The sequence below is a fragment of the Xiphophorus maculatus genome, chromosome 10 (assembly GCF_002775205.1).
Source record: "Xiphophorus maculatus strain JP 163 A chromosome 10, X_maculatus-5.0-male, whole genome shotgun sequence".
In the NCBI taxonomy this organism is placed as follows: domain Eukaryota; kingdom Metazoa; phylum Chordata; class Actinopteri; order Cyprinodontiformes; family Poeciliidae; genus Xiphophorus; species Xiphophorus maculatus.
Window position 1 is genome coordinate 1,104,876 of NC_036452.1, and position 72,089 is coordinate 1,176,964.

Here is a 72,089-nt window from a genome sequence, read left to right on the forward strand (position 1 = left end):
AAAACCTTTAAAATGTCCTCCAGTCTCTACCTGAGCTTCATTTATTTTATTTTTCTCTGAGCTTTTTGTTTTTAACGTGTCGGTTTCCTGTAACTGAAACTATTTTTATTTTAGTCATTTGTTATTCTGATGATTTCTGGGTGGAACAGAACCGGGTTCAGTACAGCACCAACGGTTTTCATCGTATATCCAGAGTATTTATATGTTTTGTGCATTTTTGGCCTAAAGTTCTTCTGGTAACTTGAGCCTGAATGTTCCAGTTACCATTTAATCGATTGACTTCTAATCGATTGCTGTATTAGTTGATCTTTATTTCAATAAATGATCACAATTAATGGTCTCAAGCTTCACTTCGTGTTCAGTGAATCCTGGTTTAGTTTGATTTCTGACGGTGGATTGGGACCCGTCCAGAACCACGGACAGAACCTGGAGCTGTCCAGAACCACGGACAGAACCTGGAGCCGTCCAGAACCACGGACAGAACCTGGAGCCGTCCAGAACCATGGACAGAACCTGGAGCTATTCAGAACCACGGACAGAACCTGGAGCTGTCCAGAACCACGGACAGAACCTGGAGCTATTCAGAACCACAGACAGAACCTGGAGCCGTCCAGAACCACAGACAGCGACCATGTTACCTTAAAATGATTTAAAAATCTGACCGTCTGGATTTTTTGATCCCACCAGCAAAGTCAAAGAAACATTTTTCACAGAAACCTAAAAACCAGATTATCTTCTTGGTCGAGTATTTGAAGGAAACGTTAAAATCTTAAAAGTGCGGTGTTCATCTTTATTCAGCTCCTGATGGTCCAGTCAACCCGGTTCTACTGGAACCAGAACTCCATCATCTGCTCCACCTCCAGCTGCTGTGGTTCTGACCCAAACCAACCTGTTCCCCTCCTGGCCTGTGGGGGCGCTGCACCAAGAACCACTGAAGGAAACGACACAAAAACCTCTGAAGACGCTGAGAGCAACTTCCTTCTTCACCAGATGGAAACAAGATGGAGGATTTTAGTGTTGGAGGATTTCTCTTTAGTCTTTGGCTGAAGACCAGGAGCCATTTCTGCTGCTAGCGCTAGGCTAGCACGTTAGCTTTGGTTGTATTTACCCAGAATGCCCTGCACTGTAGTCCACTTCCTGTTTTTGGAGCGGTCTCCGGTCCGCTTGGTGTTCACATTCAAACTGAACCCAGACCGAGGTTTGGAGGACCAGAGGTCAGAGGTCGATTAGCATCCACATAAAAAAATTAAGTCAGAATCTGAAAAGTGTGGTGTGCTATTTTATTCAGCACCATCAGAACCGTGTTGTTGCCATGACAGCTGCAGAACTTTTGATCTACTGTTTATCTCATCTTTTCACACAAAGTGCCTCATAAGTCAATATAAAAATCATAAAGCAGAAAAAAAATAAACTGACTGTTAAAAGTAAAACATCTTCTTCCCACAGCATGATGCTGCCTCCACCATGTTTCAAAAGTTCAGTGAACTTCAGTCCATATGCAGCTTCGTTTTCCTTTGTCTCAACGTTTCTCGTTGTGATTTGATAAAACAGGTGAATAAAATGTTAAATGATCTGTTCCGGTTTTTAAATGACTTTTTATCCTGAAAAAAAAAAACAAACCATTTTGCTAAAGTTTAGAAAAAAAATTAGATCAAGATGTAAAACATAAAAAATTGATTTAGGAATTATTGGATGTTGTGAATATTATCTGTGATTTTGAACCGTTTTCTGAACATCAGGTTCGGGTTGGTTCCGGAAGTTCCTGCAGGTTTTCCGGAACATTTGAGTTTCTGTAAAACGTCCAGAGGAGCCGAACCGACTGGATCCTGATGAGCATCTCCAGGTTTTTACCATAATATTTCACTACGATGCTTTTCCTCCCGCGCTCTCTCTCTCCTGCTTCCTCCTCCTCCTCCTCCTCCTCTCGTTGCGCACCAGGCTCTCCCACCCTCGCTCCTCCATTCGCTCACTGCGCTCTCATCCTGGCCGTAGCTTGTGTCTCTGCCTACTCCGTGCGTAAGAGCGCACAGATGGGAATGTTAACGGATGCTCTTCTGAAAACGCGCAATCGGAGCAGCTGAGAGCGGCAGTGGACGGACGTACAGCAGAGCAACTTCCCCAAACTCCACTTCAGCCCGCGGAGATTTCATTTCTGCTCTCCATCCGTGCTCCTGTTTTCTCTCCTGTTTGGATCAGGATCTGCTGGTAAAATGTCGGAAGGCGGCGCGGCGCTGCCGGACTTCTCCGCCCGCCAGCATCGTGCGCCTTCCCGCGTCGCTCCAGGTTTGCTCGTTTCTGCGTGAAGTTGAAGGCGGGAAGCCAGCGCGATGGGGGGCAGATTCTTCCTGCTCGCCTTCCTGTTGCTCAAACTCACGGCTCTGGTGTGCAAGGCGGACGGGGAGCCGGGGCTGCTCGGCGGCTTCGTCATGATCGCCACGTCCAACGGGTCCCGGGAGGAGGACGGCGCGCCGGAGGAGGCGCCGCACACCGAGGAGCAGTGCCGGGGTTACTACGACGTGATGGGCCAGTGGGACCCGCCGTTCGTCTGTAAGACCGGAGACTACCTGTACTGCTGCGGCACCTGTGGCTTCCGCTTCTGCTGCTCCCTGAAACACTCGCGGCTGGACCAGAGCACCTGCAAGAACTACGACACGCCGGTGTGGATGAAGACCGGCCAGACGCCCTACAAGAAGATGAACAAGATGCACGACAGCACCAAAGACAAGACCAACCTGATCGTCTACATCATCTGCGGCGTGGTGGCCATCATGGCTCTGGTCGGCATCTTCACCAAGCTGGGGCTGGAGAAGGCGCACCGGCCGCAGAGGGAGAACATGTCCAGGTGAGACCCGCTCCTCGCCTCACTTCCGGCCCAAATGGACCGGAACATCCCGGTGCTGAAGCTGAACGGCAGCCCGGACCCATCAGAAACTCATTTAGAAATATTTATTATGTTTCTTCATCCATGATTGGACTAGACCAGTTTCACTCTTCATTCAGGTTGATTCCGTTTCTGTCTGCAGAGACATCAGAAATAAACCCAACAGGAAGTTCATTATTGTCAGCATTTAAACTTCCTGTTTATGTAGGAATAATAATAACTCAGTTTTAGGTCAAACTGAGTCCCAACATTTTCACCAAAACACGTTTGGATCCAATCAGCTTCATTTCTATTGATATTTAGTGGAAAAATGATTTTAATCTCTGACAGAATAATAAGTTTAATTCACAGGTTTTCAGTTAAAATGCATTTTTATTTTTCTACTAGAAAAACCAAATTAAATTATTTGGTTTTTCTTTTTAAGCAGCGACTGTCACAATAATCAATAAATTAGGATGATAAAAGTTTCAGTCTGGAGTTTTGGTCTCAACCAGCAGAGAAACTTTATGATTCATTTTATTTGTTGTTTTATTTTAAATGTTTGTTAGAATTTAAAGTTTATTGATCTTGAGAATCTGTCATGTTATTTTAAAAACAACAATATATTGTTTATTGTGATAACCTCTGGGATGATTTATCGTCCAGAATCAGAAACAGAATCAGAACCAGAATCAGAATCAGAATCGGAATCAGAATCAGAATCAGAATCAGAAACAGAATCGGAATCGGAATCGGAATCGGAATCAGAATCAGAATCAGAAACAGAATCAGAATCTGAATCGGAATCAGAATCAGAATCAGAAACAGAATCAGAATCAGAAACAGAATCAGAATCAGAAACAGAATCGGAATCGGAAACGGAATCGGAAACGGAATCGGAATCGGAATCGGAATCAGAATCAGAATCAGAAACGGAATCGGAATCGGAAACGGAATCGGAAACGGAAACGGAATCGGAATCGGAATCAGAAACAGAATCAGAATCAGAATCAGAATCAGAAACAGAATCAGAATCAGAAACAGAAACAGAATCAGAATCAGAATCAGAATCAGAAACAGAATCAGAATCAGAATCAGAAACAGAATCAGAAACAGAATCAGAAACAGAATCTGAATCAGAATCAGAAACAGAATCAGAATCAGAATCAGAAACAGAATCAGAAACAGAATCAGAGTGACGTCAGTAAATGAAGCTGATTTCAGGTTTGTTTTCTGTCAGGATCCAGCAGAACGTTTTGTGTTTTCAGGGAAACGTCTGAATAAAGTTGCAGTAAGTTCCTCCATGCTGCTGATGCTTGTGCAGAATAATGTGTAGTAGTTCAGGTGTCCAGCGTTGGCGGTTTGCTCCGCTGAGTTCTTACCGGCTGCAGCAGCAGCGGCTGCAGCAGCTCAGGTGAGGATGTGCAGAAACGCCGTGAGGATCATGTTTCACTTTTCCACTTTACTGCACTGCACACTTTGATGAAAAGAAGCATCCAGAGTGAATAATTGAATTAGCTGGGTTTTGCACACACACTTACACACCCTCTCTCTCTCTCTCTCTCTCGGTGTGTGTGGGGCCGGCAGGGCCGTAGCCAGCGTGCTGCAGGGCAGGGGCCCAGGTGAGCCGTTCCGGGGGGAGGAGGCCCTCGGGATTCACTCTCAGCACTTCGTCTCCAGACCGCCAGCCCTCCGTGAGTTTCAACTCCCACTCAGCAGCTCTGTGTGTGTGTGTGAGTGTGTGTGTGTGTGTGTGTGTGAGAAAAAGCAGATAATGGGGTGTGTACGCTGACGGATTCTGTGGAAACAGTTTTGGATTTGGCTGAAATCTGATGTCAGATTTTCTCCCTTTCTTTCCTCTGGTTCAGTCCTGATGAGGAGTGTGTGTGTGTGTGTGCGTGTGTGTGTGTGTGTGCGTGTGTGTGTGTGTGCGTGTGTGTGTGAGGCGCTGCTCTGGTTGTGTGTTGGTTGTTTTGGGTGTTTTAATGGGCTGATGTAAAGGATCCGGTTTGTTCCCGTTTCAGCTTCTCTCCTCTTTGTGTTTTTAGCAGCGAAGATCAAACAGAAACATGAAAATGCTGAGAGCAGCATCCATGCACGATGCAAACCGAAAACACCTCTAAGCTCCAGACCAGTGGAGCCCAAAGTGGCCCCCGAGGGCCGACATCCTGCATGTTTCAGTCTCTCCCTGCTTTAACTCACCTGGATCCAGTGATGGTTCGTTAGAGGCCTCAGGAGAACATGGACCTGCTGAGAAGGTTGTTACTAAAACCAGGGAGAGAATAAAACGTGCAGGATCCGGCCCTCAGGGGCCACTGTGGGCACCTCTGCTCCAGACGATCCGAACCGACGCGCCGACCCACAACCGGTCCACCAGAATCTGGTTCCTCTTGGTTTTTAGGGTTAAATGTTCAGCTTCATGAATCCATTCAGATTAAAGATTTCTGGACATTTTGAGCTTAAAGGTTTCAGATCATCAAACAAAATTTAATCTCACAAAGAGAAAGAAGAAGAAATCAGTGTTTTAGTGGAGAGTGTTATTGGCGGTGTGTGTGTGTGTGTGTTTGTGTGTGTGTCTTGAGGAAGAGATCAGATCTCCAGCTGAAGCGATGGGTCACATATTTACATACATGTGAGGCTTTTTCCATTTAAAGTGATAAACAGGAAGTAAATATCCTGACCTTGTTTATCGTGGCCTCTGGTGGAAACGACCTGACAGGAAACAGTTAGTCCAAGTTTATCGTCTCAGCCTGACAGAGAAATCAGACCTTTAATTTATGCAATCAGAAAAAATAGCACTAACTTTTGTGACATTAATCTACAACAATTATAAGAAAAATAGAAAATATTTCTGTCAAACTCTCAGTTTCCTGCTTAGTTATTTTCTGGGTATTAAGATTTATAATAAATGTTCTCAGATTAAAGATCTGTAGTAAAAGGTTTCTGCTCATCTTTAGGAGATGAAGATCAGCTCAGTTCAGGAATATTTATTTATCCCAAACAGAAAATAAACTCAGACCCTCCAACAGTCGATGGTGACGCTCCAGTAGCAGTCAGTGCTGCAGCCAATCCGGGAGGCCTCTGACTGAAGACAGCAGTCTTGCTGTCTTCAGCATGACATGCTAACAGCTAAACATCCACACAGTAGAGATGTTTCATAGCAACGTGTCTGGATTCAACCAATCAGATCAGAACCGATCAATTAATCAGGACTGATCAGAACCAGCGTAGCAGAGCAGCATTAGCATACTGCTTCTTCTTTCTGTAGCTTCTGCTCATCTTGTCTCTGTAAACCGTTTCCTCCGTCATGGTGGCGGTGACCCTTTGACCCTTTGATGTGAATAAAGTCCGGCGTCTCTTTCACATCCGGCATCAAAGCGGACAGAGACGTGAGACACGGAGTCTCGTCTCCACCGACGGCTTTGTGGTCGTCTGTTTCTGTGTCAAACTGGTTTCAAAGCTTTCTGTCTGATTGATGTGAGATCCTGAGGCGGGAGAATCTGAGGAGAATCCAGGCAGCAGGAAACGAACTGAGGAAGCATCACAGTCTCATATTCCCCTCATAATGAAACCAATAAGCTCAAATCTGTGAAGTGCTGCTGAGAAAGCGTCTTCCAGCTCAGTAATGTCCTGTAATTGTCACTTAAGGCGTCGCATTAAGAGGTGGGCAGCGCTAAACACACACACACTCAGTACACACCTGGCAGGAGAAATTACCTCAACAATCTGTTCACATCCAGAGGAAAAACACTTAAAGCTGCTGGAACTTTTAGGAAACACATCAGATTTACTCAAACTGTCAGCATTTGTGACAACATGAGACTGATAATCTGTGAAAAGATTCTAGATCCTCTGATTTGTCCCAGCGCTGACTAGAAACAGCCAATCAGAGCCAGGAGGCGGGACTTGGTGCTGTCCAGCTGTTGCTCCTTTTGTCTGACCCCCCAGTGACCCTGCCGCCCTGCACCAGTACAACTCAGAGTGATGCTCGCTGACAGCAGGCTGGATTAAAACTTATACGCAGACCAAGAGAAATATTACTATACAGTTGTTAGCTCCACATGGCAACAATATTTGGCATGTCTATAGTTTAGCTTCTCCTGATGTTGCTCTGTAAACCTCAACGAACTGAATGGAGCCGAGGTTTCGGAGTTTCTCCTCCTGTGTGATTCTGTTAAAGTGCCGGCGCTCTGAGCCCTGGCAGCCATGAGGCTCCGACTGACCGGGACCAGCAAAGGATCGGACGGAGCGCTCCGGACGCACCGCAGGAAAAATGCGGTTTAGAAATGAGGAGGAAAGGATTTCACCTTCTAGAACATGATTCGCTTCCTGGATTCCTTTTACACAGTTTTCCGGTAGACCTGGTTCTATTGGGTCCAAAACAACATCCAACCAAACGCTCAGCGCAACCTGTTCCCCTCCTGGCCTGTGGGGGCGCTGCACCAAGAACCACTGAAGGAAACCACACAAAAACCTCTGAAGACGCTGAGAGCAACTTCCTTCTTCACCAGATGGAAACAAGATGGAGGCGTCAGATTTTTCTCTTTAGTCTTTGGCTAAAGACCAGGAGCCATTTCTGCTGCTAGCGCTAGGCTAACATGTTAGCTTTGGTTGTATTTACCCAGAAGGCCCTGCGCTGTAGTCCACTTCCTGCTTTTGGAGCAGTCTCCAGTCCGCTTGGCGTTCACATTTAAACCGAACCAACGTTCACTGGTGCGATGTGAAACATGGTTCTGATGGTACTGAATAAAAAAGCAGGCCACACTTTTCAGATTATGATCTGTGAAAAAGTTTCAGTTTTATTAGAGTTTATAGTTAAACCTGAAACTTTCCCTGGTCTGTTACATAAAACCCAACAAAACACATCAGTTAGAGGCGTTTCATGTGAACATGGAGACGTTCAGGAGGCATGACGACGTTTCCAGCTGGAATCGCAGGAAGTCCCGCCCCTCGGGAATATTAATCACTGGGTTTCCAGCAGGAAGTCCCGCCCCTCGGGAATATTAATCACTGGGTTTCCTGCAGGAAGTCCCGCCCCTCGGGAATATTAATCACTGGGTTTCCAGCAGGAAGTCGCGTCCTGCTGCTGACAGCTCATTATGTCGCTATCTGTTAGCCGAAACGCCGAGCGAATATTACAGCCATCCATCTTGGGTTCTGGTTCCTCCCGGCCGGCCGGCCTTTGGATGAGCCGCTGCTCATCACCGCCGCTTTCTAATTAACTGCAGCACTAACTTCTCCAAATCATTGATTCAGACTAATGAGCCGAGCCTCTCTGCAAATATTGGCGCATTTTCTGCTGCTTGAGTTCAATCTCAAAGTTTTAATTAATAATCCTGAGGATTATCAGCAACTTCCTGTTGCTTTCTGAAGGTTGGTGTCGGTCACAGCGGAGCAGCAAACATCTGTGTTGGTCAGAACAATCCCAGGTTTCCAGTTTAAAACCCGCAGCATTCAGACAGAAACACGTTCACACGCTGAAATATGCGGCGCTAAATCCTCCATAATCTGCTGCGTTTCTGACTCAATTCTCATTTTATTCTTTAGAACAGCGAAGAAACCTCTGACTGTCTGCAGGCTGTAATTACATTAAACCAATAAACTGGGGTTAAAGTTCAACGATTAGAACTATTTAATAAACAACTGATGATCACATCTCATAAAAACAAGATTCAGTTTTTATGGTCTAAAAAAAACTAAAGTAAAAAAAATCTAAATGTTTGTTATGAATCTTTATCAATTTTTCTTATGAAATCTTTATTATTGTTTGAGATTCAGTCTTTATAAGTTTATCTATAATGTGATTATTTTCACGGCGCAGATCGCTCATTAATCCAGAAATAGAATAAATTTCTCTGAGTTATTTAAATATTTGGCTCTGAATTAGATAAATATGGAGCTTACAAACTCAACATTGTGCTCTAAGCTAGGACAACATGTAGCTAGCTCAGAGCTAAATATTTAGCTAATACGTACGTGTCAATAAGAGGAAGTGGACTATCAAAATAAAAGCTGGGTGTTGATCTTTAGTAAAGGTTGCTGTTAAAACGGCTCAGCTTGTTTTTTGGACCAGAAAAGAGGAACTTAAACGATGATGAAGATGATGAAGAGGAGACAGAGGGATTTATAAGACCCAGCTTTTATTTTGGCGGTACAGCAGGTGAATTAGCATGTCGCTGCAGTAATAGCTGCTGAAGCCTGTTGGTGTTTGGCGTCTCGTTTCCATGGTGACAGTAATTAGAGGGCGTTGTGTGTGCAGAGCGTTTTTAAAATGGAGGATCGTTTTCTCTCCATTCTGTCTCAGCCGAGTGTCAACATGCTCCGTTCGTGGCCCACTCCCGTTACACCAGGCCCGGTTCAACAGAGCAGCTCTGTTCCAGGGCCACGCGGCCCGGGGGCGGCCTGCGGCGCCGCGGCTTGGCGGCTGACGCCGGCCGCCTGAAACCAGGCAGGATCCTCCTGCTCCCTGCTCACAGCTTTTACAAACATCAACACCAACAGTTGCTGCCCCCGGGGCAGAGTGAGCCCCACCTGTTTCTCTCTCCTCTGCCTCAGGCCTCAGTATGGCCTGGCTCTCTCTCTCCCTCCCTCGCTCGCTCGCCCGTGCATATGGACACACACACAGAGACAGAAGCAGCTCCTGCCGGGTCCTGGCCTAGGAAGGAGGACATGTGGCCGGGGGACGCACGGATCGCCCAGAACCGGACTGGAGCCGATCGCCCAGAACCGGACTGGAGCCCATTGCAGAGAACCGGACTGGAGCAGATCGCTTTAAATACATTTTAACGTGTTTTTCTAGAAAATCTGAGATTAATCTCTACATTTAAAAGCAAAAAATTCTACCAAATTTTTAACTTTTGAAGTTCATAGATTTTCAAGTTTTTTCTAGAAAATCTCTCAGATTATCTCAAAATTTCTGAGTTTTTTGCAGGAATTTACTCCTTTTTTCCTGCATCTTTAAAGCCAATAATACAGCTGGTGTTAAAATATCCTGACAAAATCTTGAACCCTGATCTAGATCACTATGATCTATTATTTCTGATCAACCACTAAAATCCCTTTGTAGTTGTTAGCAGCCAGCTAACAATGAGCTGCTAACAAGCTAAGCGCTAGTTCAGTCATTATTTGTTGGTAGCATTGCTGATATTTAGATTCCTCTTCTTTCTTTATCAGCAGAAATGAAAACATGAAAAACCTGTTTAGCACTCAGAGATGAGAGAAGCTGCAGAGCGCCAGTTATTAAAGATTTACGTCCCTGATGCATTTTGGGAAGTTCAGGTAGGAATCTCGTTCAGCTGGAGCGTTTCGGATGAAGGCCCGGTTAGATCCGGTCCGGTTCTCGTCTGGATTAGCATCTCAAAGTGTTTACATGAGGACAGCAGCGCTTTCATCCTGCTGCCTTTTATCTGCGCCTGGATATTTTTGGATCTTATTGGATTCCATCTTGCAGTACCTGAGTCATTTGGACCGGCTGCATGTTGGGATCGATTTTAATCCCCCCTCAGTCGATCCTCAGCGTCTCACATCCACAGCTAAAGCTAGAAACCATGTAGCCGCTGTTCCACTAGCTTTATGTTAGTTAGCTTTATGCTAATTAGCTCTATGTATGAAGTAACGACCCAGCATGTCGACCAGCTGGTTCTGCTCCAGCCCGTTGGTACCGGTCCAGTCAGACAGAACCAGCATTCACACGTTTTCTCTGGCGGTTCGTTTATTTTCACACAAACTTCCAGAACTGAACCAGAACTCATCAACACTCAGACTGTTTATTGGCCAGAGAATTTCCTGGTTTTAATATCATAATTTATTATTATTTTTTGGTATCAGGGAACATTTTTCTCAGAAATATGTTAAATTAATGTAAAAAGTTTGTTCTATAGCGATGCATTAGCGCCACTACAGGTAGAAAATAAAAAAGTAACTTTCAGCCAAAAGCTTTGAAAACGAAGAACGTTTGAGATTCAGAAACTTTCTTAAAAAAGAATAAATACTTGAACATTTCTGAATTTGAAAAGTTGGACAATTTTGACTTTTTTTAGACTGTTTTTACATTTTCACTGTTCAGAGGAACAGAAGGGTTCTGGTCCGATCGGCCAGCGGTCCCGTCCAGCTTCACTCCGGTGTTTCTGCTCCGTTAGAGAAATGTTTTCCCATTTTTACTACTTTTCCTCCTCAGTTTGTTCCTGAAACGTTGCAGAGTCTCTGACCTGGCTCTCCGTTCCTCAGACTAATGACTTTCCTTGCGTGTTACTTTGACTATACACCTGATTTGGTGGAAGCCATCAGTCCTGCGCTGTGGATCTGGAGTGTTTCTCTGCTACATAATAAAGACTCCTGTAATCACCTGTTTAAGTGTTAAATGTTGATTAGGATTTAAGGTTTATTGATCTTTGAGAATGTGTTCCTGCATTATTACATAATTATTACTATTATATTACTAGAAATTGGTCTCAAAACAATTATATTACTGTTTATCGGAACAACTTCTTGGATGATTTATCGTCCAAAAACATTTGTTATTGAAACTGATAAAAAAAAACAGTTGATTTATTGTTCTAGAAAACAGAGCACTGCCCCTTTAAAACAAACTAATCACTTCATGTCCTGGCAGATGAGAGCCTGTTGTTCAGCGCTCTGGTTTACCTCTGGGGTCGTGTCATGGCAGCATGGGGCGTCCATCAGAGGGTTTCCTTATGACCCACTTCTACCCGCCACTGTGCTCCGCTGCGCCCGCCGTTGCGCCGCCCGCCGTTGCGCCGCCCGCCGTTGCGCCGCCCGCCGTTGCGCTCCATCATCAGGCAGATGGAGGATCTTACTCTGCGCTCGCCGGCTGCCTTTCGCTGCCCCAGTTGCCAAACACGCAGCTGCAGAGGAGACGTAGCGCTTCGCTGGAACATTCTCCTGATTTGCGGTCACATGGAGGTCAGAGGAGAGCAGAGGTGTTAGTGTGAGAAGTTCGGCTTCATCACACCGTGCAGCATCTGTTAATGGTGCAGATGCTGCACGGTCGTTTCCTGATCTGAATATTTCTCATAAAAGCAGCTCCAGAACCAACGAACGCAGCTTCTTCTCTAACCTACTTCCTCTCACTTCCATCCCGAAGCGCTCCGGGTTTCAGTCCCCACATGAGGCCCATCAATAACATCCGGTTTATTTTAGAGTTTCTAATAATAAAGGTCCTGCAGTGGTGAGAGGTTCAGTTTCTGAACCTCTCACAGGAGGTCAGGAAAAATATTCTGCTGTTTTTATTCCTTATTTAACGTTTTTTAAAGGTTTAACAATATTCCTGTCATGAGATTTTAAATTCAGCAAATCAATTAACTTTTTATTGTCAGAAACAAAAAGTTTAATTTTATACAATAATTATTGTATAAAATATTTCTATATAATCCCTAAAAATGTGATCTTTATTGGCTGTTAAGAGTGTAAAATGATAAAAATCGAATCTATTCTGGCAACTGAACTGAATAATAAAACATTAAATCATCTGTTGTTTCAGTGAAATGAATCCAGTTCAGCTGCATCATATCAGGGAACTGGACTGAATTATGATTACAGTCCTGCTGACCTTTGACCCCTGCACCTTAATGCAGATCTGATGACGCGTCATTCAGCTCTTACTCACAATCTGTGTTGTTAAAATTTTATTTTTTAACCAACACTGTTACACATGAAGACGGAATGAAAACAGAAATTATAGTAGTGTGTTAAAAACAGATGGTGACAGCTTATTATGGGATGCCGTTTCTAAAGCTACAGTTAAAAATTAACAACAATAATTTATCCTGTAGAAAAGGGGGAAAATATTAGTTCATTTTCAAGGTAAAATTGTCACCATTTTATTTATTCATTTATATATTTTATATATTGAGCTTTGAAGGACTCAGTCTCACCAGCAGGAGTTTATATCCACATTCTCAACACGCAGCTTTTATTTTGACATTCTACTTCCACCTATCTGCAAGGTAATTTGCATATTAGCTACATATTTAGCTTCCAGCTGTCTAATTTAGTTCACAAACTAAATATTAAGATTCAAACCAAATATATATTTAGCTTGAAACTGAAATGTCTGAATGAATGAATGAATGAATGAATGAATGAATGAATGAATGAATGACAGCAGCGCTCCGTTTAGGGCAGTAAAAATGGCCGCCGCGTCTATGGATGGATTTTTAAGTAGTTGAGAGTGGACAGCATGGCGACAGAGGAGGAGACCCAGAAACTACGGAGCCCTTCAGGGGACATGGGAACTTTTTTTTCTTTTGCGTTCCCTCGCAATAATCTACTGATCAGTTATGCAGCATAATTGAATCCTGTAGCCTTTCTTACGGTGGGCGCCGTACTTTCTGCCTTCACACAAGGTTATGTAAGTTTTTTCCATGAATGTTAATATCTCTGTGAAATATCTGAAGTCTTTTTCTTTAGCATAGAAAGGCACCACAAACCTGTGATATAAACAGAAACTTTCTGTAAGTAGGAAAGAAATAAAAACACATCTCAACTACTTCTGAGTTATTATCGTTTGTAAAAAATCATCTGACAGTTCTGATCTGTAGTGTTCATAGTCTGAATGGTTTAAAGAGCTTAACAAACATAAACATGCAGTAAATAAATCGATTTTCAATCAGTTTGTTGCAGCAAACAGTTAATAATAAAAAACACGTTTTCACTGAGGCTCTGTAAGAACCTTATGAATGAAATAAGTAATTATTGATATGACAGGAGCAGGCGGCTTTGACACCTGAGTGGTGGGCGTGTCGATGTGGGGGGTGACATCATCAGGTGTGAATGGGAAGGTGACTGACCTGCTGGCTTTGTGTTTATGAGGAAGCGGGGCGGTCAGTCCATGCAAAGCCTGGAGCATAATTATCAAAATGGAATAAATCAATAATTGTGACAGAACAAAGAAATGGTTTGGAGTTGATTGATAAACCGACAGATGAGATTCCAGAGTTAACCCAGTGCTGCCCTTTACCATCATTAGTTTGTTTTATAATAATAAAACATGTTTATTATTATTAAGTCTTTGGTACAAAAAACTGATTGAAAATCGATTTATTCACTGCATGTTTATGTCTGTTAAGGTTGAGATGGAACTGAACATGAAAGCAGCTCTTAAACCATTCAGACAACCAGCAACGCAGAGACACAATTAAATAGAATAGAATAGAATAGAATAGAATAGAATAGAATAGAATAGAATAGAATAGAATAGAAGTACTTTATTCATCCCAGCAGGGAAATTACTTCGCAGTTACAGCAGCATAGAGACAAGACACAATAACAAGGTCCAGGTGTTGAGTCTGTAGTTTGGCTGTGTCAGAGCTGATGATGTCACAGGCCACCGCTGCATCAGCTGATGGGGGAATGTAAACAGCGATCAAAATGGCGGACGTAAACTCCCTCGGTAAATAACACGGCCGCATTCCCACAGCCAGAAGTTCAATGTCCGGGCTACAAATCTGTTCCTTCACGTTAACATGACCGGGATTACACCACCTCTCACTCACATAAAGTGCAATCCCGCCGCCCCTCTTCTTCCAACTCTTGGAAAAGTCCCTGTCCCCCGCACCAAGGAAAATCCAGGAACCTCCATGCTGTAGTCCGGAATAAGCGAGTGCAGCCAGGTTTCCATGAAGCAGAAGATACTGCACTCCCAGTACTCCTTCTGGGTCCTGACCAGCGCCGTGAGTTTGTCTGTCCTATTCCCCAAAGACCTCACGTTCCCTACAACAATCGCCGGTACCGCTGGCCTGCACCGTCTCCTCTTCTCCCTCCGTTTAACTCCAGACCTGCAGCCCCGTCGTCTCCTCCGTAACTCCTCCGGGACCACAGGCCCGTCTCCGGGCAGCAGCAGAGGCCCACACAGCGCAATCAGCCGTTCACGCGAGCAAACAATGCCGCTACTCCGCTCGGCGAGGTTCTCCGCAACCAAGAGTATAAAAAGTAGCAGAAGAACGCAGAGAACATCGACAGAACCACATCCAGCCATTGTGGAAAGCCCAACTGATGATCCATGGGTTCTTCAAGCACGGATCCTTAATCGGTTACAGCAAATATACACAGACAAACACACACGACGGGAGCTGCGTCTGCAGGCAGCCAGCTGCGCCTGCAGGCAGCCAGCTGCGCCTGCAGGCAGCCAGCTGCGCCTGCAGGCAGCCAGCTGCGTCTGCAGGCAGCCAGCTGCGCCTGCAGGCAGCCAGCTGCGCCGGCGCCATCTTGCCGTAAACTGTCAGATGATTTATTACCCGCTATAATAACTCAGAAATAGTCAAAATTAGGATGTATTTTTATTTCTTTCCTACTTACAGAAAGTTTCTGTTTACAGTACATCGTAGGTTTGTGGTGCCATTTTATCCTAAAGAAAGATATAAAACTTCAGATATTTCACAACGAGATATTAACATTCATGGAAAAAACCTGACATAACCTTATATTAAAGCATAAAGTACGGCGCCCACCGTAAGAAAGGCTACAGGATTCAATTATGCTGCATAACTGATCAGTAGATTATTGAAGGAAACGCAAAAGAACAAACTTTCTCCATGTCCTCTGGGAAACAACAGGAGAGACAGGAAAAGGGCTGATGCTAAGCTAACGCGAGCCTAGCTAAGCTAACGAGCCATTACTGCCCCAGAAAAAACCGTGAGAAACACGAAGAGTTTCCAAAACGTAACGCGCAGCAACAGAAAATGTGTTTTAACGTGTTTATGTGTTAGAATCTGTAGGTAACGTCTCTGGACAAATAATAGAGCAGAAATAAAAGCGACTCAAACCCACCAGCTACACGGAGAGAAACAGCGACAACAGGAAGTGACGCAATGCCTCCTACCCAATCACCATCTCTAACCGGGTTGGCTGTGATGCGTTCACTGACTCAGACTTCTTTCATCACTTCTTTATTAGAATTTTCAGACATATTTTTAAGTCCAGATTTACTGTCTGCTTTTTTCTGCTGCATAATTATGACGCATGTGTGACGTCAACGACATAAAAGTTGGATAAAATAAAAATGAAATTACAATAAAGAAAAATCATAAAAACATACCCAGTGTTGTATAGTAACGAAGTAAAAATACTTCACTACTTTACTTAAGTATATTTTGGAGTACTTCATACTTTCCTCGAGTATGAAAATTTTTGATGACTTTCACTTTTACTTCACTATATTTCCGAACTTAATTGCGTACTTTTACTCCGATACATTTTCAATGTGTGGTTTAGTTACTCGTTACAAAAAAGCGAGAGAGAAACGAAGTGTTTTGACCCCACCTACTGATTAGCAAGTAGCAAGTAGGCTACTGAACAAAGTCGGTATCCTGCTTGCCTGGGCTTGTTCATCACCACCAATAGGATACACCTGTTTCGCTTCTCCCATTAAACACAAAGCAAGTCTCGCAATCAGCAGCAGCCACATGGAGGAGGAGACGGAGACCACAACGACTGCAACTACGTCGGACACGGCTCCAGGGGAACCACCAGCTGGTGATGACAGCCCATGGCCTTATTTAAACACAATACACTCTTTCGTGGGTGTTAAAGATTCGTCGTACCGCATGCAGTTTATGTTATTCCTGCCCGAAGATGTGGAAATTCTATCTTACAAAAACTCCCCGTCCAACTTGAAGAAACACATCGAGGTAACGTCTTATGAAATGGTTATAATCCTCCTGTGTCAGTAACTATAGCTTGGTCACTAGACACTACTGTATTGTGAAACGTTGACCATAAATGAACTTTGTTTGGCATTGTTTCAGTTCCATACACGGTGTATTTAGCTGAGGCCTAATGTTGACTGTAGCAGGCTACCTAGACTCCTCTGTTCAAGGGGGACAGAAGCCATAGCGATAGCAATTTAGACTAAATTTAACGAATATAGGAAAGGCATGCAAGTTCAAAACCACAAACCATTAACATGTGCTACTCTTTAAAACTGGAACAATTTATTAGCAGGTTTAATTTTGCCTGCACTTGGTTGGTACATTATTTTAAGTGTATTTGACAAGTTTACCAAAATATAAAAAATGTCATTCAAACTGCATTTGCCTTGTTTTACTTTTTACTTGTACTTTTCATTACATTACTTGAGTACATCCATTTTTACAGTAATTTCCATACTTAAGTACAAGAAGTTTCAGATACTTTAAGACTTTAACTCAAGTAACATTTCAGTCAGTGACTTGGACTTTTACCAAAGTCGTATTTTGGAGAGGTACTTGTACTTTTACTTGACTCTGAGATTTCAGTACTTTATACCACACTGAACATACCTGAACAGATGTTGCGGGTATTTGGTCTGGAAAATCAGCTGTTGGCTCCTTATTTCCACCGATGAAATGTGATGAAACAGCAGCGACTTTGGTTGCATTTCTAGTAAACAAACTCTCCAGCGAGGATGTTCCTGTTTCCTCTGGCAGTTTGGAGATGGGATAAAAAAAAGCTCCTTTCGCTCCCGGTCATATCTTCAGTCTCTCAGCAGCCGTGTTTTATTGTCACCATTATTCTGTTGAGAATAGTTTTCGTTTCGTTCACTATAAAGACTTCACGTTTGTCCGAAATTAATAAGGCCTCGGCGCATGCGCAGTTCGCTGATCTAGATTTGAGTTTTGATATTTGCAATCAGGGTCACGCTAAGACAATAAAAAATAAATAACTCACGATGTTTACTTTATCTTGCTAATATAAAGTATTTATTCTCATATTTATTATGTTTTTTAGTTTTTCATAGAATGACTTCATCAGGGTTTTGTAGTTCCATCAGACCTGGTTCCAACCCAGCATTTACACTGGTCAGTCCAGAATGTTGCAAAAAGTGATGCTGAGCTTCTTTGTGCTGCTCCACACAGAAAACAGAGAAAAACCTCAGGATGGTTTTGACAGCAGGTTAGAAAGCTGAACAGGTAAACACACACAGCGCGGCTCCTGGAGGGAGCAGAGTGTGTTTGGTAGCATGGGCTGATATCAGGCGGAAGCGTCAGCCTGGCCTTTCACTCTCTGCTAACTGAAACCACTTCAGCAGACGCTCAGATTTCCCCCGAGAGAAACAGGAGGAAAGTTTTACTCTAAAAATGGAGGAAAGGAGCGAAGTGACTCCTGGATGAAGTGCCGAGTTCCTGAAGGACAGACAGACATGGTGGCGAAGGAGCGGCGAAGGAGCGGCGAAGGAGCGGCGATGGAGCGGCGATGGAGCGGCTCTGAGGAGCGCTGAATGTCATAAAGTTATGAGTCTGGAAGCTCAACAGGTCATATCTGAGGAGGAGGAAGAGGATGATGAGGAGTGTGTGGAGCATTTTGTTGCCTTCACTGAGAAACCCAGTAATCCCGGTCATGTTAACGTGAAGGAACAGATTTGTAGCCCGGACATTGAACTTCTGGCTGTGGGAATGCGGCCGTGTTATTTACCGAGGGAGTTTACGTCCGCCATTTTGATCGCTGTTTACATTCCCCCATCAGCTGATGCAGCGGTGGCCTGTGACATCATCAGCTCTGACACAGCCAAACTACAGACTCAACACCTGGACCTTGTTATTGTGTCTTGTCTCTATGCTGCTGTAACTGCAAAGTAATTTCCCTGCTGGGATGAATAAAGTACTTCTATTCTATTCTATTCTATTCTATTCTATTCTATTCTATTCTATTCTATTCTATTCTATTCTATTCTATTCTATTCTATTCTATTAACCCAGGGTCACTGATATTCTGGGCAGAAGTGGATAAATAAATAAAAGAATTTGGCAGAACAAAGAGTAAATAATAAAATGAAGGATAACTTTTAGTGATTTTCTCAGGTTTTCCTCAGTCAAGTCGCTGTGAAATTTAACCTTTTATCTGAATCTAACAGACTTTGTTCTGATTCTCCTGCAGCCGGCGGGTCGGAGGTCAGAGGTCAGAGGGGTTAACGGCTCATTTGGCTGTGACACTTTAACCTGCCAGCACCCAGCCGGCTTTAAGCTTTGAACACATGAAGACAGCCTGCTGGGGGTCAGGAGGTCACAGCCATTAGACTCCGTCAGTAATGGAAACCAGAGGATCATTTTAATTAGTTTCTCTTCCACTTTGACAACCAAAACATGACTGCAGTTCAGCTGGTTGTGTTCAGAACCAGGAGGAAAAACTCCAGCTGAGACTGAGTCAAGTTTTTGATTAATCAATCACATTTTAGTCAAGCTATTTATCAACTAAATAAGCAACATTTTCAATTCAAAAAAATTTTCTGCTAAATTATTGAATAAATATGATCAGATCTGAACGTCAGATGAGTTCATCTCAGAGTTTCTCTCATCGTTCATGGAGCTTCTTTAGAAATCTGGACTGGGGACGCTAACAATAGCATTAGCTGCTACATGTTAGCATTCAGATGCTAATCTTGGCTAGCATAGCTTCTGATAGGCTAACTGCTGTTAGCACAACTTCAACACAGCAGTAGGTTTTTCCAGCGTCCAATCAGATCGTTTAGAAACAGAAATGAACCCAGAGGGAAAAGAGAAATGGCTGCTGTTAGCGATGTAGCTTTAGCTTCAGATTTAGAGGTGTACCACAAACACATGAGCATAAAGGTTCCACCAAAAAAAGCAATTAACTGTTGGAAAATGTAATGCATTAAAATCTGTGTAGTCCATTAATCATAATTAATGTGTTAAAGTCTCAGCCCAGTTAAAACCTGAAAACTGAACAACGTTTTCTTCAGAATCAGACTGTGAGCTGAACGATAATGAAACTCATCGGTTCTGTGTTTGTATCCCAGATCTAAACCCAAACGATGATCACATCCTGTGACGGATCGTTTTCACAAACAAACCAAACTTCATGTTCGAAAATCCAACATCAAAACCTGAATTCTGCCCAACCTTTAATCTGGGTCGGCGCCGCTGACACGCCGTCAACCGTCTCCAGCAACACGTTGCCCTCAGCCGATGCTGGTCGGCCGGCTGCCGACTCATGACTCGGGGTCAGCCGAGTAGGTCAAAGTTCACTGGTTGCTTCCTGCTGGAAGAATCAAATCAAGTTTCCTGTTTTCAAAATAATCATCTTAGAGGAAGTCAGACAGAAACAGAGGCTGTTTGACAAATAATCTTCTACAGAAGATCGTCAGGAAAACCACGGTGCTGCCGCCAGCCCATCGCCATGGCGATAAATGACTCTCAACCAATCAGATGCCTGTTTCTGTTCAGATATTTGGAAAAATGTGATGCAAGAAACCTTTAAAAAGTTGATCTTTATGATCTTAATGGGTTAAGCAGGAGAATTTCTGGGGCTAACGGAGATCTTCAAAAGTTTTCCACATAAAAAACTGAAAAGTGCGGCATGCTTTTGAGTCAGAACCACCTTCTGGTGAGCAGTTGGTGAACATTTTTGTTCATTATTCTTTGTGAAGCTCAAATTCTCAGATTGGATGGAGACTATCTGAACTTTCAATTGTAGGATTTGGACCTGGACTTGGTCTAGGCCATTCTAACTCATGTATTTATTAGTCATAAAACAGAAACATTTTGAGGTCAAGATGGCGACAGTTTCCCCTCTATTCTCTCCTCTAACAGTAAAAGTCTTTAAACTGAGATGAACTGGACTCAATGTATTTATTAGGAGACTTTTGGAGGATTTTTGTGTTTCATTTGTTCCTATCTGAGTTAATGGGGTAATTAAATGTGCATGCCACACTTTTTAGTTTTTTTTAAATTGATTTTCTACCTGGTTTTAATCTGTAGTCATAAAGTTAAATGTTTAGGGATGTGGATACTTTAATAAGGCGCCTGGTTTCATTTAACCCTCCAGCTCTTTACCAAAATGTTATTCATCTTTTTTTATGATTTGTTTAAAAATGAACATTTTTCTCTCCTGGTTTTCAGCTTTTCTGATTAATCAAATCAGTTTTATTTTCTTATTATACGGAGGTCAGGAGTTATTTAGTTTCTAATTAATCAGCAGCATCTACTGCATATAGATCTACTACATGCAGACATCCCATAATATTCCACGTCTGCCACTCAGACACCTTTACACCCGGCCGACTGGCTTCCTGTCATGTTACTAACACCTGAATTAAAGTTTACTGAGATGTTGTGCAGACATGAAACTCCTTCTGTTTCTACCTGCTGCTCTCATCTCACCTGTCAGAAAACTGGAAAACTTTGACTTGAAGCTCCTCTGATGCAGCGATGAGCAGAGAAACCGCCAAACTTCCTGGAGGGAAAACCGTCCAGCCGAAAGAGTGACTGATTGGGCAGTGAACGGAAAATCTTAAAAGTGCGGTGTTCATCTTTATTTAGTCGGGTTGAAGCGGACCGGAGTCGGGTTGAAGCGGACCGGAGTCGGGTTGAAGCGGACCGGAGTCGGGTTGAAGCGGACCGGAGTCGGGTTGAAGCGGACCGGAGTCGGGTTGAAGCGGACCGGAGTCGGGTTGAAGCGGACCGGAGTCGGGTTGAAGAGAACCGGAGTCGGGTTGAAGCGGACTGAACTGGTCTGGTGGAACCTGAATTCTGCCCAACCTTTAATCTGGGTCGGCGCCGCTGACACGCCGTCAACCGTCTCCAGCAACACGTTGCCCTCAGCCGATGCTGGTCGTCTGGGTTAATATCTATCAAAATCTTTCTCTCTGCAGGTTTTTTTCATCTTTTGTTTTCTGATTCCTGCAGTTGGCTCCAACTGAGTTTATTTAGGGAATTCGATGCCACACTTCTCAGATATTTATTTGCAAATATTCATCCTGGTGTAAAGGTTGTGTTTGTGGCTCCTTCAGACGTTTAGAGCTGCAGCAGCAGCTGCAGCAGCGTTGTAATAAAGTGAAGCTCCTCGTGGGACGCAGCTGATGGTTTAGTGAAGCGGCGTGGGCCGCGCTCCCACGCCGCTCTGAAACAACGTCAGGAGACGATTCCTCCTTAAACATTCAGCGGCCGGCGATAACGAACCAGAGCTGATGGATCCTGAGTTTCACGCCGTTCCTCTTGGGAACCACTCAGAGGATGGCGATCCGGCGCAGGTTTCCCTCTGGCACGGCTCCCCACCCCGCATCACCACCCTGCCACCGCCCCTGCAGCTTCGTCTCCTCCCAAACAGGAGCGCTACGCACTAATGAGTGAAGACAAAGCTGGCAGCATATGGCGATGATAATGAGATTAAGGTTGTCTGGAAAACGTGCCGAGGATCCGCCTGACTGCGCTGGAGCCGAACTGTAATTCACGGCTGACTCCTGGAGGATTCTGGGTAAAAACAACCTGCTGCTGATGCCAGACACACCGTAACTAAACGACATTCCTGTGACTTCGCTGATCGCTGGCTGTGGATTCTTTCATCCTAAAGGTTGAATATTAAAAACTTTCATAAAGAATCCTGAAACTTAAAGAAACTCAGGAAAATCTTTGGATTTTCTCTGATTTTTCTCAGTAAAATAAAAGTTTTTCCTGAAGCCTAAGAGAGGAAGAGCTTCAGAGATCCTCAGAGACTGGAGGAGGGAAGATGGAGGACAGATGGAGAGGAAGGAGAAACATTCTCCTTCCTGTCTGTGACACAGACGGCGCTCTGCCAGCAGCAGGCTCTGCTGCGTGGAAACTCGTTCAGCTTCAGTTTCATCATCATGACCAACTTTCCTCAGTCCAGATTAGATTGATTCATAACTGATCACTAGGAGCAGAAGATTTGTTTTTATTTCTTATTTTGTTTCATGAATCAACCAATCAGAGCCGAGATGAAACCTGCTGAAAACGTGCCACAGATCTGCCAGGACAGATTCTAGATTTAACATTCTAGAGTGACGAGGATGAGAAACTTTCCTGAGATCCTCCGTCCAGGTCTTTGTCAGGCAGCCGGTTATTAATTTTCCTAAAGTATTCAGATGATAACAGAGTTCACCTTCACTCTGCGCTGATCGGTGAACACAGATAGTCAACGACAGACCCGTCACTCCGACAATATTTCTGCTCTTTTCTGGATCTTCTGAATAAAAATACTTTATTTCTTTAGTTTAAACTTCTCATTTTTTCCAGTGATGATCAAATGTGATGAATTTGGGTTTAAGATGCTAAAAACTGAACGGATCCGGTCCAGGAACAAAGCAGCTTCCAGGTTTTTCCTCTTATTTCTGTTTCCTGGTGTTAGTTGATTTTTAAGGCCGTTCTCTGCAGACTTTGAGTTTCTCATTTCCTCAGTCGGGTTTTCTTCTTCTGCTGCTGCCGGATCACCTGAGCTCCCTGACCGGCTCGTTAAGGAGAACTTTAATCCTCACTCTTCTGCTTCCCTCCTGCTCTCTGTGGAAATGATGCAACAGGTTCTGAATGAAGCTCAGAACCTTCAGAACCAGAAGAAAGTTGAAGAGGGAATGAGCAGCCAATCACCAGAGATCCAGTCTGACACGGTGAGTCAGACCGGATCAGAACCTGTCACTGTTTCAGGAACCAGAACCGGTCGGGTCTGACTCAATATCCATGTAAACAGATACATTTCATCTTAATCCTCAAAATAAAAACGAAGTTTTCAGACAGTTTGTGAAGAAGTTTGTGAGAGAAACTCAGACTTCAGCAGCTGCAAAATGAATAAATGAAAAATAATAACCAGGATTTTAAAGCTGTGAAGTTTACATGATGGAAACGAGTTTCAGTTTATTAAATTATTATTTAAATGATTCCTAGTCTGGAAAACTTTTTACACTATGAAACAAAATCTACATAAATAACATAAACTCAAGAATAAAAGTCATAATTTCATCCTTCAGTCATAATTATGAATTTTAAAGTTATGCTGTTTCTCCTGTTCCAGTTTCTCATAATAAGAACTTTAAAACAATTTCCTTCTGGTTATCAGTGAATTTACATGTTAGATAAATATTTAAACACTTGGTTTGTAAAATACATGTTTAGCTCTTTAGCTGCAGTTTTGCAGAACAAACCAAGTGGATACGGCAGAAAACGACATCATGTTTGCACCAAAACTAAAAAAAAAAGATTAAACTGACGTGTTTCAATCTAGTTATGTTATCTAGTCAGTTATAAAAATGCTATTTATATCAGATGACTTCATGATTTAAGGTCTTGAATTTGGGTCTCTGTCTCTTTAAGAAGCTCCTGCTGTTTCTGAAGCTCCGCCTCCAAGAAGTCGCCCCAACATGGCTCCTCTATTAACCCTTTGATATTTTTACCAGCGTCGCTCTGAACAGCAGCTCCTATAATGAGCTCAGCAGATGTTTGCTAATTACTGCTGGCTAGTCTGAAGGAGCAGAGGGGGGGGAGGAGCTGCGCCTCAGAGGCGGGGCTAGGTCCACTCAGGCGTTTTAACAGCTGAATGGTTGCCATGGTGATTAAAGGATTTCACAAACATAAAAGAATCAAAGCAAAACTCCAGGTTTGTTTTTATAATATGATGGAAAGATAAAAAAGTTGATTTTACATACTGGCCCTTTAACTAATATGTAAACAACATATATTTTACTAAACGTTACATTTATGAGCTGAATGGAAAGCTTTGAAACGTTTTGGAGCGATTATTTCAGCAGCTCCTCTCTCTGGTTTAGTAGCTTCCTCCCTCCACCAACAACTCAAACGGGATTTCACGGCTGAAGCCTGAAGATTTCAGGCCGCATGGCGGGCCTCCGCGGCCTGGCTGGGGGAGATAGGAGCTGCAGGGAGCGGGTCAAGGCTGCAAACAGTCTGGCTCACACAAAACCGGCTCAGCGTCTCCAGTGTGACTAAACAGAGAGGAGCGCGCACAGCAAGCGGCGGGAGAGACTCCTAATAGCTGGAGAATGAGCTCATTAGCAGCAGCCAAGGATGTCTGCAGACACGCGGCTGCAGCCTCTCCGGTCGCTGCTGCTGCAGCAACGTTTCTGTTTGCTGCTCGTCTTTCTCTGTTTTCTCCGGGTTTCACTGTTTGTGTCAATATTGATTCCAGCGTTCAACCGTGAATCATAAAACGCTGCTTTGTTTGTTTTTACCAGAGCAAAGCAGGTGTTTCAATGAACCGCGGAGCTTTTTTTTTATCTTTCACCAGAATAGTGTGAAGACCCGAACCGGGCCGGGCCGGACCGGACCCAGAGAGCAGCAGGCAGCTCCACTCAGGTTGCATAACAATGACTTGTTGCGCTCAGAACCGCCAGCCTGCGTGTTAATATGTGGGCGCCGGTGACTGCGGGACAATGCGAACCCGCCGAGCGGTACTACAGGAGAGAGCGCTGTTGCCATGACGAGGGATGGAGAGGAAGAGGCTCTGTTGCTGCAGGAGGAGGAAGAGGAGCACAAACTGGGAATAATGGATGAGTCCGGAATGGTTCTGTACGGCCAGAACCATCCGGGTCGGGCTTCATGCTGCAGACTGCCCAGGTTCCCCAGCTTCCTGCGCCCGCTGCCTGTCTGCTACCTGCCGGTCATAAACTGGCTCATCAGCGCGGTCACACTTAATGTAATCCCAGGATTGACGCTCCACGCTCCGCAGATCCATGTCAACATGCCCGTCGGTGCTGACGAACCTGACGCTCCGCCATGAATCTCAGCCCAACAGCAACTCGCCCTTCCGCCGCTCCGGTTCTGGGTGTAAATGCGCAGCTTCCCGCTGCGGCTAATTGAAAGGAGCAGCAATGATTCAGCCTGGAGAACATTTACAGAAACACTAATGCAAAGACAGAAAACCGGATTGTTTCATTTCGTGACGCAGTTCCATCTTATCAGACTCACAGAGACCTAATGTAATAAAATCAGGACCTGTTCCGAAAAAAGCGCCGCCAGCAGGACGCGAAGCTACGGTCAGAAAATAAAACAGAGTTACCATGTTATTCACTTATAAACGTCACAGTTTAAAACTTAATATTTAGTTTGAAGTTAAGTATTTAGCTTAGAGCTAACTAAAATATTTAGCTAGCTCAGCGCTAAACATTTAGCTTGGAACTAAACAGCTTGCTTGCTAACTGATGGAGTTTTTAGTGAAGTCAGATATTTAGCTAGCTCAGAGCTAAATAATTGAGCAATTAGCTTGGAGCAAAATAGCTAGCTTATTAACAAAATATTTATCTAGCTAAGAGCTAACTAAATTATTTAGCTAAATTATTACTTTGGAGCTAATTGCTAACTTGTAACTAAATATTTGTCGAGCTAAACATTTAGCTAGCTTAGAGCTAAATATTGATAAACTAGATCTAAAATTTACTTTTAGCTGAAACTGGATCTTGGTAAAGAAATGATGTTTGCTGGTGATAGTGAGTAAATGTTGAGTTTTTATTTTCTACCTGTGAACGGCAGTGAGTTGTCCATCATGTGTTGCATTCTGCAGCCCTGCTGCACCAACACAGTGTGATTGAAATAAATCAGGGGATCCTGTGATCCCTTCCCATTGTCAGAGTGAAAGCCCTTTACAGGATTACTGAACATCCCCGTACAGGATTACATCCGCGCTCAACAATGAGTATTTTAAATAGCTTCAGACGCCGCAGAGCAGAGAGTTCTCCACACTTTGTTGAACGTCGCTATCTGTGAAATAATTTATGTTTTTTTGCAGATGAACGGAGGCTCAGAACGTAGAGCTACGTTTGGTCCAGAGAGCTGAGAAGTCATTTATTCAGCTGCTTCAGGAAATTCACGTCTCGTTTTGCTTGTTGCAAATCTGGAAACATGAAGTCCAGCTGCAGGGCCGGTCCAAGCATTTTAGGGGCCCTAAGCGGATTTTTATTTGCGGCCCCTATAATAATATGTTAACACCGAATACTTCATCGTTCCTAAGTTTTAACCAGAGATGGGCAGAGACCCAAAACTTATACTTAAGTAAGAGTAGAACTACTTCAACATATCCTTAGTCCAGGAAGCAGCAGGTTCTGGACCAGCAGCAGGTTCTGGACCAGTAGGGTTCTGGACCACCAGCAGGTTCTGGACCAGCAGCAGGTTCTGGACCAGCAGCAGGTTCTGGACCAGTAGGGTTCTGGACCACCAGCAGGTTCTGGACCAGCAGCAGGTTCTGGACCAGCAGCAGGTTCTGGACCAGCAGGGTTCTGGACCAGCAGCAGGTTCTGGACCAGCAGCAGGTTCTGGACCAGCAGGTTCTGGACCAGCAGCAGGTTCTGGACCAGCAGGTTCTGGACTGTTGGTTTGTCAGTCAGACCTGCTGCAGGAATCAAAGCCACTAAAGAGAAACTAAAGCCTGGATGAGTTTCTCTGATCCGAGACTTTAGTCGTCTGGTCCTGGAAATGTTCTGCAGGTTTCGGGCTGATTGCTGGTTTCTAGTTACAATAACTGAAGCTGTGCATTGATTCTAGATCTATAACTCTAGATTGTTCCTACAGTTTTGTTTCTGTCCAGCTGGAGAAAGTTTTGTCTCATCCACACATTTATTTGTTTTAAACATCTGTTCAGTGACTGAATGGGGTCAAAGGTCACCTGGTGACATCGTAATGTAGAGCTGTGTATCTTCTACGTCGTCATGGTAACTGATCTGATTTCCTGTTATAACCTGAGCCAGTGGGAGGATATAGATATAGAGTAAAAGGGTCCTAGGATTGAGCCTTGGGGAACCCCACATGTGACCTCTGACCTCTTCGATGAGAAGTTTCCTATTGAAACAAAGAAATCCCAGTTCTTTATGTCAAACTGGAACCAGTTGAGTTCTGGACCAGAGAGTCCGACCCAACTCTCCAGTCGGTTCAGTAACATGTCCTGATCGACTCTGAGGTCCAACAGAACCAGAACCAGAACTAGAACCAGTGCTGTGGTAAATGTGACCAGTTACTGATAAACTCTGGTTATATTCTGTTATCATTAGTGTGATTTTTAATGGCCACTGTTGTTATTTTAACCGTTCAGGAGAAGCGAACTGTTTTAGACGTTATTATTGTTGTTATTACTGCTATTATTTTAATTACTGAACGAAACCTCAGCTGATAGACATTTACAGTAAACAAGTTTCATACCTTATATTTCCCCAACAGTGGCAGCAGGAAGAGATTCATCTATTACTTGTGTTCCAACTGTAAAAGTGTTACAGAAATAGTTTTTCTACGTGAGATATTTCTTGCTGCTGACGGCGTCCCGGTTTGTTTCAGCTGGAGTCGGATACTTTTCAGAACTCGGGGTTCTGGTTCTGCATTTCAATCCTTCCTTATTTAAATTCTCCAAACTGCATCAGGCGAGGCGGCTCAGATTCATCTCTCCTCATTTTTGTCATTATCCTCCGACGTTGAGTGATTTCAGTCATTCTGAGCAGATGATCGTCTCTTCCTGGGAGGCGGACGCTGTTTGCTCCGCTGTTCTCCGGCATCCACAGCGAAGGGAAGCCGATCTCTGCAGAGCGGCTCATACATGAAACATCCTGACTCTCTGTCCCTTCAGATCAAACCTCCAGCAGCTGCAGCAAAGTTCCAGGTTCTGCTGAATCCTCATCAGAAAAACTCTGAAATAATCTGGAGGGATTTGATTAGAATACAGATTATTGTGAATTCAGCAGGAGATTCATCACAATAACTCAGTTAAATTGTTATGTTTTCAGAATATTTACACCAGAGTTCGGCACTGACCTGGCCACCTGCTGCCGTTCACACAGCGTTACCTTAGCAACCGGCTTTGTAAACATGCTGGAGACCTTCAGTCATTTACAGGCAGGGTGCAGCAACATGTGGGGGAGGGGTGACGCTGAATCACTCAGCCACAAAGTCTGGCATCAGAAACGAACTGCAGGAAGGACTTTAAACATTTTCTACCCGATAACCGGATCCTGCTTTCTGATTGGACAGGAAACTTTATTAATCTGTTTGGAAGGAAGTTCATAATGTGGCTCAGCTGTAATCTGGATTATGAACCGTCTCCAGATTAATTCCTGCATTTCATTTGGTTTGTTCCTGTTTACTAAGTATCTATCCGCTGTTTTTATTATAACTGAATATTCTCAGAAATTACTAACAGTTATAAAATACTGAAATCTCATCCATCCTGTGCATTTCTTGTTTTTTCCCACTTAAATGTTTCAGATCAAACTTTAAACCTTTTGGCACAAAAAGCATTGTTGAGCACGGTGGAGGATCTGTGATGCTGCAGGCTTTTTTCATGGCATTATGTTAAGAAACAATGAATTACGCCCAACTTATTCACAAAAATTCAAACTTAATTCATCCAAGATCATTTCTTAATTTACCTTTCAGGCTGATCCGAGAGTGGAGGAACTTCTTTTAGTCGTCCATCTGTTCCTTTTCCTCTGGGGAATTAATTTAATGCGACACATTTTTGATAGTTGCTCTTCAAAATGATAAAGACAAGAGAACATGTGATTAAAAAAACCAAGCAACCCTCAGGAAGTCCCGCCTCGTAAAACTCGGTCAGTAAAAAAGATTTTAAAAGTGAAACAAATATAAAATCTGAAAGTATCTTTGAAAAAATGTAAGAAAGTAAAACTAAATACATATGAAAATAAAAAAGAATAAAATAAAATCTGAAAAAAAATTAGATGTTAAAAACTATTTGAAAAAATAAAATCTTGGGAAGAACATCTGAAAACACTGATCTGCATCAACACAGCACAACTACTGTCAATTACTGCGTTTCATTAACAGGTTTCTCAAAGTTCCATTTTTGAAATACATTTTTTCCTCATTTAAATTTCTAAAACATGATATTTTCTTGTGATATTATTGGGCCAAATTTGTCTCCAAACCTCAGAGGCTTTGGGTCGATCAGGATTCATTAAATAACCCGTTTCATTCTACTGACACCAAGCGCAGTTGGGCCCTCACAGGAAGTGGTTCTGGAAGCTTTTCCTCCAGTTTCCCTCTCTGTGGGTGTTTGGTGTGACTGGAGCTGCTGCCAGGGATAATTGTTTAATTAGTGCAGAAACAACCTGCCTTTGTGACGCAGCTCCGTCAGATCCCTGCAGATCCCTGCAGATCCCTGGAGATCCCTGGAGATCCCGGCTCGGATCCGCAGAGAGAAACCCGACTCCTCTGCTCAAACCTCCAAACCTCCACTGAGAGCCAAACAGCCGCGGACTCAACAAACCGTCAGTGACTGATGTTTCCAGAAGTTATTACGATAATGTTGGTTTTTACCATGTTCAAATAATGGCATAATAATGCAAGAACTCATTATCAAATATCAATAAACTTTAAATTCTGATGAACCTTTAACACTGGAACTGGAAAACATTTTAAATATCCAACATAAACAAAATTATCCAAACTGAGACCAAAACTCCAGAATGAAACTTTTATCATCCAGAAAAACGATAAATCATGCAAATGGAAACTATTGAGTTGGCTTTAGTTTATTAACTGATTTATTGATTATTGATTATTCAGGTCTAAGCCTTCATGGAGGAGAAGATGACACTTCGCTCTGATGCATCTGTCGGTATTATGACCTGATCATATGTTTCAGATTAAACCATAGTTAACCTGATCAAATACAAAAAGATGTTTTCAAATAAAAATCACAGTTTAAACTGTCGGTAAAAACTCGGCTCTTTGAAGAACTGAGTGGCAACATTCACACCTGTTTGGGTTAATAAAATGTTTCTGAAATGAATTTAGCAGAAACGGGAAACCTCATCGATCTGCTCCGAACGAACGAACGATTCGTTCCATGAGAGGAACGAATCGTTCGTTCAGCTGCCGTGCGTCTTCTCAGGTCTAATCTAATTACAGGGAGACTTTATTAGCCCATTATGTGACCACCATATTAGGATTAATGCACCATAATCACAAGCTAAACACACACACTCACACACACACAGTGAAATATGGCCGTAAAGGCAGATAATCACTACAAATATGAACAGATTTCTGCTGTAACATGAGCTCTGCTTTGTCTGCCTGAGTGTTTAAAGTGGGGATTCTGTGGAGTAAGTCTTACAAGGGAGTATCTTACCTTCAGCAGAAAGTAATCAGATTACTCTTAGTTTGAAGAATCAGGATTGAGGAACTTTTCCAGGTAGTTTTCTTCTCCTGGTTACTGCAGAAACCAAGTTTTTAGTGATTAGTAAATATTTAGATCCAAACTGACATTTATGAATGAATAAATAACACGGTGAAAATACAGTGAAATGTGGGCATAATGCCTGAATGCAGCATCATTCAGTATGGAGGCTGAAATGTTAACGCTGGTTTACCTCCTGCAGCTTTGTGTCGTTTTAACACATTTAATCCCTGGTTGCAGCGTAGACATTTATTACATTGTTTATTGTTCATCATGAAAAATTTCTCACCATGACACAAATTTTGATTTATCATTGTCAAACTTAAGTTAATGTGAAAAAGAAAACTGATGAAAATGTTATTTTTACTATTTTCTCCACAAACACATTAATATCAGTAAATTCAAAAATATGATGAAATATCTCAGTGGATATAAATCATGTCCTGCAGTTACAGATATACAGTTAAATAAAAATACATTATAACTAGTTCATATGGTCACTTTTATCATTAAAATATTCCAAATATTAAAATTTTAACTCCATATCACCCACTGCTGTTGCAGCAAACCAAAATGTTAAAATAAAGGATATGAATATTTTTGTCATGTCTGTAATCATTAATGCAAAACAATAATAACAGACGTATTTCAGAGTAACGCTTGTTAAACATGTTTAATAGCTGAAAGCAAAGTAACCAGCAGCTTTATGGTAATACAGCATAAATATTAATATGACTATGACAGAAGAGAAGATTTTTAGCGGGACGAATCCACGACTTGGAGACGTTGAGCTGCAGCAGACGAGACGCAAAACAACAACGGAGTCAATGTTGGCAGATTCCTCTGAGATAAAAATGATTCATGACCCAAACATTTCACACACATTTATTCTTTCATTACTACATTAAACCAAATTATTAACAGAATTATTATTTTATGAGTTTTGTTCTAACAGTAACTCTCTGTATAAATACATTTTTATTAGAAATTATATTGAATTATGGTAATTATATTAAACTGAGGCAGATATTAAATCCTGTCTCTTATCTAAAGAAGTTAAAAGTTTCAGCTCATTTAATAATCCATCAGTGTGTAACCTAACCTTTGAACTTTGACCTTTAATCTCTAAACAGTAAAAACGATGCATAGCAGTTTATGCAACATTATTCAAAACATGCAGTTCCATCCTGAAGAGCTAATAGCTAGCACACAGCGCTAACATTAGCATAATGCTACTGCTAGCAAAACAACAACCAGGATGTCAAACCAACACATTAAATTCATGTCTGAAATAAAGTTTGTTATGATTTTAGCATTATTAGCATTTATCGCTTTGCTACATTTGTCGTTTCAATGAATCCTTCTTCGTGCTAGTGGAGGTTGCTAAGACACTCCGAAGCAACCAATCAGAGCCAGGAGGCGGGTCTTAGTGCTGTCAATCATGCCGGTGCTCATCCACTCACCCTTTCTCTCTGCTACTATACAGCTGGTTCACCATGGCAAAACCTGTCAGGAATGCTAAGGCTAATTAGCATAACCACCGTTGATGGCGGGAAAACAGTTTTCTTGGTAAATTGTTTCTCCGCCAGGGCGTGCCGTGGTGGCGTAGCGGTTAGCACGACCCGTATTTGGAGGCCTTGAGTCCTCGACGCGGCCGTCGCAGGTTCGACTCCTGGACCCGACGATATTTGCCGCATGTCTTCCCCCCTCTCCTTCCCCGTTTCCTGTCAGCCTGCTGTCATATAAGGGACACTAGAGCCCACAAAACACCCTGGAGGGGTAAAAAAAAAAAAAAAAAATGTTTCTCCGCCATGAGCTCATTAATCAGCGCATACATGAGACTGATTAATAGCGCTAAGCCCCTCCTCCTGGCTCTGATTGGTTGTTTTTGGTGCATTTCTTCAGGCAGCAGCCCCGGGACATAGATCGTTTCACAGATTATCTGTCTCATGAACTTTCAACATGGAGACAAATTCAACAAAAGCAAACATTTTTTTAAACACTGACTTGTGCAGCTTTAGGGACATTAAAGTGTTTTAAACCAGATAATAAACAAATTCACAATAAAATGGTTAGCATGTTTCAGCAGAACAATGAGCTGCAGATGGAGAACGATGGAATGAGAACGTGGATGAATGAAGCCATGCTAACCTGATGCTAATCTGATGCTAACATGATGCTAATCTGATGCTGACCTGATGCTAATCTGATGCTAACATGATGCTAATCTGATGCTGACCTGATGCTAATCTGATGCTAACCTAGTCCTGTCCTGTGTTTGTCCAGAAGGCGGCCAGCTGAACAACAACGTGGCAGCGAGCTCCAGCGTTGGCCCGCAGCACCCCTACCCGGCGCTCAGCCAGCTGGCTCAGGCCTACGAACAGCAGCAGCAGCAGCAGAACGCCGACCTGAACAAGTACGCCTCCCTGAAGGCCGTAGGTGAGTGGCAGCTTCAGCCATCAACGAGTCAAACGCAGCGGGCGGCTCCGGTCCAAGCAGGAGCGGCTGTACGGAGACGGGACAGCATCACAATTAGGCTTTTATTGATTTGTTTTCCTTCCAGTAGATTTTATTGAAGGTTTTATGACCTGAACACAAAGGGCAGCCAGTCTGCGACTCTCCTGCTGGAGTCTGACAGCTGTTATTGACTGCACCGCATGCCTGAGCGCGCTGGAAGACACAAACCGCCGCCTGCAGACAGCCTGGCGCATGATGAGGCGGCTGCCAGCGCAGGCCATCTGAAATTCACCCACATTTACAAACCGGCATCTTCCCAGATGACTAAAATCATTCAGTTTGTGTTTGTCTGACAGATAATCCGCCTCCAGCTGCTGTTTAGTCCAGTTTCCGCTTATTACCAGCAACAGCATCTCTGCATGAAGCGACAGGAGGCGGTTTGGATGCCTGACTGCATAAACTGATGAATAACGGCATAAATTCATATATCAGCAGAGAAGAAAATCACAAAAGATCAGGGTATTCAAACTGCAGCGCAGGGGCCATTTGTGGCCCATACATTGATTTTGTCCGGCCCCAAATATAATTCAAGAACGATACAAATTTGGTCTTTCAGAAAAGAAAAAATTTTAATCAGGGTAAAATTATTACCAACATCATTTCCATACAACGGAAAAATGTAAGTATGATACAAAATATTACCTGTTTTATAAACAAACTTTAATATAATAAGTAGAAACACGGTCATCCAGCAGCAACTTTGACTGAAAAGCTGAAAAAAATCAGCTTTTATCTTAATTATTAAACTTGGCTAAATATAGCAAGAGATTCAAACCCTCTGAGCAACCTGTTCCCCTCCTGGCCTGTGGGGGCGCTGCACCAAGAACCACTGAAGGAAACGACACAAAAACCTCTGGAGACACTGAGAGCAACTTCCTTCTTCACCAGATGGAAACAAGATGGAGGATTTTAGTGTTGGAGGATTTCTCTTTAGTCTTTGGCTAAAGACCATGAGCCATTTCTGCTGCTAGCGCTAGGCTAACACGATAGCTTTGGTGGTATTTACCCAGAATGCCCTGTGCTGTAGTCCACTTCCTGTTTTTGGAGCGGTCTCTGGTCCACTTGGCGTTCAAACAGAACCAGAGTTCAGTTCAACCAAACCCAGACCGACGTTTGGAGGACCAGAGGTCAGAGGTCGATTAGTGTTCACACCTCACCAATGGACCAAGATTTATAGAAAAGCGGACAGGAGTCGGGTTGAAGCGGATCGGAGTCGGGTTGAAGCGGATCGGAGTCGGGTTGAAGCGGACCGGAGTCGGGTTGAAGCGGACCGGAGTCGGGTTGAAGCGGATCGGAGTCGGGTTGAAGCGGACAGGAGTCGGGTTGAAGCGGACAGGAGTCGGGTTGAAGCGGACAGGAGTCGGGTTGAAGCGGATCGGAGTCGGGTTGAAGCGGATCGGAGTCGGGTTGAAGCGGATCGGAGTCGGGTTGAAGCGGACCGGAGTCGGGTTGAAGCGGATCGGAGTCGGGTTGAAGCGGACAGGAGTCGGGTTGAAGCGGACCGGAGTCGGGTTGAAGCGGACTGAACTGGACTGGTGGGATGATTCATAATTCCCTGAAGGTTGGATGAGTCGGCAGATGCTCTCTGCGTATTTCGGATCGTTTTGTTTGGTGAAAACCACCAGAGAACATCCGGATGTCAGTCTTTGAAGAGCAAACAATAAATGGATTCTCTTAACTCAACATTTCACACCTGCATTGAACAAGAGGAGAAAAATCCCAATCACCATGGAGAATGCAGACATGCCAATATTCCCCAAACAGCAGCTTCAGCAGATCAGAGTGAGAGCTGAGCGGAAAACCCTCCCGGATGATGAAGGCCGCGTTTCATCCCGTCCCAGCAGACGGACGCTGCTCATCATCTCTGTTCAGAGTTTATGACACCTGAGCAACAGGTGTGAATAATTCTAACATAACAGAAGTCTATTGACCTTTAAAGGATGAGGTCAGAGATCAGATTTGACTGTTCAGCTGGATATTTAGCATTTTCTTTGTTAATTAAACATAAGTCCACCCAGGCATTTAACAGCTGAATGGTTGCCATGGAGATTAGAGAATTTCTCAGGCATGCAGAATTAAAGCAACACTGCAGGAAAAACATGATGAAAGATCAAACATTTTAGCTTACATGATACCGGCCCTTTAAAGATAAAAATCTGAAAAGTGTGGCTTGTATCTGTATTATATCCCCAGTTTAAAACCACCTTCAGGCAGAAGTTTGGTCATTCTATTAAGCTCGGTCAGATTGGCACGTTGGATTCAAGACTTTGACTAGGCCATTGTTTGATGTAAACCACCCCGTTGTACCTCTGGCTGAGTGTTTGTGATCATTTTTCCAGGATTTTCCTTCATTCTGACCAGCTGAAGCCTCCCCACAGCATGACCCGCCCACCTCTGTACGACAGTATCAAGAACATGCCACCATTTTCAGATTTTAATTACAAGAAATCTATTATTTTCCTTCCAGTTCACAGTTACTGTAATAATGTGACAAACCGAGGTGGAGATGAGGAGAGAGCGCTGAAGACCAGCCGCAGGTGTCTAGTTAAAGTCTGTGTGTGGAGAAACGCGCTGACATTTTGCCTGGCAGTAACCTGTCTGCGCCTCAGGCGGATGCTGCTGTTTACTCTCTGAAATGAAGACGGGAGGAAAGCGAGTCGTTTTCAGACACTAAATTTCCTGGAAGCTGATGACAAACTGGCAGAAAGCAGAGGAGCAGAAACGCGGCAGAGCGAGGGAGAGTCGCAGCGACGGCGGCTGCCTGCAGGCCACAGAATCAATCCAACCCGTCTGAAAATGTCTGGAAACATTTTCAAGGTTCCATTATTTCATGTTAAAGATGCCTGGCCCCCGCCGCGACTCCTCAGAGAAACACAATTATCTTCTGTGTCTAACTTTTGAACATCACGACGGGTTCAGGCAGCGATTTGAAAGTCAAATCTACCAGCAACGTTCTGGTTGCTTCTGAAGCAGACTCTTTATCTTTTACATCTTTCTTCCTCCTGCCTGCTTTTGTAACCTTTAATGTCTGGGCCTCCTCTTCCTCTCTCCTCCTCACAGCCATCTGCTTTCCTCCCTAATCCGCCTCGCTCCGTCTCCCTCATCAAAGAATCGTTTGAGAGCTAATTGTGATCTGCTGCTATGGCCGCTCATGTCATTCTGCTAATTGAAGGGAGATTTCTCCTTCAGCACCGGACAGAAATCTCTCCAATAAGCACCAAGATGACGGGAAACCGGGGAGAAAAACTGGACCAATCCGTCACCCAGTGATGGCTACACGTCCGCTAAGTGCTGACATCATAAAGCTGTGGTTAGATATTGATCTATTGGGATGTTATTGGCACCGCCCTCACTGAGGAAACATCAGTAATCTTGTTTGCAGTTCTGTTTTCACGTTTTGATGTCAAACCTTGTTCCGCTAACAGCAGAGCTAATCTGTCATTTAGCAGTTTAGCCTTTTTGCTAACTGTTGACAGTTAGCACTCTTAGCTTTCCCTAAAACAAGTCAGAACAAAAAGTTTAATGTCTCCTATTTATTCTGTGATGTCATAATTTAATTGTTGATTTATGTTTCAGTCAGTAATTTACTGGATTTAAAGCTTCCATAAAATAAAATGCTGAGTCATTCATAACAATAAGAATGTAATTACATACTTCATTTTCTAATACGTCTCTTCATAAACCACCTTCAGATATTTGGAATGTGAATGTTGTAAAGCTGATTTTATGGTAAAACAGCCTGCCATACACAGGAAGAAGTGCATCATCAGTCTGCAGCAGATTTTTGTTTTTTTCTGCCTGTTGACCTGATTAAAGTGGAACCAGGCCTCAGATCTGCCCCCCTCTTTAATTGCCCCTCTGCTCGTCCCCAGCGGCCCGATCAGCCTCCCCTCTGTCGGTCGGCGGCCCACTCCTCCGCCCCCCCGGACACCTCTGGAAGGTCACTTTATTGGATTTGAGACGCAGAAGCAACTAATGATCTCTTGGATCCACCACTTGTTCTCCTGCTGGAACAAATGACCAATTATGGCCTCTGTGTTACGAACAAACGTCCTGCTGGGTCTCACCAGTCATTTCTGCTGTACATCCAGTTTCCATAGGCAGTAAAACCCTCGCAATTAAGGGAAAGGAGCTCAAAGCGAAAATCATTGACATTTTTACCTTTCATTGAATTTCTGAGGCAGAATCTGCCTGGAAATCTCCTCCAACGCAGCCGCTTGTTATGTTTCATGATGTTTAAACTGCAGCACCTGGAAAAACATCAGCGATGTTCCCCAAAGTAGATTTCTAGCTAAACTCCTGTTTGCAGATGAATCTACAGCTTAGCGTAAATATGTATAAGTAAAGCAGCTTTATGACCTTTTCCATCTCCAGGTCTGAATTTAAACCAAATCCATCCAGAATCTTACAAAGCAGTGACATCATCCAGGCTTCTCCACCGATCTTAGTGTATGAAAACTTTCTGATCATGAAATTATACCTTACAGATGATTATTTGTAAAACCTATTGATCCGTCTCTCCTGGTCACAGAAACGCCCCAGTTTCTGGAGTTGGTTGTAATTTAAGAGGAAATAAAAAGCCTGAAGGGAGAGAGAACTTTTGGAAAGCTCTGAAATTAACCGTAGCAGGCTAACTAAAAGGTTAGCTCCACTAATCGTACACATTAGCTAAAGCGCTACACTAACATGCTGTTTAGCTAATGCTAAAGCTGAATACACGTGGATGTGGTAATGCTAAACAATATACCAACACAGAATTAAGCAGAAGCTAATGCTAAATTTGCTACACCAATGCGGTACTTAGCTAAAGTGCTATACCAACATGGCACACAGTTGAAGCTAATGCTAAAACATAATACAAACACAGTGTTTAGCAGAAGCTAATGCTAAAACACTAAATTCCACCATATGTCACATTGTGCTAATGCATAGCCCTCAACAGAGTCAGATTAACGCATCGATCTTCACGGTTAGCGCTTCAGGAAGTGATTCTTCGGATCAGGTCTTTCATGGTTTCAGTTGTTGAGTTTCTCTAACTCTGTTGCTGATTTTGCCTAATTGACGCCGACACGGCTTCAGTCACAAACCAAGCAGGAGATAAATAGATTTTATGCCGTTTACTGTAGAACTAGCAACACATTCCAAGTATGGCGCTAAAATTAGCTCCATAATTAGCACATTAGCTGATTAGTGGAAGTGTGCCCACCACTGCAAATTAAGAACCATGTGTGACATTAAAACATAGAAGGTTATTACAGAATGTTTTAAACAAGGTTACTGATGTTTGACGTTACCAGGCAGTTTAATCAGGTTTTATGAGGACGAGTCTGGGGCTTTTAAAGGAAAAAAGGCAGGAAATTAAATGTCAAACTAGGACTAATTTTAAAAATAACCTTTGGCAGGAGTGACAGATCAATCAGATCTTTAAACTAAATATATATGACCAGCTGAGGAGAACCAGATTTGTCACTCGGATAGTTTTCCTGAGGTGATTGTTTGTCTCTGTGGGTTTCTACCTCTCACTCAGCGCGGCGCCGGCTCCATGCTCCTCTTCATGTTCCCCAGGATGTTTCGCCGCCGAGCCGCCTGGCTTCAGACTCATTCACCTGTCGCCTGAGCAGGTTTGATCCCAGGAGGAGGTCTGGTAGCAGCTTGGCAGGAGATGCTGCTTCCCCCCGCCGCCACAGTCCTCACCCACAATCCTCGGCTGCAGCCTCGCTCCTTTGCTCACAGTGATAAAGTAGATTTATAGTTACAGCAGCAAAGTAGACTCACTGAGTGTGTAAACTTTATCTTCAAGGACAGGGAGGCATCGAGGAGGCAAAGAGTAATGAATCGACTGTGAGCGCGGATCGGCCGCGAAAAAGGTCACATTTCACAGAGATAAGAGAGACTGGAGCTGGGTGATGCTAACTGACAGAGGAAGGAATAAATATCAGGCTTTAAAGCTGACTGCTCAGACGCTTAGCACAAGCACACACACAGACACACACACACACAGACACACACACACACACACACACACACACACACACACACACACACACACACACACACACACACACACGCTTACTGGGCAGAAGATGCTCACAACAACAAACTGTTGGTGTGGATTTTTGTGGATCTGCTGCCTGAAATGTTTAAAGGAACATTTCTCACAAATCTTACTGTTGATCCATCAGATTTTTCTTATAATTAGAATGAACAGTAAATGAATTAAGCAAATGTTTTTGACTCTGTCTTACAAGCCTCATTTATGCTTGTTCACTTGATTTTAGTAAATTAAATGTGTTTTATTCCTGATGGTCCGGTCGACCTGGTTCTACTGGAACCAGAACTCCATCATCTGCTCCACCTCCAGCTGCTGTGGTTCTGACCCAAACCAACCTGTTCCCCTCCTGGCCTGTGGGGGCGCTGCACCAAGAACCACTGAAGGAAACGACACAAAAACCTCTGAAGACGCTGAGAGCAACTTCCTGTTTCACCAGATGGAAACAAGATGGTGGCGTCAGATTTTAGTGTTGGAGGATTTCTCTTTAGTCTTTGGCTGAAGACCAGGAGCCATTTCTGCTGCTAGCACTAGGCTAGCATGTTAGCTTTGGTTGGATTTACCCAGAATGCCCTGCGCTGTAGTCCACTTCCTGCTTTTGGAGCGGTCTCCGGTCCGCTTGGTGTTCACATTCAAACTGAACCAGAGTTCACTTCAACCGAACCCAGACTGAGGTTTGGAGGACCAGAGGTCAGAGGTCAAGTAGCATTCATACTGCCAAAAAACTAACTGGACTTTGTAGGCAAATGGACTGGAGTCAGATTGAAGCGGACTGAACTGGACAGGTGGGAAAGATTCACCATTTCGTCTCATCCCTCGCTTACGAGGAGGTCGACCCGAATACAGAGAACTCAGAGTAAACAGAGCTGGTGTGAATGCAGCCTTAGGATCAAGAAACCATTCAAACAGAACCCATCTTACAACATGAAGTAGGCTAAAGATCGTCAAAACCCAAAGTCTCTGACGTCCATCAATGTGGAAACGGTTCCAGAACCTCCTCTAAGGTTCTGGGACTCCAGAGAACCTCATTTGAACCAGGAACCACTCCAGAACCAGAACCTTCTGAAAAAACTTTAAAAGTTAAATGAAGGTATCCGGTGGCTAAGTCAAAGTCCAGACTTAAATCTGGTTGGGTTGCTGAGTTGTAAACCTTAACAGATTGTTTATGGAAAATCCCTCAAAGTGTCTGAATTGAATTAATTCTCCAAGAATCGATCAAAGTTTCTCCTCTGGCAATCTCTGCTCAAAGGCAGGAAAACCAGCAACTGGCTTAAAGGGGCAACTCCTTTTTCATGTCAGGGTAGGTTGGCTTGGTGGTTTGGTTTAATAAAGGAAATCATCAGGTCAGGTTAGAATAAATCTGTAAAAACTTTACCAAGAATGAATTTTAAAATATGCTAAAGTTTAATAGCTAACCTGATAATAACTGTGTTTTAAGTTGCACCTGGAAAGTCTCAGGCGGCTCGGTTCTCTGAATTTTCTCTCCCTCTGAGACATTTTAATCTTCCTAAAAGGAAAGTAAGATGCATCCTGGCTTTTCCTCAGGTTTTACTCCTCCAGGATCAGAACCGGCCTCTCCTTGCAGGCGGTTTGATAACAAGAAGCTGACTAAAAGTTAAACTGCCTCCGGTCTGTTATCTGCTCTGTCTCTGGCAGTTCAGTGTGTTTCATGTTTTTATGTGATTCCTCTCAGTAAGCAGCACTTTCTACCTTTGGTTCTGCGGTTCTGATTTGCTCTTCAGCAGCTTGTTGGCATTGAACTTCAGTCTATTTTTGTGTTTTTCTCTCCCACCAGCTGCCAAGTACAACGGAGAAATCTACAACAAGCGGCGGCTGATGGTGGAGCTCCCGACGAAAGGCGGCCTTCCTCTCCAACCGATGGGAAACTCTCGGAGCGCCATGGGCAACCTGTCGATGACGCAGCCGATGGCCACCAACACCATGTCGTCAAACCCCCTCACCTCTAACTCCTTGAACCCCTCCATGACGCAGATGGTTTCAATGGCCCCAATGGCTTCAATGGCCCCAATGGCTTCAATGACAGCAATGACATCCATGCCGCAGATGACCTCACTCTCCCCAATGCCCTCCATAACCCCCATGACCTCTTTAGGTCCACTGACTCCAGAGCCTGTGGCCACCTACGTGACGGAGATGCCCAGCATCTCGTCCGTCTCCACCCTGCCGTCGGAGCGGCACATTGCGGGCGGCAGCGGCGGACTCAAGCCCAACGGCCAAAAGCCCAAAGGCGGCCACGCGACCCACAGCTCCTACAGCTCCTACAGCTCCCACACGCACACCCACACCCACACCCACAGTAGCAAGGCGCCAGGACTCGGGGCTTCTTCCCTGGCGCACATGGTGGGGACGATGCCAGGCGGCATGTCCAGGGCCGTGGAGACCGCCTTTGGCTCGAGCTCGGCCACCATGGGCCGGCCGTTCACCTACAGCTCCAACACCATCGCTGGGCACGCGGCGGGCTTTGGCATAAAGGGCTGGGATGGGACGGAGACGGTGGGCAGGAGGAAGAGCTACGGGCACAAGAGGCCCCAGTGCACGGTGCTGGAGCCCAACCAGCTGCACGGCACGCGGGGCCAGAGCCACAGCCAGCACTTCCTGCCCACGCAGCCCTACTTTGTGACCAACAGCAAGACAGAGGTGACTGTGTGAGAGCGAGAGGAGACGCGAATAATCTCTGGTTGGAGACGCCGCCTCCTGGGGAGATCCGGAGGAGGCGGAGCTTCGTAGTCTGAGTGAACGTTGCCTTGAAGTCAGAGCCAACCAATCAGATCACGCTTCAGACGTTGACAACAGACAGTACGTACCCGAGGCCATGTTTGTACATTTGTGCCGATGTTCGAGTTGTCTCCTTCTCTGTGACGATGTCCAATGTTAGAGAGTCAGAAACCAAACCTGATAGCAATATCGCAGATGAAGAGCAATGTCATGGTAACGGAGAAAAACCAAGTTATTACCCAGAAGCCTTTAGGAGAGACTTCCTCAACGAAACACCAAACGGTCTGGAGGAAGAAACGTTCGCTCATGATTTACAACCGTTTCTCCTGAGAGCTTTGAAGCAGACGCACACAGAGGTGATGATAGTGATGATGATGATGATGATGATGATGATGGTGATGATGATGATGATGATGGGCTTCAGATTTGAGGTAGACGCAGCAAAAACAGTAAATTTCAAACGGTTTTTAAATCTGATTGGATCCCAAAGATTCAATCTGAGATTAAATCCTCTTAATCCCTGAGATCCTTCAATTTTAATAATCTGGCAGCTATTTTAATACAATAACTAAACAACTAAACAGGATGAATGTTTTCAACCATAATGACCTAGTCAAAGTTTACTTATGGAGAAACGTTAAAAACAACCGAAGCTGACCAACCGTGGTTAACGAAGACAGAAAATCAAACAAAAACGGACGAAAAGTATAAAATACAGAATCTGAGCAGAATAAAAAAATCGAGTTTAAAGTGAAGCTTCTCGCCTGAAACATTTTAAACCAGGGACCAAACATAAATTTAAACCTTAAATTGCTTCAAAGATTCATTTTCAGACGGCTGGGCTCATTTTGTGCAATTTAATGCAAAAACTATAAAATATTTTTAAAGAATTGTTCTAACCTTTCTAAACCTCTTATTTTTCTATCAGATCATTCTCTGAACTCCAGTTTTACCCACAGAAAGAGAGAAAAACCATCTGGAAGAATCTATGTGGGTTAAATGACTCAAATATAAAAATAAACCCGTGAGTGTGACAAATAGGCCAAATCTTCGAAGGGCTTCTTCAAGCCTGTTTGCATGTTTCCAGCTCCAGCTCTCCCATCCGGAACGTTTCCGTCTCCGTGGCTAAAGCAGAAGAAAAGTTCAGGTGAGAAGGCAGAAGCACAACCAGCTGCTGGAGAGACAGCAGCGCCGTTCAGGTGGGAGGAAGCAAACAGAGGCGCTAAAATCTCCTTTTAGACATGGAGGAAGTCAGAGCATGTGACAATCTGCTGAGCAGAAAACCTGTTAAAGTCTAACGTTACTGCCAGCGCCGCGCCGCACCAATCAGCGCTGCAGAGGATCACCTGACACTGAGGCAGGATGTTTCTGACTAACACTGTGCAACACGCTGCTCCTTCCAGGGTCACATGACCAACACCTGGGGCCCGACGGGACTAAACCACATGGGGCCCTACCGACGGCCCCCAGCAGGATTAAAACAGGACGTCACTTTACAAAGAACACGTTTTCACATGTTGCTCACCACGACGCAGATAATCTGTGAAAAGATCGATCTCCTACATTTCATCCCTGAGCTGCTACTGCCTTCTGAAGAAACGCACCAAAAACCAATCAGAGCCAGGAGGAGGGGCTTAGCGCTGTCAATCATCCCCATGTATTTGCTGCTAAATGTGCTAGTAGAGGAGAAACAACTCACTGTTACAGAAAAGCTGTTCATCTTCTGTCATCTGTGGCTATGCTAACTAGCATTAGCATTCACAACATTCATGACGTGTAAATGGCCATGATTGACAGCGCTAAGACCCGCCCACTGAATCTGACTGGTTGTTTCTGGTTAGCACTGGGAGGCAGAGGAGATGGATTATTCCACAGATTGTCTCAGATTAAGCTCACAACGTTTCAACAAATATAAAAACATTTTATAAAAGTTACGTCACTTTAAAACGCGTCACGACTGCAGAACGAAAACCAGATTCACATTGAGTGGAACCAGAGAGGGTCTGGTCTGCCCCTGGCAGCGGGGCTTTTATGTTTGCCCCTGGCAGCGGGGCTTTTATGTTTGCCCCTGGCAGCGGGGCTTTTATGTTTGCCCCTGGCAGCGGGGCTTTTATGTTTGCCCCTGGCAGCAGGCAGGCAGAGAGTCGGCGCCGTTTCTGCTCCTGTGTCCAGGACAGACTGAAGCTCCAGACGTCGGCCATTTGTAACTCGGCCCTTTCTCTCTTCTGATCCGTTTCTATTCATCTTTTCTCCTTTTATACAGAGAAATCTGAGAAACTACCTGAGAAATGTTGTGAGCTAAAATAGTGTAATTTTATTTCACTTTTGTACAACTTCCTGTCCCTTTGAACACGATGTGGCCTTTGCTTCGGCGGCGGTGACAGAATCCATCTTTAATATCCACTTACTGAGAAAATCCAAACAATCAAAACTAAATGAATCCAATTCAGATCAAACTGAGAGAAATTCAGATTTAACTCCGGACTGGCTGAGATTCTCCAAACGTTCATTCAGGTGAAGCTACTGCAGGAATCTGGTGTCAGAAAACTGATCAGTTTTAATCAAACTGCAGAGAAAACGTAACTTTGGACTCAAACAAAAGACATGAGAAACGAGGTTAGACGAGGTTAGGCCGGTTAGACGACACAGATCATATTTCACTTTCTGCTGCGTTTGTGTGAGAATCCATCTTAATATCACAGAACATCCAGACTCAGTCAGAACTCCGTGAATCTAATTCAGACCAGACTCTGCAGCTCATCTCACACACCGTAGATTCAGATTTTCAAAATAAAAGCATTTGTTTCCTTCAGGCGAAGCTACTCTTTGCTCAATTTGACTCCATCCATGCAAACATCCATTTGGCATCAAAAAACTTTTAATCAAACTGTTGTTCTATTGTAAGTTTTGACTCGTGATGCAGCCACCACCATGCTTTACTGTTGATGGAGGGCATTTCAGTGCAGAAACATGAAAAACAAGCTGCTGTTCCCATGGCAACTGCTTGTTATACAAAACAGAGACACCAGAGATGTTAAAACACAAAGTAAGTTATTTGTGTTTCTGTTCATTCAGCTGCGTAAATCCATCTGCAGCCTCCAAACCCAAACTGAGCAAAATTAATCTAAGAATCTCTGATCCTCGGGTTTATTTCCTGTTTTCCTGACGGATCGCAGCTCAGTTTGCTCCAGACGGAGCGGAAAGGTCAGAGGTCGCTGGATGTGCATGATCAGAACCAATTGACTGAAGGCAGCCAGGCGGAAACCTGCAGACGTTTCTACGCCAGATTACGGAGAGCGGGAAGCAAACGGGGCCATCGTCGCTTACAATTAGGAACCAAAACAAACCGGGCAGAACGCCGGGATCTGCTGCTCCGTCTGGGTCAGAACCGCTGCTGGGCCAGCCATGTCTGACGGCGTTCATCACTCAGACAGGAAACGATGCTCAGGTAGAAAAGACGCTGGCATGAAGTCAACCACCGGGACATTCCCCCAGAAGCTTTTTATTATTTTCCTTCCTTCATTTGTTTATTCTCCTGTTTCATCCTGGCAGATCAACCAAAATATTGATTAGCATTATGTAGCATTTAATCTGTGGTTTATGGTTTCTATTAATAGCGTCACAGAAACAAGTTACACTGAAGCTAATTTTAGCTGTTTGGGCTACAAAATTACTCCGTATTTAACCTTCTGATACATTAACATCATTAATATTCCCCTAAAATGGAAATTTGGTTTAAATTTAAGCCAAAAATTGTTCTAAACAGTGGGTCACAAACGTTCTGCTTATGTAAAAAATGAACAAAAAGCTGCGATCAGGAATGAGTTCTTAACTCATTTATGATTAATTTTAGAGTTTAATTGGGGATAAATTATTTCATAAATGTTCTTTGTTGAGCCGGTGGAACCGCTCTTCAAACGATGATTTTAAAGGATGAAAATAACCAAAATATAAAGTTAATCAGATTTACTAGAAGTGATGCTTCATGATGAATCTAAATTCAATGTTTTGTTTACACTGAGACATCAGAAAATGTTAAGTTTGGAAAAGATTCATCCGCTAGTTAGCAACACTAATTTTTCTGTTTAGCCCACTTAGCTTCCCCTAAATTAATTCTTATGGATAAATTCTAAAGCACTAATACCAGAGCTAATTTCTCATTTAGCGTTTTAGCATTTTGATAACTTTAGAAACATTTAGTGCACATAGCTTCTCCTGAATTAATTTTTCTGTGTAAATTCTGAACCGTTAATTTACAGTGTTACAGTGTTGGTGTAGCACTTTAGCGATAGCATAGCTAATGTTTTCAATGGGTGCTTTAGGGTTAGACCGGCTAACCTTTTAGCTAGTTGTGCTAACGCTAACAGAGGGAGCGTTGATGTTTAGCAGTTAGCTAACCAGAGCTGGACTCTCACTATGATGCAAGGAAAACAGGCTGAACGTCACGGCGCTGCAGGCCAAAACTATTCATACCTCTGAAAGATTCACAGTTAAACTTTAAATTTGACCTACATTTTCTTTTGACTGGAGGTAATGCTAATGCTTTAGAGCGATCCATCCAGAGTTCTGATTGGATCTGATGGAGAGAGTTAGACATTAGGGTGATGGTCAGGAGGCCTGGAGTTCATCTCACGTTAGAGAAAACTGTACAGCCAGGAAAAAGTCGTTCAGCCTGTCACAAACAAACTTCTTAGTTCAATTAAAATCATTTCAAATCAAACTCTGCCAGCAGTACGAATCATTTTGACCTAACAGGAGATGCAGTTGGGATGCACAGATTTCCTTTCTCTGAGTTTGGCTCAGAAAGAGGAAACAAAGCATCAAGCTACCCTGAAATCAGCCGGCGATGTTCAGCTGGGTGCAGCAGCCGCCGCTGCTGCAGCAGCAGTCGCAGCAGCTGCAGTCGCAGCAGCTGCAGTCGCAGCAGCAGCAGACGCAGCTGCAGCAGTCGCTGACGCAGCAGCAGCTGCAGCAGTCGCTGACGCAGCAGCAGCAGTCGCTGACGCAGCAGCAGTCGCTGACGCAGCAGACACAGACGCAGTCGCTGACGCAGCAGCAGCTGCAGCTGTAGCAGTCACAGCAGCAGCTGCAGCAGCAGACGCAGCTGCCTTCATCATCAGCGTCAGAGCAGGACTGATGTCCAGAGGCTTCATGAGTTCACTGCGCTCTTTACTCTGTAAAACTCGACCAACAGAGTTCAGTTCATAACCAGCTTCAAATTATTCCGTGAATAAAACGTAACGCGTTTCTACGGTCCGAACGTTTTTCAGATCAATGAATTCCTGAACCGACGCTGCTAGTACCGGTTTGGTCAGCTCCTGTTTTGTTGGGTAATTTTCTGACTATTATCTTATTTCTGCTGAAGATTTAAAAGCACGGATTGTTGCTGATGTCATCCTGAACCAGAAAACGATGTCTGTAAATATCTGTTTGTTGGGAACGAGTTACGATGCAGTCCGGCAACGAGCCGAGGCGCAGCTGCGTTTTGTTTTAGAAGACATGATATGTACAGTTCATAAAAGGGCTCCAACACAAGATACACGTTCAAAAACATCCTGATTTATTTCCTGTTCTGCTGGAGACGCTGAGCTGTGCAGCAGAACCATCTCCGCCTGGGTTTCCGCTTCGTGTCGGGTTTATTTTTAAGCACAATGTTTCCGTTTCTCTCTGCCCAGTAGCGCTCGACGTGTCCTTCAACAGCGCCTGTTCCTGGGCGTAAAACTTTTACCTGACGTCACAGGAAACGGATTCATCTGCAGCTTTTCAACCGGATTCTTCAAGTACAGTTATGAAGAGAGATTTAGGCAGCTAATATCTCACCTGCAACAGAAAACTATCACGTTGTCTTCATTTAGTCCAAACTTATTGTCAAGTTGACCAAAATCAAGCAAATTACGAAGTTTGATATTTTTTCTTTTTTATTCATCGTAGATCAAAAACTTAAGATATTTTGCACATTTGTTGTGTTAAAATAAAAAGTTAGTTTTCATATTCCTCTGAGCTCGATTGATTAAATTGATCCTTAGTTATAAGAACAGGATCTGGGTCACTTCCTTTCAAAATGCTAGCTAACATTTAGCCAAGTTCAATAAATTCAATAAAAGCTGATTTTGGTGCAGCAAAGTTGGTTTTTCAGAAAAAGTCTCTGGATGATTGTGATTCTATTTATTATGAAAGCCTGTTTATAAACAAAAGTTATACTTTGTGTTGTACTTAAGATTTTCCATTGTAAGAAAACTGTAATTTTACCTGATCATAAACACCAAACACCTGTTTTGATTCAATCTGTTGTTATTCTTGAACTGTAGTTGGGGCCACAAAAAATACTGACTGCGTATAATCTACTAGGAGTTCCCTAAACAACCCTGGACTGTTTTATTGAAGGTTTTTCCCTTCATTTTTGTTATTTATTTGCAATATGAGCGAAACCAGCCATCGCTTAACCAGATTATCCATTTATATTAAACTCACTAACTCATTTTAGTGCTAAACATTCATTACATACAAACTCTATGAAATCCAACTTTCTATTTTTGATGTCCAGAGCAGTCTGTGGTATTTATGCATATGTGTATATGGAAACGTTCAGTACGGCCCCTCGCAGCATTGAAAGCATATTTTCTCTGGTAGAAACCATCTCCCACCATCGTTTGCACAGTAGCTTCTAATAATATGCAGCGTGACGCCCCATTGTCCTTCTACTGTTCACTGACTTTATAATTTGTGAGAGTAAGTTATGAAAAAGCTGTATTTTGGTACTTTACAATTATTGTAAAAAGTAAACTGAAATAAAAGTATAGCAGATGTATTGTTCCAGAAATATATTGCCATAGTGTTGCTATGACTGTTTTTAATTTTCCTTTGGGCTTACAGGGATGTTTCTGCTCCACTGTTGTTAATTTGTCATCTAACAGTAAATTACGTTGTTACATATAAAACTTTCTTACGTGGCAATAAAAGATGACTTCTGTAAAAAACGTCCTTCCTTTGGCTCCTCTTTGTTCCTCGGATCAGAAGAAAACGTTTGAAGAGAAACAACCACAAACTGGCAGCCGAGGAAACCGAACAGAAATTAAAATAATTAACAGCTACATTTTTGGTTTATATTAAAATGTCATACAGAGAAAAAATGGTGTCAAAATTTCTCCATTCTATTCATACGTTTATAAATGGCACAGTTCCAAGCTCCATTTTTAATTCACAAGCTTAATATTTAAGTCTGACATAAATATTTAGTTTGGAAAATAAATAGTTATTCTGGAATTAAATATTTAGTTTACAAATACTTAGATTTTACCTAAATATTTAGATAAAAAGTTAAATATTTTCAAATAAAGTTAGATATTTAGATCCGACCTAAATATTTTGTTTGGTAAAATAAATATTTAGCTAAGTTAAATATTTAATTTGGAACAAAATATTTAGTGTGTAAACAAAGTATTTAGCTTGTGAATTAAATGTTTAGTTTGGATCTATGATATTTATGAACAACAGGGTGAAAATTTTAATTTTTTATCTCTAAATATAACCCAAACCTTGCTGTTAATTTTTTACAGTGTAACTTTACAAACCGCAGAGACCATTTTTAGCACTGGCTTACATTTCATCACATGAAATTTATTTTTCATCTTATTCAGCTCTTGGTTAAATGATATTTCTTAATACCAGGTTGGGAATGTTTGGACATATTTTATGTTTTTTGTTTTTCTTATTTAAAATTTGTGTTTCTTCAGTTGTACTTTGATTGTAATTAACTATATATGTATATTTCTTATTCATTATCATGATGCACCAATGTTTGGGTTTGGTTTTTATTTATTTTTGCTTTCTGATTATTTCTATTGTTTTTTTGTGAATAATGTCTTTCCATATCCTGTTGATTTCTGTGTGCTGATTGTTGTCATTTGGGTGTTGCCATACGGGTTTGTTCCATTAGTTTCTTAATCATCGTTTTGTTTCTGCATGTTAATGTTTGTCCTCTCCTCTCTTTGTGGATCTTTCTGTTTTCTCTCTCAGTCTGATTTAATTATTAGATATAAAACAGTGAAGAAATGAGACAGAAAAACAGTTCAGTGTTTAGTTAATAATGAAGAAATGTTAAAATAATTTCTTCTAATAATAACTGAAGGGATGTTTAATGGATGATAACCTGTTCAGGAATCAATCAGAGGTTATGATCAGACCTGGAAGAACGTTGTCTATTTAAAACCTGAAGTATCACTTTGCCGTCGGTCACTGACTTCCTGCTCCTCATTTTCTAATTTCTCATGAATCAATAACCGGGTTCTGCTGATCATCAGATTAATCGGTCAGGGATTCGTTGGTCCAGAGTGATAAAGCAGAAGTTTTGTTTGTTTTTGCTGCATCTTGTCATTTATTAATGGCTGAAAACAACAACCGGCTCCACCGACTTCATTGCTGTCAGTGCAGCTGTCTGTGCTAAACAGATCGTTAAGGTGTTTATGTGTTGATATTAATGATCTTTTCAGAGATCATATGATCCTCCAGTCTAGCTATAAATCTAAAGTTATTAAATTTATTGAAGTTATTAAAGTTATTATCTGTCCCTCCATGCAGGAGAAAATCCCTCCTGCTGTTTGGTTGTAAAACGTCTCTGTGCTGCAGCCAGGAACCGTTTTCAAACGGGGGGAACATCTTTTAACTACTCTAATGTTACCTTCATGCCTATCCAGACAGGAAGTGACACGCCTGCTCACACTGTGAGTTTATACTAATTACCCAGACTGCCAGAGCTGCTGGCACAGAGGAGCCTGGGAGTTTAACAGGAAACAAAGAGCGACCTGCTTTCCCTCCGGCTGCCTCCTTAATCCCTCGTTACGTCCCAGAGTCCCGCTCGGCGGCGCGGTGGGGCAACGCGGTGGGGCAACGCGGCGGCGCGGTGGGGCAACACAGCAACCAGCCCGCTCTGAGTGCTTACAGCCATCTGGCATCAGAGTTTCATTACTATCACATCCAGGTTTCTGGTCCCGACTCTGATTTTACTTAAACTTATCAATGCATTAATATTGGGAGAATCTGACTGCCACTGTTCCAGCTTATTATTGCTGGATATGCATTATAATAACATAAAAACACTGAGGGAACGGTTCATGCGTCTAACCTGGTGGGCGGGGCTAATATGTGGGCGGGGCTAACAGTCAAACCTCAGTGCACAGCAGAAGGACAGCCAATAAGATCGACTTCACATGTAAGTATCAGCAGGTCACTGATGTCCCAAAATGAAGGAAATCTGAGCCCATAAATTTCTGCAACTCTGCAGTTTAAACCTTGTTCCAAAATATTATGGAAGTGATATTTTCTCAGATTTTCCTAAATGTTCAATGCAAATGATGGTCAGTATAATTTTCAAGTCATGAACTATTACAGTATAAATCAGATTTTACTGAACAAAGATCCCCATGACAACAGGATTTTTTTCAAAAATAAAAAACTCAAAATGCAAAATGTTCCAAATTATTATGCCCAGCAGATTTTCTAAACATTTTATGGATTATAAAGAACTGTGAACGGTCATTCTGTGAATGTGCAGCATTAAATGTTCACATGTACTCAAATCAAAAGCTATTTCAATCAGAACCATCTTAACAGACCCAGTTCCATGTTAACTTTGGACCTTCTCTGGTATCACAGCACAATTCTGGATCCATTGAACTTGTGAGTTTGTGGAAAGTTTCTGCTTAATTTCTCTGCAGGATGTCAGAAAACCTTCCAGAGCTGCTGGTTGATATGAACTGGATTCAGATCTTCTGCTGGAGGAAACTCCAAAGGTTCTCAATAGGGTAGAGGTCAGAGGTCAGAGGAAGATGGTGACCACACCATGAGTTTCTCCCCTTTATGCCCATAGCAGCCAATGACACAGCAGTTTTCCTGGCAGCATCAGATGATGGATTGTCATGATGAAGATGATTTTGCTACCGAAGGTTCGGCTCTTCTTTTAGAACCACAGAAAGTGATCAGTCAGAAAGTCCAGATACTTTGCTGAGGTCATTTTCACACCTTCATGGACTCTGAAGGGCCGACCAGCTCTCTCTCTCTCTCTCTCTCTCTCTCTCACTCTCTCTCTCACTCTCTCTCTCTCTCCCCATGACTTCGGCCCACAGCATGACTCCACCACCTCCTTGCTGACGTCACAGCCTGTTGGGACGTGGTGGCCATCCACCACCAATCCTCTACTGCGTCCATCTGGACCATCCAGGCCCACTGGGACCGGTTCTGCTTGTGAGCTCTGGTTAGGGGCCCAATAGTAGGTTCCTGCACCACAAGCCTCTGGAGGATCCTCCACCTTGAGGCTCCAGCAGCTTCTAATAACTGTTTGCTGCTTTAAGGACATTTTAACAGCTGCTCTCTGAATCCCATGAATGTGTCAAACAGAAACTTTCCTCATTCTGCCTTTATCTGTAAAACCATCTTTGTTCTGAATCAGCCACAAATCTCTTCACAGTACGATAACGCTTCAGTTTTCGTTAAATATTTAATGTTTTCATACCTTGTCATACGGCACTACACTATCTGATGATTTTCATCAGCAGAGATTCTTTCTCTTTCCCATGTTGATTGAAACCTGTGGCCTGTTTAATAATGTGGAACATCCTTCTGAAGTAGATTTCCTATAATTGAGCTCAGCAGACAAACTAATCAACCAGCTCTCTGAAATTAGTTATAGTGATTCAAAGACACACAATACCATGTATACATTTAATAGCACAACGAAAAATTTAATCTTTATGATACTTTAATCCAATTTGCATAATAATTTGGAACACGGTGTATATATTTATCTGTTATGTTGTGTCGGACCGGTTCCGCTGGACGGTCATTCTTTGCAGTCATCTTCCTGCAGCTCCCTGCAGAGCGTAAACTTTCTAAATTAAACATCTCCTCTGGAGGCTGCAGCAGCTTTATAAAATAAACTCCAATGAAGAACGAAGGTGAATAAAAATAAAAGAGTTAGCAACACTTTGTTCTGTAGGCGAATCTTATCTGGAGCTCAGTTTGCTTTAACCATATAAAACATCAAGTGACGATTTACAGCAAAAGGGTCTTTATTCTATCCAGGGCAGTTTTATCAAGAGAACCTCCTGTTATTCAAATGATGGAAAAGCAGCCATGTTGTTTCTAAAACTGTTTCGGATCAACTGCGAGTTTCTGCTCTTCATCATCTTCGTCAAACTGAAGATTCTTCAACGTTTTTCTGAAACGTTTCGCTGCTCAATCAATTACACAGCATGGAAAAAAAATCACTCAGCTTTTCAGAAAGTGTTTGTTATTGTTCTGGCCCAGGGCGTCTGAAATGTGCCTGTGTGGAAATGAAGCGCTCCCTCCCAGGAGGAGTCGTCTCTAATCTGAGCGCAGCCTGGAGGAAACCAGCGACGCCTCGCACTGCTGTTTGTCTGAACTCTGGGATCCAGCAGCGCGTCAGGAACGTGTCCTAATGGCTTCTGTTAAAGGCCTGAACCTGCCACATCGCATCCAGCAACTATTTTAATATCATGGCAAACTGTGGCTTGGCTCTCCTGCTGAGGTTCATCCAACCATCCAGATTCATACGCAGATAATATCAAGATGCATCATGTTAAGAAAAACTGCAACTTTTCCTTAAAACTAACTATGTTGAGGAAAATGTAAACTTTTGTTGCATTTCATATTGACAAAATAAGCAATATTTTCAATTCAAAAAACATTTTTTTGCTATAAAATTATTGAATAAATAGCAATAAGAGCAAAACAATACAGATATTTCTAGTTTTTAATCTTCAGGTTCTTCAAGCAAAGTTCATCTTTCCAGAGTTTCTCTGACCATTCATGGAGGTAACATTAGCGTTAGCTGCTACATGTTTCCATTCAGATGCTACTTTAACCTAGCATAGCTTCTGACAGGCTAACTGCTTCCAGCACAACTTCAACACAACAATAGTCCAATCAGATCGCTTAGAAACAGCGTCGCTGCTGTTAGCGGATGTAGCTAACCGTAGCCATTAGCAAATATAGCTAACCGTAGCTGTTAGTGGAAGTAGCTAAATGTAGCTGTTAGCGGATGCAGCTGTGTGTCAGATTTTCAGACGTACCAGAAACATGTGAATAGGAAGGGTTCCAGTTTGGGAGTTTTATATGTGAAAAAATGTTTTAATTGCAATAAAATCTTTGTAATTAATCCAAACTAGTGCATTAAATTCCCGGGCCTAGAAAAAAGCTAAACATTTATTACTATTTCTTTGTGTCGTTTTTACATTCACTCCATTTTAGTTTGAATCTGGACCAAAGATGATTGTTTTGTTTGCTGTGTTTGTAATTTAGTTTATTAAATAAAATCTGTCTTGAAAATTGGATTTTGTATCTGAATGAGACAACGTGTACAAAGTAAAGGTCAAATAAAAGACGAATGAAAAACTGGTACAGAGAACTGCACCATCATAATATAATGAATCATTTTGATAAAGAAATTACATCATCAAGACTCAAATAAATGTAAAAACAAAAAGACGAGCAACTTTATTCTGTACTTTATTTTACAAGTTCTACTGGAAAAATGTCTTGTTATAAGTTTAACATTTTTTTAACTTTCTTTAATGAATATTAAGAAAAGTTACTAAGAAAAGTTACTTAGAAGTTAGTTGCACTAGAATTACTCAGATTTTTTGTGTAAGAACACACTGTTATTCATGTTTGCCTTTAAATGTTTCTGAATAAAATCATAACTGTATTCTGACAGAGACTGAAAATTAGGGTGATGGTGAGGAGGCCTTCCAGCCTCATCACTGGAGATAAATCAGAGGAAACATGCAGAAAGCTTTGAAACCTTTTAGAAGAAGGTTTGTTTCAAGCTGCTGCTGGTTTTTATGGAAAATAGAGTAAAAATAAATCCTTAAAACGTTCCATCTGGGACTTTTTCCAGGATTTAAAGCAGAAAGAAACGCAGCGCGGTCGTTTCTCTGGAGCCTCAGTGATGCTCACAACCTAAACCCAAATCACGTTTCACGCCGGTTGTGAATCATAACCACAAGCGACATGATGATCTGTTTTTTTTTACCTGTAATTCTGCTTCGCTGGCGTTTCTTCCTCAAACATCAGCCTGAAGCGTCTGCGGCGGTTTCCTCCTCCTGATACGCTGCTGTTAAAAAAAGAGACATCAATGTCAGACAAGACAGCGGCGTAGTCAAAGTCAGAGTGAGGGTGTATTTAACGGCTTTTCTGAAGATAATTTGGCAGGAAGAGCCGACCCTCAGAGTCGCCTCGTCCAGATAACAGAAGATTCAAAGGCTTTCTGCTCTACTTAAAGGAGATCTATTCTCCAAAATTCACTTTCTGCAGGTTTTTATTCTTCCAGTTTTGATTCTGCTGCTTCCAAAAGCAACCAAAGTGCTTAAAAAACTACTTTTGGTAATGAATTTATGTTTTTTGCTGTCTGCAAAATGAGCCGTTTCAACTGTTAAGTCACATTCGGACGGGCAATGCACCGTTACCTAGCAACCCAAGCTGAGCTCCAGCAGGTTTGGTCAGCTTGTTTTCTTGTTGTACAATGGCTGCTGGAAAAGACAAGAGTTTTCTTGTTGACTCACCATCCAGAAACCACTTGCTGCCTTCTGGTTGGTCGTGCAGCAGGCTCCACTTCTGCTTTTCTAAGATGTACGGTCTTATAATTGCATTAACATTTTTTCTATAAACTAAGTTTATATTTTATTTTCTTTAATCTGTTAACTAAATGTTAGCCGGTTTTTAACAGAATTAACTCTTTGTTGATGCTTTAGTTAGTTTTATTCTCTATAACCTTTAAAGCAGCAGGGCGTCAAGTTGCCCTGTGGGGGCAGCGGGGCGTCAAGTTGCCCTGTGGGGGCAGCGGGGCGTCAGTAGGACAGATCCAGAAGCCAACTGGAGCTGCTAACTCACCTGGACAGCAGCTGGTCTCTCTGTCCGTACTGACAGGAAATGGATCACTGAGGGTCAGACTGTTACCCAATTACTACAACACACACACACACACACACACACACACACACACACACACACACACACACACACACCAGGTGGTACTGGCTGTCAAACGGGCAGCTCTCTCTCTTTCCTTTTTTCCATTTACCCAGAGTGCATTTCAGCACAGACCTGTCAGATGGCTCTTTATTTCCAACTGTCCCTCTAACCCCCTGCTGAGACAGCACCGTTCACCCCCCCCCCACCACACACACACACACACACACACACTCCCACCGTAACTACGAGCATCCAGAGGCGCTGCTGCAGGAACATGAAACAGATTATTTATGTTAAAATGGAAACTTTGAACACTGTTACAGTTTGGTGAGGACAGTCTGTCCAGTGTTAACCTTTCCTGCTCAGTCTTCTGACCGTGGTCGGAGGACACAGGGGAGTTCTTCCTCCAGGGCCGAAGTGAAGTCTACTTCGGGGTTAACTCCTTCATACGCCTTGAACATGAACCACACGGTGGCACGAAGGTGGCTGGAAGTTTACTTTTTTAATAGCGCCAGCTTACAGTTGAAAGTTAACAGGGTTTTTCCTTTAGCTACTGCTCCGGTCGTCGGCTACGCTCACCCCTCCCACATACTGTCTCTTCTTCGCTCCCCCAGCCTCCCGGTTCTTCTTGTTTACAGCACGCAGCGCCCCCCTTCGGACCGGAGGACGGCTGCCACACATCTCGCTCAACTACACTCAACATACACACCACTTACTGAGCTATCATCTCATACAGTGGAGGCACTTTCCGCAACACCAGGATGGATGACCTCTGACCTGCAGAACATTTCCAGGACCAAAGGACTAAAGTCTCAGATCAGAGAAACTCATCCAGGCTGTGATGGCCAATCCATGGCCACACTCCGATGTTGGTAACTCTTTTTATGCACAATTTATATTTTTTCTTACAAACACAACAACACTTTAGTTTCAATAAAAACATTTATTAGCTGATTTGGATACATTTGTTCTATTTGTTAGCACGCACATTTAGTTAGCATATGTATTTATATCAACTTAGTTAATTTTGTTTGCTTAAGATTAACTCTTTGTTACCTTACCTGCCTTGAAGCTGCCAGACTAAAGATGGTCCAGGGCTCAGCAGGTTTAAATGCTGATTGGACTGAACCACCAGTTCCTGCTGGCAGGAGGGAATCTGTAGTTTCTTTGTTTAGATAAGTTTTGTATTTAAGTAAATATTAGTATTTAAAGTTTAATATTTTTGATTTTCATTTTTGGGTCTTTAGTTTAGCCAAACTTATCTGTACGGAAATTTGTTTTTGTGTTATTTGTAATTGTATTCTGTTTAGTTACCCTGTTGTGTCTTAACTGGTCCGATCAGCCAGTATATAAACCCAGGGTGTCATTTCTTTGGTAGGTCAGTTATGTTTGTTTGTGCAGAAAGTTTGTTTACATTTTTTGCCTGAGTTCAGTTTTGTTTCTTTGACCTTTTTATGAGCTCAGTTAATCTTTTGTCATTATAATCTTTGGGTTAAAATAAAACAAAACAATTTTTCTAATATATCCTGTAACTCCTCCTGTTTTTAACTCGGTTCATCATCCAGGCTTTGATTCCTGCAGCACGTCTGACTGACAAACCAACAGTCCAGAACCTGCTGGACCAGAACCTGCTGCTGGTCCAGAACGCTACTGCTGGTCCAGAACCTGCTGGATCAGAACCTGCTGGACCAGAACGCTGCTGCTGGAGTTCTGACTAGAACCAGGAAGACAGAGACGGTTCTACAGTCCTTCCACAAGAACAGATTAGACACTAAAATTTGTTGTTGAGCTCATATTCTATTTATTCAGTAATTAAGCAGCAAAAATTATCTTTGAATAGAAAATATTGCTTATTGTGTCAATATTTTGATTAAAATTAAATTCTCTCTTCAAATTGTTAACTGAGTCCAAATTCTGATTTTGCTTCTGAACTGAAATGATATTTTGTCTAATTTTTTCATGAGTTTTTGGATCTACCACCAAACCAATCAGGCTGAGCCAACAGCTTCTTGCCGCCTTTAGGCTACAACTAAGGTGAAACTAAAAGTGAAATAATGAGAGATTCCTCCTCTTCATCTTCATAAAATGAAAGAATTGGTGATAATTCGCCCTTTCAGTGTCGCTGAAAGCCGGTCGCCTCTGGAGTGAAGGAGGAGTTCTTGGAGGAGAAATCAACTCTCTGACATTCAGACAAAAGGTTTGAAACATCAACGCGCTAACGCCCTGACTGAGCTGTAATCAGCCGCCGCAGCACCGGGCCAGGCTGAGCGGAGAAATTCCCAACCGCCGCCTTCCTGCCAAAACACAAACCCAACGCCTCGACTTCTTCGACCAGCTTTTGATTCAAAAGGCCAAGTCTCCTGTCAGCTGCCGGCGCTGATCCAACTAATGCTGCTCAGCTGCTGCAGCTGGGCAGCATTAGCATTAGCATTAGCATCTGTCTGTCTGGGAGCCATGATGGGTCCAAATGGACCAACATCATTCAGAGAACTTACTTCTTCTCAACTTTCTAATTGTTTTAGAATTTGAGTAAAATCACAAAACTGTTCTCAGGTAAAAGTAAGGACACCCCACTGGGTTCTACTGGAACCAGAACTCCACCATCTGCTCCACCTCCAGCTGCTGTGGTTCTGACCCAAACCAACCTGTTCCCCTCCTGGCCTGTGGGGGCGCTGCACCAAGAACCACTGAAGGAAACGACACAAAAACCTCTGAAGACGCTGAGAGCAACTTCCTTCTTCACCAGATGGAAACAAGATGGAGGATTTTAGTGTTGGAGGATTTCTCTTTAGTCTTTGGCTGAAGACCAGGAGCCATTTCTGCTGCTAGCGCTAGGCTATCACGTTAGCTTTGGTTGTATTTACCCAGAATGCCCTGCGCTGTGGTCCACTTCCTGCTTTTGCAGCGGTCTCTGGTCTGCTTGGCGTTCACATTCAAACTGAACCAGAGTTCACTTCCAGACTGATTTTTGGAGGACCAGAGGTCAGAGGTCAGAGGTCGATTAGCGTTCACACCTCACCAACAGAACTGGACTTTCTCAATAAACGGACTGGAGTTGGATTAAAGCAGACTGAAAGAAACTATGTTTGGTTTGCCATGGAGGCTGTAAAGATCAACAGGTCGGCCGGTGACTGAAATAATTGGTCCTTCACCAGGTAGCGCTGTGTGTTTCCTTTGATTGAACTCTGAAAGTTTCCATTTTCACAGGAGATTTTGAGGAATAAATAACTGAACAAAATGAACGTCACTCCAGTCTAGACCTTTTAATCACTCCATCGAGTTTCTGCTGGAAACAAACACTAAAGAGGTCGGCTAAATCGATCCGGCCGTCTGCTGCAGCTCATGACGCTCATGGTGGACGCTGATGGTGGACGCCTGATGATGGACGCCTGATGATGGACGCCTGGTGGACGCCTGATGATGGACGCCTGGTGGACGCTCATGGTGGACGCTGATGGTGGACGCCTGGTGGACGCCTGATGATGGACGCCTGGTGGACGCTGATGATGGACGCTGGGAGTGATTAGCGTCCAGCGGTCAGCTCTCGCTGGCTGGAGTGGACACAGAGCGTGGCCTCCTTCTAACAACGGCCTGGAGGAAAGCCAAGCGTTGCCACGGTGACAGAGCTGCAAAGGAAATCTCTTTGTATTGTTGCCAAGGCAACGGCTGTGGAAAGGTGGGGAAGAATAGATGGAGGGGAAGAGCTCTAAAGAGGGAGATAAAGAGAAAGTTGAGGGTAGAAATGATGAGGAGGGGGAGGAAGAGGAGGGTATTCCTCCCTCTTCGCCGTTGCCGTGGTGTTGATGATTCTGGGCTGTTTGCTGCAACTTCATCCCAAACAAAGTTACTCAGCAGCTTCTTTCATCAGCAGCTCAGAGGCGACTCAGTAAGTCAGCGGCTGCTTCAGCTGCATTCTGGGTAAACCTGCCGCAGAAATCCACCTTTTCTTTTCTACTTCCTCTTCCTGCCTCCCTCTGTCTTCACTCCAGCGTCTGCTCTCTCTCTGTTGTTTTCCTCTGGAGCAGAAAAACCGACTCAGATGATTCCTCTCTTTATTGCGCCTCAAAAAGCGTTATTGGAGTCATTTTGTAAACTCATGAACTGCTGAGCCCCAGGGCTCCGTAAGTCCCACTGTGTTGGAATTGATTGCATAAATCTAGCGGGAAAGAACGACGCTGCACAAGTTTTCCTTCCTGATTTGTTGTTGGTGTGTGAGGCAAAAACCAGCAGTTTCATCTTCATATGAAATATAATGAATAATCTTCCCCTCCTGGGATGGAGGAGCAGTGCAGCAGATAATTGAATATTTCAGCAAAATCTATGGATAAAACAACCTGACTTGACACAGACGAGTCAGGAGTTTGCTTTAAAATAAATAAATAAATAAAAGCACCTCAGCACTAACAAATCCAATACGATCATCAAAAAAAATTATTTTTGTACTAAATTTATCACAGATTAATATTTTGGGGTCAAATCATAAATAACTGGATTATGAAGAAATCAAATTAATATATATGTTTTAATGGTTGGCAGTCATCATGACAAACTTATAGCCCTAAATATTTTGAAGCATAGCAATCACATTTTCTTGTATTTACCTTTTCTGGTGGACATTTTTCAAAATGGCCGCCGCGGTTCTAATAGAGGAAATATGTTCAGCAAATCAACAGTAGTTACTGCCAGTGGTGGGCGCAGCTAGTCAGGTTCAATGACAACTCATTTGAAAAACATAAAGCAAGCTAACCTGCAAAAATCATTAATAATTAGTGGAAGCTAATGCTAATCTGCTAAACATAAAGAGAATTAGCAGAAGCTAATGCTCTGGATTTTCTGGTGCGTCTTACATGACAACCCTCACCTATCAGAGTGAGAATTATCTAGCGCTTAATCCAAAGAACGAGATTCCAGGTACAAGCAGCTAAAGCGCTGCGGTGGCCATCTTTACTGCGTAAACAACGCGCTGCCAGGTGACTGCTACGTTCTTCTGCGCGTCGCTTTGGGGTCGGAAACTGTTCACACATATGTAAGTCTGGACGGACTGATAAATGGAAAAGAGAAAAGCAAATGTACATTTTTGTCTTCAGGATTAGTGAGAAATTAAAAGTATTTCAGGAAGTTAAGATTCCCAAAAGTTTGTTGAAATCTCCTTGTTGCAGATATTTAATTATCCTTCCACAGTGAGAGCATTTTATTATTTTTTTGGAACAAAATGAGCCTAAAGTGACAAAAGCAGAGCAGCAGGGAATCTCTGAGAAGAGAAATTAACGAGCGCAGCGCTGGTCTTAATTGATATTCCAGAGGAGAAGTCAGAATATTGAAATGTCACAAAGCTGAGTTATCTCACCTGGGAGTCAGGCAGAGATTATGGGCTAGATCCACAGGAAGAGCCAGGAGGCGTCACAACGCCCGGAGTCACAAACAACACGACTAAACTCATCCTCACAGAGTCACTGCCACACACACACACACACACACACACACACACGCCCACACACACACACACACACACACACATACACACACACACACACACACACACACACGCCGAGCAGGCAGGCTGTCCATCCCACAGAGATTGCGTTTCATTCACACACTGCTGTTAAAACAGAACCTTCTCTTCTCTGGCCTCAGGTTTTGTTTTGCAGGGAGGTTTGAATGAAAACTGAAGGATTCAGTTTGTTTCTGTGTAACCAGAATATTACTCTGAATTACTCGGGATTACCCTGGATTAAAGAAACACGTCAAATTAGCCTTAAAAAAAACCCTGGACTGAAAACTGTTTTTATTTCTTTGCTCCTGGACCAAAATCTTAAAGAATGTTGATTGGTTTTATATACCAGGTAAAATATTAACATTTGTGATCTCAGACCTTCATTTCCTAAGTAATTACTGAAATCATTTCAATAATTTTATTTTTTTAACCCTCAACAGTTTGACTAAGAGGAAACAGAAATCATTTTCATTCAGACACAATCAACTTTTTTTTTACTGTGAAAACGAGAGAAACTTTTCCGGTGTGAATATTCTGATGTTATTCTGTTTGAGCCACAGTCTGCAAAACAGCTGAAACACGGACTTCCTTTAAAACCCGAAACCTGACCCGTTTACCCGTTGCCTAGCAACCCAGGCAGGGCTCCAGTATGTGTGGTCAGCTGGTTTTCCCGCTGTACAACAGCTGCTGAAAAAGGCAAGAGATTTGTCTTTTCCAGAAACCACTTGCTGCATTCTGGTTGGCTGTGCAGGATGCTCTACTGATGCTGTTCTAAGGTGTACAGATGGATTAATGTGTTTGCAGCCATTTTCGCATGTGTCTGTAAATGCTGAGTTGGGGACGTGGCCAGCAGCAGCTTATTTGGATTTAAAGTGACAGACGCCCTAAAACTACTCAATCTGAAAGGAGCTAGAACTGAGCAGATTGAAATCTCATTTTCTAAAAATGATTTTGTGAAAAAAAAATAAATCATGTTTTGTATCCTGACTTGTTCAAGAAAGCAAAGTGGGTCACCTTTAAACATGACTGTTGCCTTTAGAAAGGGAGGCTAATCCATCTTTAGAGAGAAATAATCCTTTAAAACAGTCTGAATGTGACGAACGGTGAGTTTTGTGTTCTAGCGGCTCTTTTTTTTTTTTTTTCTTACCCCTCCAGGGTCTTTTGTGGCTCTAGTGTCCCTTATGTGATAGCAGGCTGACAGGAAACAGGGAAGGAGAGGGGGGAAGACATGCGGTAAATGTCGTTGGGTCCGGGAGTCGAACCCGCGACGGCCGCGTCGAGGACTCAAGGCCTCCAAATATGGGTCGTGCTAACCGCTACGCCACCACGGCACGCCCCTAGCGGCTCATATTTAACTTTTTCAGCCATCTGATTCTTCTCTTCTTCTACTTCAGGGGAGCCCAAAGTGGCCCCTGAGGGCCGGCATCCTGCATGTTTTAGTTCTCACCTGGATCCAATGATGGCTCGTTAGAAGGTCTAAGTAGAACATTAACCTGCTGAAAAGGTTGTTGGTACCACCAGGGAGAGACTAAAACGTGCAGGATGTCGGGCCTACAGGACCCACTTTGGGCCCCTCTGATCTACTTCTTCAAAGCACAAAGTCAAACTCATCCTGCTCAGCTTCTGCAATTTCTCTGCACATTTTCTGACTCGGTTCTTACACATCCAGCAGTCACTCAGTCACAGTCTGCCATCCACTTCGCTCATCACTCCACTGTTACTGTATGTGAAATATTTGCATATTTAAGTCCCAGGCTAAAAGCACAGGCGGCCCTTCGTCTACGACACCAAGCAGCTGCAAATCTGCTTCGCTCAGATGGAAGCTATGAAGTTGAATTAATCTGTAAAAGTACGTCACAAAGTATCCAGATCTCATGAATGTATTCATATTTTGTTACAACTACAACATTTTAATGCATCTTGTCAGGATTTATACCTGCTCTGCTTGTAAAGTTACACAATCCAAAATTAACAACAATAATTTGGATTATTGAGTCATAAGTCACATTTTCACCATGTCATTCATTCATGTTTTAATATCAATTTCAAATTAAATACTTAATTAGCAAGTTTAATGTTAAGTTTACCAACTAGATATTCAGCACCAGATTAGATATTTAGTTAGCAAGCTAACTGTTTAGGAAGGAAGCTACATATGTAGCTAAATATTTAGCTTCCTACATATTCCTATTATATTTTATATAATTACTTAGCTAAGAATATTTAGCTTTCTAAATATTCCTCTTAAGAATAGGAAGCTATTTTTTGCTTTCTTCCAGAATATTTAGCTTCCAGAAAGAAGCTAAACATTTAGCTAGCAACCTAAATCCTAGCTAAATAAAATATTCAGTTGACAAATTAAACATTTAGCTAGCAAACTACACATTTAGCGCCAACCAATGTAATTAGCTAGCTTAGCACTAAGTGTTTGGGTAATATTCAAGTTCAGTTGCTGATAAGCAAATTCATTAAATAAAAGATGGACCTGTAAAATTAATTTCACAATTCACATTTCAAATGTAAAATGTGTATTTTTTCACTTTGATTTGGTTGATCACATAAAATTCTTCCAAAAAATACGTCTATGTTTCAGATTATATGATTGCAAAACAGAAAACGGGTAAAAAGATCAAATTTGATGGATATGAATACGTTATGAACTCCTGTGGTCTTCATTCAAAGCAAACATTTTACCTCAAGTATCATGAAATTAGCATCCCACAACATTTAAACAGTCAGGACATGCAAAGCATCGCTGCTTTCTAACTAATTTGTTCTTATTGAATTAATAAATGGAGTCGGCCCAGGAATCTGCAAGCTATGATTTGTTTTTATAACCATGGGTCGTTTAATCACAGCAAGTTTAATCAGCTGAGAGGAGAAAAAACTGATTAGTGGCACAGAAAATAAGAAACAAGATTAATGAGAGTGTGAAGCACAAACAGTAAAGTTGCCCAGAACAATGTCCTGACAGACGCTTTAAGGCAAAGAAGCAAAATGACAAGATGATTGTACGTTGGTGACTTTACAACACTTTTCATCTTTGACAGTATTGCAGCGAGACAATACTGGTAAAAACACGTCTTTCTTCTGAAAATGGATTCAAAGGGGGGAGTAAAAGTATAGTTTTCACTCAGTTCACAAAAAATGATTCTGAATCGTTCGTAAAAAAGTCCTGGAACAAGTTTAGCGCAGCGCCGCCTGACAGCAGCTTGGATGCAGGAGCTTTTCCTTCTGGTTGTTGACATTTCTCCCCTGATTCATGAAGCTAATTAAGCACTGAGAGAAAGTTCAGGGAATTTAACCTGCAGGTCTCCACAGGTTGGAACTACAGGGTGAAATAAACTGAGATCATTATGGGATGCTAATTGTAAAGTTACACAGTCAGAAATGATCAGCAATAAGGAGGACTATGGGCAGGGTCAGTAGTTAAATATGTAGTTAGGTCAGAACTAAACATTTAGCTTTTGTTAAATTTATATTTAGTTTGAAGTTAAATAGTCTGAGCAAAATTTCTGACCAATATGCAAATTTACTTTCTGATACCTGTTAGTGGACTACCAAAATAAAAGCTGGGTCTTCAGAAACTCCTCTGTGTTTTCTTGAAAAACATTTCAACTTGTTTGACACCATGAACCACAGAATCATCCCATCACGACTAAATCACGCTGATCGATTGTTCTGTGTCATTTTAGACCAGAGGTTCCCAAAGACTTTCTTCTGGGCCCCTATGGATTACAATAAAATCCCCCAATAACGAAACAAAATCAGCTGGTCACACATCGTTCAACCAGACATAAACCTAAACACATATTTTGTTTTCAAACTCTATTGAAGTTTATTTCACACTTCAGGTTGCAACAAAACTACAAACTTTCTTTACAGTGAAACACTTTTGTGTAACTTTTTTTTTTTTTCATTCATCCATACCGCTTCCCGCTCCCCTGCAATGGCACTGCACCCCCTCTAGGGGGCGCGCCCCACACCGGGCCGCGGACCGGTACCAGTCCGTGGACCAATTGGTACCGGGCCGCGCAAGAAATAATGAACTACTTCTGGATCTTTTATTTTGAAAATCCTAAACCGGATTTTACCGGTTACGTCTTGCGCGTCAAAATTGAGCCAACTTGCAGCAGAATGAGTAACAAAACAACATCACAGTATAGTGAACCTTCGCTATTTCGTGGTTCACCTGTCACGGTCTCGCTGCTTCGCGGATTTGCATCGTGCATTGTGTTCTGCATTCTGATTGGCTAAACAGTCTCTCCGCTTCTTCTCTACCTGTGTGGCAACAACGTTGCGGTTTAATATGTACACCTACGTAAAACAGCTTGCCAGATTTAACATAATCAATGGTGGCATGTCGGTTTATAAGAATCTTTTTGCCCAGAAGAACAAAGAGCGACAGCAGCTACCGATAACTATGTTCTTCTCTCTAAGAAACCCACCTGCACCGCGGGCTTTAGAAGAAAAAACCGCTACAGAGCGGAGTCAGGATGCAGCGGCTCAGTCAGAGAGCAGTGAAATACATGATAGTCACTATTTGTCCTACTGTACTTTGTTTTGTTTTTCATAATCATTTTTTATTTTCTCCCGTTCTAATCCAATAACTCGGGTCGCGGTGGGGCGGCGCTGATCTCCGCAATTCGGGCAGGGAATCCGCCTTCAGTTCATATTAAAATTATTATTTTACAGTACAGTAGTTATTTGTAAAAAGAAAAAAATGTTTATACAGTACTTTTTATTTGTTAAACAAATGTTTGGGCCTGTAAAAAGGTTTTGTTCTTTGGTTTCAATGTATTATGGAGTATTTTATTGTATAATAATAGTAAAAAAATAAAGGTTCCTACTTCGCGGATTTCGCCTACCGCGGTTCTTTTTGATCAGCTGACTACCTGAATATACTGAATGACCAGGTTATTCCATCAATGGATTTTGTCTTCCCAAATGGAACGGGCATATTCCAAGATGACAATGCCAGGATTCATGGGGCTCACGTTGTGAAAGAGTGGTTCAGGGAGCATGAGACATCTTGTTCACACATGGATTGGCCACCACAGAGTCCAGACCTTAACCCCATTGAGAATCTTTGGGATGTGCTGGAGAAGGCTTTGTGCAGTGGTCAGACTCTCCCATCATCAATACAAGATCTTGGTGAAAGATTAATGCAACACTGGATGGAAATAAATCTTGTGACACTGCAGAAGCTTATTGAAACAATGCCACAGCGAATGCGGGCTGTAATCAAAGCTAAAGGCGGTCCAACAAAATATTAGAGAGTGTGACCATTTTTGGTGGTGACTTTTTTTTTGGCCAGGCAGTGTATTAGCTACCATAATTATGCAGATGACACACAGCTCTACATTACGATGTCACCAGGTGACCTTTGACCCCATCCAATCACTGAACAGATGCTTAGAACAGATAAATGTGTGGATGTGCCAAAACTTTCTCCAGCTGAACAGAAACAAAACTGAAGTTATTATTTTTGGACCTAAAGAGGAACGATCTAGAGTTATAGATCTAGAGTTATAGATCTAGAGTTATAGATCTAGAGTCAAAGCACAGCTTCAGTTATTACAACTAAAAACCAGCGATCAGCCCGAAACCTGGGAGTAGTGATGGACTCTGACCTGAACCTCCAGAGCCACATAAAGACAGTTACAAAGTCGGCCTTCTATCACCTGAAGAACATTTCCAGGATTAAAGGACTAATGTCTCAGCCAGATCTAGAGAAACTCATCCATGCCTTCATCTTCAGTCGTATTGATTATTGCAACAGTGTCTTCACAGGTCTGTCCAACAAATCAATCAAACAGCTGCAGCTGATCCAGATGCTGCTGCTGGCGTTCTGACTAAAACCAGGAAGATAGAGCACATAACACCAGTTTTAAAGTCCCTCCACTGGCTCCCTGTAGCTCAAAGAATAGACTTTAAAATCCTGTTGTTAGTTTATAAATCACTGAACGGCTTAGCACCACAATACATTAAAGATCTGCTGTTGTTGTATCAACCTTCCAGACCTCTCAGGTTCTGGTTCTGGTTCTGCTCTGCATCCCCAGAACCAGAACCAAAGGAGGAGAAGCAGCTTTCAGCATCTTTGCACCACAAATCTGGAACAAACTTCCAGAAAACTGTAAAACAGCTGAAACACTGACTTCCTTTAACCCTCTATGGCATGGCGTTGCCCTCAGGCAACAAACCACATAGTTGTACCTCACATTGCTCCTTTATTTTATTTCTTGGGGGGGCATGATTTTTGACATATTTTTGTCCAAAAAATAGTTCTTTTATGAATATAGTTTTTGTTTGATTTGTATTTCATTTCTCATAATCAGTGTAGACAATCTTGGTGTTCTAGACCAATGTTACCCTGAGGCAACAAACCCAAATCTGGTTCCAGGAGGTGTCAGAGTCCGATTTTATGATTGACATGTAATTAGGGACCACCAAGCTCCCAAAGAATGCAGGAAAATATTTCTTCCCCACAAAAATAAAAAGTCATGCCATAGAGGGTTAAATCTCAACTAAAAACCCACCTGTTTAGGATTGTATTTGAAATGTAATCAGTTACCAATTTATTGATGGAACTTGACTTAATGATTGATTCTATGTTGCTTTGTGTTTCTGTGTTTGATATGATGTAAAGCACTTTGAAATGCCTTGCTGCTGAAATGTGCTATACAAATAACATTTGATTGATTGATTGATTGATAGAGCATTCTGGGTAAATACAACCAAAGCTAACATGCTAGCCTAGTGCCAGTGATGTCAGAAGAAGATTTAACGCGTTACCACTTCTTTCAGTAACGAGTAAACTATCGTATTGCTATTTCAAATCCAGTAGTCAGACTACAGTTACTTATCGAAACCACTTTGAGTTACTGTGCTTTACTATTTTAATTTTATTTCGTCTACGCGTCTTGATTGCTGTTTCTTAGTTAGCAGTGACAGAAATGTAAACAATGGAGGGAGATGTATTTTGTTGAGTTTCGGTCGCCAAGTCTGATTATTATAAAAGGTGTTTTTTTTTTATAAAGTCGCTATAAAATTTAATGAGTCGCGGGTTGAGGTTTTGGGCTTGTTTTTGAAGGTGAAGTTGCTTATTTGGGCTTGGAAGTAAGCAGACATAAACCCCAGAATGTGTCTGACATCCAGTTAGTTTTAGTCAGGCCTTCCAGGTCCATCTATTCCCGGATGATCCGTCCCGCTGTGTCTTTGTTAATGTCAAGTTAATATATTACCTCTGAATTACGTCGAGCTTCATGTTGTGCTCAAGAAAATTGCAAACATGGAGACTAATATGAACAGCGCAATAAACGTGAAAACAGCCATGAATGAACGAGTCTGGAAAGTTGTGCAACTAAACAGCATTATGATCTTTAATATTAAGATAAGTGTCACAAATCTGTGCAGCAGGACATCTGAGGAGGAGCTCTGTGACACAGAACCTGGACGCTGGGGCAGGGAGGGTCTAAATTCCTTTTTAAAGTTTCTAGATAATAGTGGAAGACACAAAAACACGCAAAAATTAGTAACTTTTCTTTGTAACCATTAAAAAAATCTCCCCTTCAGTTCAACCTTATAAGTGGAGACACATTGTTGATGTTAACATTATAAAATAACTTCAGACCAATGTAATCTTTACAGGTGGTGGAGCGCTGCTGAAAGTAACTAGAAAAGTTACTTTTAATGTAACTTAGTTACTTTGAAAATCAAGTAATCAGTAATCTAACTAAGTTACCTTTTCAAGGAGTAATCAGTAATCCGATTAAAGTTACTCTTTCAAAGTAACTTTGCCATCACTACCTAGCGCTAGCAGCAGAAATGGCTCCTGGTCTTTAGCCAAAGACTAAAGAGAAATCCTCCAACACTAAAATCTGACGCCTCCATCTTGTTTCCACAGCAACTGGAGGTGGAGCAGATGATGAAGTTCTGGTTCCAGTAAAACTGGGTCGACTGGACCATCAGGGGGAAAAACGAACTTTTCAATGAAAGCCAAGATATTAAGGCTTCGTTAGACCTGAAATTCTTGAGTAAAAACAAAAACAGAGGTGATATTGTTTGGACCTGTGATCCATCCATCTTCTAACACCTTGACCCTAATGGGTCAGGAGGAGCTGCTGCCTCCACAGCGAAGGTTCTGAGAGGGGCGGGGTCACCTGGACAGGTCGCCAGTCTGTCGCAGGGCAACACAGAGACAGACAGGACACACAACCACACACACACACACACACACACACACACACACACACACACACACACACACGCACACACACACACACACACACACACACACACACACACACACACACACAGGGAGAATTTAGAGACCAGTTAACCTGACAGTCATGTTTCTGGACTGTGGGAGGAAGCCGGAGAACTGGACAGAACCCACCATGCACAGGGAGAACATGTAGACTCCATGCAGAAAGACCCCGGGAATCGAACCCAGAACCTTCTCGCTCCAAGGCAACAGTGGACCTGTGATCCCTCACAGCTTATTTTAAATAAACTGTCGCTGGTCCAGGTTTTAAGTTAGACAGTGATCTTAACGTGAAGAAGTTTTAAAATCTTTACCGGTTGTGAAAAATAAAATCCTTTCTGTCCAGATCTAAGCTTTTATTTCATCTCTGAGTTTATTGCAGTGGACTCCATGTTGGAGTGAGTCAGTCGTTGCTGAATCCCTTTTTACTCAAACTCCAAAAACAGAAAACATCACCTCTGTGCTGGCCTCACTTCACTGGCTGCCGGTGGATTTTACAGTTCATGTTAACATTCTTACTTTTGTTTTTAAGTGTCTGAACGACCTTCCCGACCCGCCTTGCCTCTCTGAACATCTTCATCCCTGCTTACCGTCTCGGCCCCGCAGGTCGGCTGAGCTGCAGCTCTGCAGGTGTGAGGGTCACAGAGGGGGCGGAGCTTCCTAATCCTTCACAGATAAAACTCAGCTTTTAACCTATTTTTATTCTTCAGCTTTCAGTAATAAGCGAGACATGGTTTGACCTTGTTGGTTTTAACTGGCTGTGTTTAATATTTTATTGCTCCTATGCCTTATTTATGACTATTATTTTACTATATTTTACAGTTTGTACTTTTGTTTCAGCCATTTCTAAAGAGCTTTATAGAAAAAGTTGGTACTGTATGCTAGCAGCATGGACTTATTAAGCTGAAGGATGTAAATCTGAGCTTTTTCTGACAGTCTTAATGACTTCCTGTCCTGCCGGGACACGGACCTGTAGCCCGGGATGATTGGGGCGGGGCAGGTGTGACTGCTTCCTGTTTGAGCCTCTTACCCCACAGGTAACTCCCAGGTGTCAGCGTCTCATTAAAACCGAGGCGACAGTAAATACGGATTATAAACAGCAGCTTTACGGTCAGCGAAGACAAAACTAGAACTGATCCGGTACCAATTGGACCCTGACAGGGAGGAAGTGTCAACGGCTCATTTATTAAAGTGACACTAATTAGTAACGTGGAGCAGCTGGGCAGGGAGATAATGAGGTCAGGTGACAGGCAGCAACGGTCCAACTGTCAGCAGCCGGGACGAATTTCCACCGACAGCTGATCCTGGTAATGAGTCAACCAAAACTACAGAAATATAAAGCAAAACGATGCAAATAGAGGAGAAGAGGAGAAAGGAAACCGTGATGGGAGGTGAAACATCAGTCTGACCGGGAGCTAAACTCAGAGTTAGGACAGGAACAAACCAGGGTCATTATGGCAAAGACTCAACAGACAACCAGTTAACTTTAACAACTAATAACCAGTTAACTTTAACAACTAATAACCAGTTAACTTTAACAACTAATAACCAATTAACTTTAACAACTAATAACCAATTAACTTTAACAGGAGTAAATGAAAACATAATTAACGGGGAAAAACTAACAATTCCAGTTATAAATATAACTGTTGGTTATAGTTAGCTATAATTCTAGCTATAACTAACTGGAACATTATATGGAATTATATTTTGTGTTTATAAAACTACCTAAAACATACTGAAATTATAGATATAACATCCTTGTTTTTTGTGTTTATGAATCTATTTATTAGCCTTTTAATCTGATATGAACCAATCAGTTTCAGTCAGTTTTCTGCAAATTACGGCCCTCCATAATCCACCTGGTGGCGCTACGCAAAACAGCGACAGCAAAAGTTGGGAGAAAACACCAGTCAGTCGGCTGTCCAACAATAATTTACATTTTTTGAAAATAGTACCTTCTGCTGAGTATTCGTTATCCACTCGATGGAAACATAATCCATCGAGTGGATTATGTACTAAATACTAAAAAAATAAAGTATGAACAAACTAAAACTCCTACTATGACCAATAAAAGCTAAACTGTATTTCGGTTTGCTTTGAGTCGTAGTTCAGGTGAAATGTTTTCCAACCTGTGTTAATGTCTGAAGCTGATTCGTTCCTCTCATCATTTTTATTCTGGCAGTGCAGCCGACACTCTGATCTCAACAAGAACTTCACATTACTGCATGGAGTGGACCCCCCTCTGCCTTCCTCACTAACGCACATCTGTTGCTATGGTAACACACACACACACACCTGGATAGCTGGG

At 42.6% G+C, this 72,089-nt stretch overlaps 1 protein-coding gene across 2 annotated transcripts; it reads left to right on the forward strand.

Annotated features, from left to right (window-relative positions):
* Positions 1–1,963: 1,963 nt before the first annotated feature.
* On the forward strand, positions 1,964–44,574 carry shisa9 (shisa family member 9). Of its 2 annotated transcripts, none has more exons than XM_023341317.1 (4): positions 1,964–2,842; positions 4,448–4,554; positions 33,017–33,169; positions 41,092–44,574. In XM_023341317.1, the coding sequence occupies exons 1-4, from the start codon at positions 2,328–2,330 to the stop codon at positions 41,964–41,966; spliced, it is 1,650 nt and encodes a 549-aa protein (XP_023197085.1). In that variant the 5' UTR covers positions 1,964–2,327; the 3' UTR covers positions 41,967–44,574. The 2 variants fall into 2 exon arrangements, with proteins under 2 accessions (XP_023197085.1, XP_023197086.1); XM_023341318.1 differs by having other exon boundaries at positions 33,020–33,169.
* Positions 44,575–72,089: the final 27,515 nt, after the last annotated feature.

Bases quoted from the DNA above. Each gene is read 5' to 3' on its own strand.
- shisa9 (XM_023341317.1), top strand. From the start codon at position 2,328: ATGGGGGGCAGATTCTTCCTGCTCGCCTTCCTGTTGCTCAAACTCACG. The intron at 4,555-33,016 runs GTGAGTTTCAAC...GTGTTTGTCCAG, and splicing joins CTCCAGACCGCCAGCCCTCC to AAGGCGGCCAGCTGAACAAC. The intron at 33,170-41,091 runs GTGAGTGGCAGC...CTCTCCCACCAG, and splicing joins CGCCTCCCTGAAGGCCGTAG to CTGCCAAGTACAACGGAGAA.